General features: G+C 36.4%; 9 protein-coding genes and 1 long non-coding RNA gene across 13 annotated transcripts in view; 5 read left to right on the top strand and 5 right to left on the bottom strand.

Moving 5' to 3' along the window:
• The window catches only part of LOC119067193 (organic cation transporter protein-like), a 3,843-nt gene extending 2,187 nt beyond the window's left edge, over positions 1-1,656 (top strand). Inside the window, exons 2-4 of the mRNA XM_037170024.1 lie at positions 1-90; positions 181-287; positions 344-1,656. The exon at positions 1-90 is cut by the window's left edge and continues 133 nt beyond it. Coding sequence (XP_037025919.1) covers positions 1-90; positions 181-287; positions 344-1,499 — 1,353 coding nt within the window. The 3' untranslated portion in view covers positions 1,500-1,656. The remainder of the gene's footprint in view (positions 91-180; positions 288-343) is intronic.
• Positions 1,657-8,795: 7,139 nt separating this feature from the next.
• On the top strand, positions 8,796-10,752 carry LOC119067220 (caspase-like). Its single transcript, XM_037170067.1, has 5 exons — positions 8,796-8,945; positions 9,054-9,289; positions 9,365-9,709; positions 9,881-10,015; positions 10,090-10,752. Exons 1-5 carry the CDS (start codon positions 8,917-8,919, stop codon positions 10,209-10,211), a joined length of 867 nt encoding a protein of 288 aa, XP_037025962.1. The 5' UTR covers positions 8,796-8,916; the 3' UTR covers positions 10,212-10,752.
• Positions 10,753-11,967: 1,215 nt separating this feature from the next.
• LOC119067219 lies at positions 11,968-13,404 on the bottom strand. 2 transcript variants are annotated; one of them, XM_037170066.1, is made up of 5 exons: positions 13,236-13,404; positions 13,154-13,178; positions 13,065-13,117; positions 12,489-13,007; positions 11,968-12,430 (listed from the first exon to the last, which is right to left on the bottom strand). In XM_037170066.1, exons 1-5 carry the CDS (start codon positions 13,263-13,265, stop codon positions 11,996-11,998), a joined length of 1,062 nt encoding a protein of 353 aa, XP_037025961.1. In that variant the 5' UTR covers positions 13,266-13,404; the 3' UTR covers positions 11,968-11,995. The 2 variants fall into 2 exon arrangements, with proteins under 2 accessions (XP_037025961.1, XP_037025960.1); XM_037170065.1 differs by having other exon boundaries at positions 13,065-13,178.
• A 2,537-nt stretch (positions 13,405-15,941) lies between these two features.
• On the top strand, positions 15,942-17,210 carry LOC119067221 (enkurin). The gene is made up of 3 exons (XM_037170068.1): positions 15,942-16,396; positions 16,459-16,951; positions 17,009-17,210. The coding sequence occupies exons 1-3, from the start codon at positions 16,311-16,313 to the stop codon at positions 17,189-17,191; spliced, it is 762 nt and encodes a 253-aa protein (XP_037025963.1). The 5' UTR covers positions 15,942-16,310; the 3' UTR covers positions 17,192-17,210.
• Positions 17,204-18,330, bottom strand: LOC119067224 (ADP-ribosylation factor-like protein 2). The gene is made up of 3 exons (XM_037170070.1): positions 18,167-18,330; positions 17,509-17,863; positions 17,204-17,443 (listed from the first exon to the last, which is right to left on the bottom strand). Exons 1-3 carry the CDS (start codon positions 18,229-18,231, stop codon positions 17,309-17,311), a joined length of 555 nt encoding a protein of 184 aa, XP_037025965.1. The 5' UTR covers positions 18,232-18,330; the 3' UTR covers positions 17,204-17,308.
• A 1,722-nt stretch (positions 18,331-20,052) lies between these two features.
• Positions 20,053-24,474, top strand: LOC119067218 (RING finger and transmembrane domain-containing protein 2). Its single transcript, XM_037170064.1, has 5 exons — positions 20,053-20,267; positions 20,655-21,742; positions 21,811-21,918; positions 23,673-23,780; positions 23,846-24,474. Exons 2-5 carry the CDS (start codon positions 20,666-20,668, stop codon positions 24,077-24,079), a joined length of 1,527 nt encoding a protein of 508 aa, XP_037025959.1. The 5' UTR covers positions 20,053-20,267; positions 20,655-20,665; the 3' UTR covers positions 24,080-24,474.
• On the bottom strand, positions 24,233-26,520 carry LOC119067223 (ADP-ribosylation factor-like protein 6-interacting protein 4). Its single transcript, XM_037170069.1, has 5 exons — positions 25,935-26,520; positions 25,847-25,868; positions 25,695-25,775; positions 25,558-25,626; positions 24,233-24,562 (listed from the first exon to the last, which is right to left on the bottom strand). The coding sequence occupies exons 1-5, from the start codon at positions 26,359-26,361 to the stop codon at positions 24,499-24,501; spliced, it is 663 nt and encodes a 220-aa protein (XP_037025964.1). The 5' UTR covers positions 26,362-26,520; the 3' UTR covers positions 24,233-24,498.
• Positions 26,521-26,604: 84 nt separating this feature from the next.
• On the top strand, positions 26,605-60,547 carry LOC119067216 (rootletin). 3 transcript variants are annotated; one of them, XM_037170062.1, is made up of 14 exons: positions 26,605-26,780; positions 52,218-52,574; positions 52,672-52,829; positions 52,900-53,065; positions 53,127-54,172; positions 54,226-54,907; positions 54,970-55,840; positions 55,909-56,339; positions 56,403-56,825; positions 56,879-57,286; positions 57,357-57,592; positions 57,653-58,553; positions 58,618-58,793; positions 58,854-60,547. In XM_037170062.1, exons 2-14 carry the CDS (start codon positions 52,335-52,337, stop codon positions 58,936-58,938), a joined length of 5,823 nt encoding a protein of 1,940 aa, XP_037025957.1. In that variant the 5' UTR covers positions 26,605-26,780; positions 52,218-52,334; the 3' UTR covers positions 58,939-60,547. The 3 variants fall into 3 exon arrangements, with proteins under 3 accessions (XP_037025957.1, XP_037025956.1, XP_037025954.1); XM_037170061.1 differs by lacking the exon at positions 26,605-26,780 and adding an exon at positions 46,549-46,859; XM_037170059.1 differs by lacking the exon at positions 26,605-26,780 and adding an exon at positions 52,059-52,149 and having other exon boundaries at positions 56,403-56,823; positions 56,880-57,286.
• Positions 29,682-34,392, bottom strand: LOC119067217. Its single transcript, XM_037170063.1, has 2 exons — positions 32,829-34,392; positions 29,682-32,651 (listed from the first exon to the last, which is right to left on the bottom strand). Exons 1-2 carry the CDS (start codon positions 33,609-33,611, stop codon positions 31,716-31,718), a joined length of 1,719 nt encoding a protein of 572 aa, XP_037025958.1. The 5' UTR covers positions 33,612-34,392; the 3' UTR covers positions 29,682-31,715.
• Positions 45,676-47,021, bottom strand: LOC119067225. Its single transcript, XR_005085894.1, has 3 exons — positions 46,828-47,021; positions 46,665-46,773; positions 45,676-46,553 (listed from the first exon to the last, which is right to left on the bottom strand). It is a non-coding gene; the product is annotated as an uncharacterized LOC119067225 (long non-coding RNA).
• Positions 60,548-60,948: the final 401 nt, after the last annotated feature.

Raw genomic sequence — 60,948 nt, forward strand, 5'->3', positions numbered from 1 at the left:
TGTTATGATGTAAACTTGTTCAACACAACTAATAGAGTTCGTTGTGACGAATTCATTTATGAAACGGACGAAGTGACGTTGCTGAACGAGGTAAGTATCAAGTTTGATGAGCTTTCGTCGAACTTTTATATTGTGGTAAAGATGAACTATAGTCCGGGCTCCTCTAAAATCCATTTTCAGTTTGATCTTACGTGTGAGGAAAATGAGTGGAAGTTGACGTTTGTCGGTACTGTAAATGGAATTGCATTGCTCGTGGCCATCCCAATTTTAGGTCATCTATCCGACAGGTACGACTCAAGGTCCAGTTACATTAATGTCAGATTTAAAGGTTCATTTTTCACAGATATGGTCGCCGTACGCTCTTTGTTCTTGGTTTATTTGGCTCAGCCATTTTCGGTTTATTGAAGTCATTTTCAAGCACATACACGATGTACATTCTGTACGAGTTTCTCGAAGCTGCAATAGGAGCAGGAGCGTATGCTACGTCATTTATATTAGCAATGGAACTGCTAGAACCGAATAAACGTGTCATTGGTGGAACATTAATAGCCTGCAGCTATACAATTGGTGAAATTTTGTTGGGCGTTATCGGAATGACTGTTACAAATTTTCGGTCACTGTTACGAGTATCGTACACACCGTTGCTTGCAGTAATTTCTTACTTTTGGCTTGTGCCAGAAAGTGTGCGGTGGCTGGCGATTCAAGGTAGAAGAGAGGAGGCTACAAAAGTTATTCTACGTGCAGCCGAAACAAATTCAATAAAATTATCGGATTACGTTCTCGATATGATCAAAGCGTCGAATTCTGCTACAGATAAAAATACCGTCACAATTAAGAATGACGAATCCAGAGACGTTGACTGCACAAAACAGCAATCATTTTTCGCTATTTTTCGATCAAAAATTCTTCTCAAAAGACTCATAATTTGCTCGTTTTGCTGGATTACGAACGCTCTAGTCTACTACGGCCTTAGTTTGAATTCGGTGAATTTGGCTGGTTCCAAATACATCAACTTTATGCTCGTTTGTGCTGCTGAAATTCCGGGATATTTCATTACCGTTATGGTGATGGAAAAGGCAGGCCGAAAATGGTCTCTATGCGGCTCAATGATTGTATGTGGCATTTCCTGTCTTGGATCTGAATATTTGCCAGAAGATGAGCCCATCTTTCGATTAGTATTGTTTCTCATTGGAAAAAGTGCAATTACCGTATCGTTCACGGTGCTCTACGTTTATACGGCCGAACTTTATCCGACAAATTTAAGGAGTAGTTTAATGTGTGCCTGCTCTATGATTGGCCGTGTCGGATCGATAGCGGCTCCACAAACTCCGCTTCTTGTCCGGTACTATGCATCTTTGCCGTTGCTGTTGTTTGGGAGTATTTCCATAGCGTCTGGAGTGCTGGCATTAAGATTTCCCGAAACTTTGAACACAAATCTACCGGACACTATTGAAGAAGCTGAAGAACTGGGAAGACATTCTCAAGACACCAAGGTGTAATTTTTTGTGATATTTATTAACTTCAATTCAAAGTGCTGATTTTGTGTGTGAATGGGTGTGTACTGTGCAGACATTTGTGATATGATTTTTGTTAAATTTTTATGTTAAATTTTCGACACAATAATAGACGTAGCGTAAATAAATATTGGTTACAACAGATTATCGGTTTAAAACCTTTTACGAACAGCGGAATATTATTACAGAATCCTTTCCTTTTTTTGATCGAAGCATATTGGCGATAAATTGAAACAAAATGTACTCTTTTCTAGCGTAAAAACTTTGTTGCGACTCAACGGTAAGTGCTCCAAAACAGCGACAGTTCAAAAAACACCTGTGTCAAAGCACGTAGCTTTATTTGACGTGCTAAAACCTCTATTAATCTGCTAGGTGCTTTGGCTCTGCGATACATCAAATTGAAAGGTATTGACAAAACGAATCCGAATATCGAGATTTTATGAAAATCAGGTGTAAATATCTAAACTTAAGGAAAATCGAGTTAGTCAATCAGTAGTTATAGGCGAGAAGGCGAGGAAAATATCGCGTTTTGTTTGTTTTGCCTGTTTTTCAAGCATATCTCCGAATATTTTCGCTCGAAAATCGTGTACGCTATTATATATTAAATGAAAGGTATTGACGAGACAAAACCAATTTTTTTTTATGAAAAGCAGGTTGATCGATCAGTAGCAACCAAAACAGTGTGATTTGCTTGTTTTACACGTTTCTCACTAGTTTTTCCAGCATTGTAGAGAAATTCCATTGAAATACAGCCTCCGTCAACCAGAATCGCTACGATTCAAGAATATCCATAACATTCTCATATACGATTCCAATAAAATTTCTCTACTTTTACTATGCCCCATTTTATTGGTGGGTCAGGGCCCTTGCCTGACTGAATTTCTCAATCAATTTTTGCGATATAAGTATATAAGTATATAAACACTGAAGGCACCGCAGATCTGCAAAAACACGCGGATCCCTACTTTCGGGTGAATATAATTTTCATAACGTTGGACACAAGTAAAATCGAGTGAAAATCACCCTAAATATTCGTAACTTGACAGTTGCAATCTGCACCCTGACTTATTTTCTTATAAATTTCGCATTTCTTTTAATGTATCCAAAACAAATATTTAGAATAAACAAGGCGAGCTAAGACTTGCATTTTCAAACGATCGAAGTTCCAATTGTCTGCTATAAAAGGTGTTAAAAATTTATTGCTTACGTATTACGTATCGTCATTTTATAGATACGGGGGAACACACCACTTCTGAAGATTTTACATATAAAAAAAAATCACCACATCGTTATGGCGACGAGAATCGTCACAGAAGGTGAATTTTTGTATGAAATCCGCCATTTTATCTTCAACTGTGGTGTGTCACCCGCGTATTTGTCTGCAGGACCTCTTCAAAGTTTACAGCCTTGGAATTTTTTTGCTCAAAAATAGTGTGCGGATATGGCAAATGAATGTGTATTGACGAGACGAAACAAAATATTTAAAATTTGTGTAGGTGTATACTAATTTATTTAAAAAAATCTGCCTGCGGCGCTCCTTATTCTCTTACAATTTCTTTATAAGGTAAGCACACAGAGAAAAATCCTGGATTAGATTTAAATCTTTTTCGGATTACATATAGGACCAAATTTATTTTTGGATTGAAATTGAAATCTAATTTTTCGAAAGATTACTTGCATTTAATCTTTCGAAAATAATCTGTCAATGGATTAGATCGAAATCTTCCAAGAGATTTAAATTTTTTTTTATTTTGAAATTAAAAATTTTTTTACAACATTTATCTGAATATTGGGTCAGATTTATTTGTTTTATTTATTCTGAAATTGGGAATTTTATTTGTTTAGTTGAAATTAAATGTTTTTTTTTTACTTACTTTGATCAGGATTTGAACTCTTTCACCTCGGTACCTCCGTATCTCCAGTCCTGTACTTTACCACTGAGCTATTGGGTTCTTAATCTTAGCAAGATTTAATTTCGAACCGTTGTTACGGAGATTTTAATCTTTCAAAGATTAAAAAATAATCTTCTGAACGAATCCTTTGTACCAACTGAGGTAACCATCATAGTAAACGAGTTCAAATCCTAATCGAAGGCAACATTTTTTTTCTTCATTTTTTTAATTATTCAATTAACGATTATTATATTTCATAAATCTGGATAAGCAACGATAAGGAAGTTGAACCTGGCAAAAGTATTGAAAAGTAGGAAAATATTATAATAAAACGATATTTTGCGCCCATATTTAATTGTACAATTGATTAAGAAGTATAACAGACCAATTTGCATGGAAGAATTTATTTAATTTTTTAACGATTTTCAACTCATAAATCAATATTCCTAAAGAAAAGCAAAAAAAAAGTCTCAAACATTAAGTGTGCTGTGGTTTTTATTTTTACTTTGAGTCGCTAACATATGAAAAAAAATTACACATCTACCATCTACTAGCTTCTAATCACAAACTATATACTATATACTATATATAAACTATATTTAATCCGAAACGTAATCTATCGAAAGATTTTATTTTTGTAATCTTTGAAAAAAGATTGAAATGAAATCTTTAGAAAAATTTAAAATGTTCGTAATCTTTCCGTAGATTAAACATTTAATCCGACTTTTTTCTCTGTGCAACCGTGAAGTGTCCTAATGAAAGTCGATGTTAAGATGTCAGTGTAAAAGTGTAAATTTATATGAAACAAAAACGATAGGACAACCTCACGGTTCATAAACCGTGAGTCGTCCTATGACGTTTGTATATGGGACGAAGTAACTTATAAACTTTAACACATTGAAGGAGCCGAGGAATAACTCCAATTAATTTTCTAAAAATGTAAAGTTTAACTTTTGAATTTTAGAAAATATTTGGAGGTATTCTTCGGCTCCTTACTTTCCAGCGTACCTTAAGTGCCTGCTCGAGCATTAATGTAATTAATAAGTTAAAGAATGAATCTTTGCAATATTGTAGTGAAATCATCACTACCAATATAAATTACGGTAAAAATTTGCCCTGTACCAAAAAGAATCCGTTTCCAAACAACGATTGCACATATAAACCTACGAATCAATGTAACAAACGACCCCCGCACAGGCACATTTTATATAAATCCCTTGTATAAACAAACATATACGATTTGGATTTAACCAGCTAAATAAAATCTCACACACAAAAATTATGTAGCATTTACATAACATACAATTTTTCATATACACAATTCAAACCTCACGCGTATAAACCAATCCAAAAAAAGCGTATACCTAAATTTTCCATTTCACGATACACAAACATAAGAAAGATCGAACACATAAGATCTGAATTATATCAATTACGCAATTCAGACCCCTCACATAGAAGTCAAACATATCTAACGTTCATCATTTTTTCATATACACGATCTGAATCGCACTCGTGTAATCCAGTTCACGAAAATCATATACCTAAATTTTCCAATTCATTATACACAAACATAAGAAAGATCGAACACATAAGATCTGAATTATATCAATTACGCATTTCAGACCCCTCACATAGAAGTCAAACATATCTAACATTCATCATTTTTCCATGTACACGATCCAAATCTCACTCGTGTAATCTAGTTCACGAAAATCATATACCTAAGTTTCCCAATCCGTTATATACAAATAAAAGAAAGATCGAATACATAAAGATCTGAATTACGCAACGTACAATTGAACTCACGAAAATATATGAAACATTCTCATATACGAAAACTCAAGTTCTGGATTCACTATCTGGATTCTACCCGTTGATCCCTACTCATTCCCAAGTAGCATTTCAGAAAAAATAACTTATTCGTTAGAATAACGTTGTAGCAACGTTGTCACAACGGTTTTGCAACCGTTGTTGCCCGGTTATAGTTTAACCTACGTCAATTAACCGTTGGATAACAGTTAAACAACTAAAAAGTTAAAAATTTAAGGTAGAGCAACTATAATTTTTAACTTTTTCGTTGTTTAACCGTTATCCAACGGTTAATTGACGTAGGTTAAACTATAACCGGGCAACAACGGTTGCACAACCGTTGTGGCAACGTTGCTACAACGTTATTTTAACGAATAAGTTATTTTTTCTGAAATGCTACTTGGGTTATTATGTAAAGAACAATTTCCAGAAGGTATAAATAATACCGCTGGAGCGATTCAGTCTTGTCTTGTCTTTCGCGTCGTCGTGTTAATTTGCAAGCTCGTTGTGCGTTCAAAGAGTGAATCAAATAATCAATTAATTTTTTTTTTAAATTTAATTAAAGAAAAAAATCCTTACTACTTAGAAATATGAACTAGTGTTAACTTCAATTCATATTTTGTATGAAAGAATAACTTAGAATAATTAAGAAGATTCTATAACCAAATCTCGGGAACAAAATTTCTGTTAAAGTTAATATCTTTTATCGTGAATGAAGTGACAATATTTGAATACTAAAAGTACGAATTGTGTTCATTATTGAAATTCCATTTATAGAATTTAATCGACAATATTAAATTAATTCGCTGCGTGAACGCCTATTTTGCCTTCCTTCAACCGCTTGGGAATCAAGGCAAGGTTCAATTCAGACCCGCGTTTAAAATAAGTACAGTTTAAAACAAGGTGAGAGTCGAACCTACAACTTTGTCACAACGAAACTTTTGAATTTACCGGCGGATTTGGCTGAACTTTTCAGTGTATGTTAAGGACGTAATTCTAAGAAACTGATTTGAAGGAATTTTTATAAAAGCTTATAATTTCGGAGCTATGAGCGTGTTAAGCTATTGAGCTATATGACCTATAACTCGGAAAATATGGCAGATATAAAGTTCGTTTAAAAGACAAATTTGTAGAGTTTAAGATTTCAGTCGACACGTGTTTCATGGTTTTCCTAAAATGTCGCTTATTTGGGAGCTATAGCGTTTTAAGTGCGAGCTATGTCAGCCATAACTCGGAAAATACGGCAGATAGAAAGTTCGTTTAAAAGACAAATTTATAGAGTTTCACATTCTAGTCGACACGCGTTTCATCGTTTTCCTAAAAAGTCGCTTATTTGGGAGCTATGAGCGTTTGAAGTGCGTCAAATTTTCGATTTTCGTCAAATTTTTGGATATTCGTCAGTTTTTAGATTTTAGTTAAATTTTCGATTTTTATCAAAGTTTTGATTTTCGTCAAATTTTCAAATTCCGTCAAATTTTCAAATTCCGTCAAATTTTCGAATTTTGTCAAATTTTTTATTTTGCAAGATTATATTGCATTCTAAAAAAAAGTTTTTGCTGATTATTAATGCTCATGCGAAGGTGAATCGCGGTATTTCATATTATAACTTTCAGCTCCTTTTATGAAATAGGACAACTCACGGTTCATATAGGACAACTCTCATATTACTTATAAACTTTAACACATTGAAGGTGCCGAGGAATACCTCTAATTAATTTTCTAAAAATGTAAAGTTTAACTTTTGAATTTTAGAAAATATTTGGAGGTATTCTTCGGCTCCTTACTTTCCAGCGTACCTTAAGTGCCTTAATGTAATTAATAAGTTAAAGTTATAAAGTTAAAGTTACAATCTTTGGAATATCATTTGAAAGTGCTAAGCAACGATTTCTCTTCGTAAAATCATTAAATGAATTAAACAAAATCTCGCTCGCTCCGCTCACGTTTTAAAATAAATGCCTTGACTTCACTGAAGGATAGTGTTATAGTGCAGTTGATAAGGACCAAAAAAAAGGTCGAACATTTACAAATCGGGTAGAGACAAATCAGTGATTGGATATTGTTTGGGATGTAAAAAAAAATTAGGTTATGGAAGGGTAGCCCAAAAATCCCCTCCATTCTTCCACCCCTTCGATGTTAAAATGCAGAGGCTTCGTGTATGATTTATTGTGAAGCGACGAATGAGCAAACAACAATGAGTAGGTACTCAAATGAAAGCTAAAGTCAGGATTTCGCCCATTTCAAGGGAATGCGTTAAAACAATAAAGTTTGAAATAAGTTTCAACATAATTTGACGAAATAATCCTGAATAAAGGATTTATTTTGAATATTATAATGTTTATTTATATCAAGTATTATATATTTTAATATCTACATGTATCCATTTTTTTATAATAAAGTGTTATAGTGTAATTGAGTAAGTCAGTATCAGTGAATTTGTTGTGTCAGTACCCAACATCTCGCTATCCCTGCAACAGCGCCACCTAGCGCTACAGAGGTTAAAGTTAAATATTTTTTAGAAATTTGTTCATAACAGTATTAGTTTTCTCAACAGGAGCGTCGAATAAAAAAATATATCGCTCGTTTCGCTCGCGTCACAAACAGTTACACTTTGGTAAAACAAAGTAGTCTACCTACTATTAGCGAAAATAATAATTTATCAACAAAAGAAGCGATAATCAAAATAAATTAATTCAAAAATTAGTGCCCCTAAAACAGAGAAAATAGTGACCTAATCACGAATTGGCTCCGCGCGGAAAAATTCTTTTTTTAGTCCCTGATTTTCATTGAGAGGTGAGTTTTTTCATATTTCCTCCAAGGATGTAAACTTTGGGGAGATCACGCAGACCGCCATTTTATTAGATACGAGGGAACACACAACGTCTGATGATTTTACATTCAAAAAACAATCACCACATCATCACAGCGATGACAATCATCAGAGTAGGTGAATTTTTGTATGAAATCATCCATGTTATCATCAAATGTGGTGTGTCACCCGCGTATCTGTATCTGCGTGACCTCCCCAAAGATTACAGCCTCCTTGATTTCCTCCGCTCCATAAAAATTTTGACATTAGACTATACCTATAAAGTATACTTTCATTGAGAAAAATCAAGGCTGTAAACTTTTAAAAACACAGCCTTACATACAAACAAATTCACCAAAATTGAATTTGTATGGCGTGGTGAATTTTGTGTGTGCTCATATTCACAAAAAGTGATGTAGTTTCTCCCAAAGTATATAAACACATGCCAAAACTCAATACTGAACAACACACTTCCAACAACATTATGACGCCAAACGTCACGGATGCAACATAACAAATCTTACATTCACCCGAAACTTTGGATCCGTATTTCTTGCTATTCCCTGAGGATTTGCGTTACCTTCACTATGTCTATGTACCTTGGTTTCTCCATCTCTGTGTATTTGGGACTAAACCTGTAATGAGTATATAGAAGAGAAAGGGGCAATACAGGTTTAGTCTCAAATACACCGAAACGCACCACAAAAGTGAACGCACGATAAACACTTGACACTTATCTCGATCTTGCCTAATTTTGACATTTCAACAGGTTCATTATACGCACCACAAACCAAACAAACATTGTTGAATCGCTTACAGTTAGAGCAGTGCATTCGAATTCGATTTTGGAACGAATTGTGACCGTATTCCAATATCTAAGTGTAGTCCCAAAATGAGTGACGAAGAAAACACGATGAATGGGTGAGTCATGCGTTTAGTCTTCACCGTACAGAAACAGTTTACTGAAAAAATTCTCCGCAAACTGTCCTCGTTTGCTATTTTCAATTCATTCTTGAATTTTTCATGTAGTAACATCAACACCGGTCCCGTTCCGAAAACATTCGAATATCACATGAAGCACACAAAACGTGGTAGCGCACTGATATTCAATCACGAAGTATTTGCAAATCCTAATGAATACGGAAAGAGATCGGGAACCAATCTGGATTGTGAAAGAATGTCACAAACTTTGACGGATCTCCATTTTAATGTAACAGTGTACAATGACTTGCCGCTCGCTGAAATAATGCATCGAATGAGGCAAGGTATAGTATACCGTTTCCGGAAAATGATCGATTGCGATAAGGAAGCCACATTATGCTAATGTTTTCCGTTTTTAGCATCTCAACAGGACTTCACGGATCATGACTGCATATTGATGGTCATTCTATCGCATGGTAAAGAAGACCTGAAAATTGCTGCTCATGATAGCGAATACAGTTTGGCCAGTGTTTTCCACTATTTCAAGGACAGCCAGTGCCCGTCTTTGAAGGGCAAACCGAAACTCTTTTTTATTCAAGCATGTCAGGGTTCTGCGGTCGATCCTGGAATTGAATTGAAATCAAACCATCAACACGCATCAAACAGTCGTCAAGAGCCTGAATTTTGTTTGAAAAATAGCTTCATTGGCTGTTACAATGTGATCATTCCACCAGACTTTCTCATAGCTTATTCCACCATCCCAGGTAATTTTGTTAGTTCAAAAAACGACGAAATTGCAATTCACAGAACCAAAAAAATGACTCAATTTTAATGGTTTTTTGTTTGCTTCGGCTCGCTTTTTCGGATAGAGAAGGATTTGTATTAAAACATTCGTCGCACCACTCGAACGAATCGTAATGTCGTTGCCATTTTAGGATTTGTTTCCTGGCGTAACTCAAATGGATCGTGGTTTATACAGACTCTGTGCGATTTGCTCAATGAAAGCGGCAAAACGCAAGACATCCTCACTTTACTAACATCCGTAAAACGTCGCGTAGCAACAGATTACTGTGAGTTCTGATGGTTCTGATCCTTTTGTTCATTATTCCGATATATTGTTCGATTTCATTTTATTCGTCGCTAGGCTCAAACACCGAAGACAAGGCAATGGACAAAAAGCTTCAGATTCCAAGCACCATTACAACTCTTACGCGCTTATTAAAATTCACCGGTAAAGATGATATAGCCAGTACCAAAAGAAAGTAACGTCGTCTCTCTACGTTTCTGCATGGGTATATATGTCTATATATATATATAGACATATACAAGCCCGGAAACATGACTGTTGATCTCAGTTAATTTTTAAAAGATGTGAACACAATTTTATTCATTCTTTTATTTAAAATTTAAAATTATTTCCTGATTTTTTGATAACGTAAAAAATAAATAAAAAATTAGCTAAAAGACTGGAGATAAAGTCTACCATCTGCTTGTTTCGATTTCTTCGGTAGAGATTAACAACGACCATCGAAACAAGAAAATATTATAGAAGTTTTTGGGTCCTTAATTTTTATAGATAATCACGAAGTTTTTCATCGATTTTATATAAAAATTGTAAATTATATTTCAATGTTTGTTGTGATTTTCCATAGAGAGACTCGCCGTAGCTCAACTAACAATTTCGCCATTGTGATTGCCAAATATTTCACCTACGGATTGTAAATTATTCCAGTGAAAGACACTTTTTGTTCCCACAAACGAAGTTTTCAATCCATCTAATTCCAATTCATTGTTGTGTGCAATAATAAAATTCTCTCACTGTACAATAATTAGTTATAGTTTAATTTTTGTAAATTTTAATAAAATTGAAAAACCTTTTTATGGTCAACTTTGCCATTTGAGTGTATTTGTGACAAAAATCGGGAAAAAATCTTGCAACATACCCAAAGCCTCGTAAATGTTAGCGAGTTAACGTGAATGATTTTCTAACTTCATTTCGTTTGAGTATACACGTACCAAAGCACCTAGCAGGGTCACGAAACTTACCAAAATTGTATTCCTATGATGAGATCAGTTTAGTACTGTAATCGAAGTGTGCGAATATTTCCATAGCTTTGTTTTTCAAGTCACTACAAAATTACCATTAAGACTGCTAATGGTATTATTGATATCAAAAAACTACTCTATTTGACGTGGTAAAACCTCTATTACCCTACTAGGTGCTTTGCACGTGCGCCTTACTATTCATAGAGGTAATTTCAATGTTTCCTTTCGTTGAACGAATTTTAAATAAACGTGTAAGTTTCCATTCTTAGCGAAATCCTCTGAGCTGTTGCTGAGAACCAGTACCAGCGTCCAGCCAGTACTCGTGAAACAACAAGGACCTAAGGCTTAAATTGGATTTGACATAGTGTATAGGGAGAAGGGTTCTGAGCAGTGCTGTGCCTAACCTCATTGCTGACTTTTCTCGCTGCTGTTGACAACGTTGTACTACTGTAGTCAAGACTAAACTTTAAGGCCACGCAGATTGCCATTTTATTAGATACTCGAGAACACACCACTTCTCATGATTTTTTATAAGAAAATTCACCACATTATCATGGTGACGATGATCACAACGAGAGGTGAATTTTTTGTATGAAGGAAGCCAGTGAAGGTGTTTACTATCGCAATTTTTCTCGTAATTTTGGATTTTCTATATAAAAAGTTGTATACGTATCTGTTGTGGACGGTTGATTTTAGGCACTGTCGCTTGTGGTTTGGGCAAAAAGTCGTGAAATTGCCATAAATGTCACTCTATATGGAGAGTTTTATCACAGTTTTATTGGTGTTTCGTATACTTGTGGAGCATAATTGGGTACTCGGGCTTTAATATTGTAATTTGGGTCGTGTTTCTAAATCACGAAAGGAAAATTAATTATTTCTAATGTTTCTTGAGCTTCTTGACTCTATCGAGCGCTTAGACTTCTTGGCTATTCCTTTCGGCTTTTCCGTTCGTTAAAACAAAACAAAAAAATTCTTGCTTTTGCAGTTCGCATTTATTTTCTCTTTCAACATCTCTGGTCCAATCTATCGCGATATCCTACACACTTAGTTACGACTCCAATAACGGCATCGATAATAGACAACAGAGTAATTCGTGACTGTCTCACGGGAAAGTAGCAAGTTTTACTATTGTCTAAAATATAGTTACGAACATCCGGTCCATAAGGGATCAACAAAGCAATGTATCGCTGAATATATTCGTCGATGTCGACAAACTTTGGACTGTCCTCTTGCAAGAGATCGGGTAGTTCCAATGCGAATTCCTTTAAATCTCTTATCTCTTTCTCTAGTGTATCGTACGTACATTCTGGATGAGAACGTTTGTTGCTAGTGTACGCGGCTTGGACTCTATTAACATTGACCAGTACAAAGTTGCGGAGATTAGAAATGAATCCGTTCGAATAGCATTCGGTTTCGTCTTGCGGGATTGGTCTTTTGTCCTAAAATAAAATCCGTTAAACTTTTACTTCCAATCATTTCTTCTCAATGAAAACTTACAATTTTAATGCAATTGCAATCACGAGCACCCGTCCAGACAATATCAAATAGATCAGAAGCACTAAACTTGTACTGAGTGTGGTCACTTCCCTCTATCAGTAGTGCATCCGCTTTCAATTGCGAACACGCCAACAAACCAACCAAAACATTTTCTGCACTAGCATATACAGGCGGTCGTGCTTGAATCAATATTTGAGCACAGTCTGGCGTATACGTTGTGAATGAGCATTTTGTATAGACATTGAAAACCTTGGATCGGTATTCAGCAAATTTACTGTACGCTGTCATGATCGTCGATGTACAATTATTTTCAGTGCACGAGAAATATGCGTCCACGACTGCCAATGTCCTCGCATGCATTTCGTTTACATGGATATGATACTTCGAAAAATCACATTTCTTATTCTTATTTGGGACAGACAAGTTAATGCGAACTGTGTTAAAATTTTGATTAACTTGATTCACATATCTAGTTTTTGAATTGCATTGTCTGATATCCGTGGGTCTGTCGATGTAAGCCTGAGTTAAAGATTGTTTTAAAGAAAATTATAAAATTGTTTTTTGTCTCATTATTACCAAATTGAGACAATCACATTGTCTTTGTTTTAGGAAACTGCTGAAGGGATTAGACAAATTCGGAACGAAGTCTTCCTGACATTTAGTGGCTTGGGATGCGTGAATCAAACAGATCTGTAAGAAATGAACATATTTCAACTTTCTACGATTTGCATAATCCTAAATTCACACCCAAGCAATGAATACGGCAATTAAATTCATTGATAGTACACGTTCGGATAGAGCAGCACAGACGTTCACACACTAGAAGGAATTTGGCAGTCGTGTAGCCTTTTATTGATTGATGTTTCAATATTAGGTCAGATATTGTTTGCCAAAGATATGTTATTGTCTTTTTCATTTTTTTTTCTTGGCGCTCTATTAAAAACATTTGCGCATATTTCTGTACAAACACTGATTCCAGGTACTTATCGGGTACACGGGTACAGTAAAAAAACATAGCTAATGCCGACCCGTACGAAACACCTATTCACCTATTTAGTGTGAAACTCTTTATTTCTCTTACTTCATACTCTTCTCTACTGAAAAACCTTTTATTTGACGTATCACTTACAAGTGTAACGTTTAAATGTCGAAAAACCGTCGAATCCAAAATCCAAAATCACTCATCTTCGAACTTAGCCTGTCTTTTGACATTACCAAACGGGAAAAAAAAGAATTTTCAAAATCGGATGCGTTTTACCAATACTCTCTCTAGCATCCCAACTCTCTCAAATAATCGACTTAGGGGGGAATAGTACATTACTATGCAAGGGAAGTAAAGTGATATCTCGTATCCAGATGATTAAAAGTAACCGAGGGCTTTAGCCCGAGGTACATTTACTCATCGTGATACGAGATATCACTTTATTTTCCGTGTGTAGTACGGCGTTTTACTATGCGAGTGATGTAAAGGTTATTGCCTATACATGTAATAGCCTTATTACATGCACCAGCATAGTAAAATAAATTTGAGAAACGCTGATTTTTAATATGGCTTAAACACAACAACAACAACACGAGCGAACAAAGTAGCAGTGATTCATAAACGTATCTACCACTACCACCTTAATAATTGTATTTTGGTTGCTAGGGAGGGTATTGGTTTTACTCAAGTTATCGTGCAGACAGACAGAGGGACGGACGGACATTTTTTTTCGCTGATTTGGCATCTCTGGACAACCACAATAGGTTTCCCCTTACTTAGGGAGTCCAGTTCGACGTGTGACAAACGTAAGCGTAAACCTATAAGACCCCAGTACTTCGTACGGGTCTAAAAATGTGTAGAGGTAATTCTGATATAGAGGTATCTATATAGATCTATACTGTATGTTTGATAATATACTGAGAGTAGATCAGGGCCGATCGGAGCTACAAAGGCTATACTAGGACTGAATGTACACAGAGCTGGCAACAATTTTTGTTAAAAAGTAAGTAATGATCTCGAATTTGAAATTGGTATTGATTTTTCTACTGGAATGTAATATAAGGTAAAGTATCGTGGTAGTAGTTCAGCAGCGGAAAAAATTTTTCGTTTTCCGGATAGTCACAAAAATTTGTATAGCACGAACTTCGATTTCAAAATGTTGTGGTTCGTGATATGATTTGTATGGTAAGACACGATACACGATATTCTGAAATCCATACAATAGCACGAATCACGATCAGCATAGAACCCGCCCGGATGATCAATAAAGTATCTATTACGCTTAAGGTGAGAATTCTAAGATTTCAAACTTTGAGGGTTAATTCTACGTGTTTCCGTAAGCTCTAATAGAAAATTGTGAAATTGTAAGGTCTCAAAATTTTCCATCAGTCCATAAATAGTACATTACTATGCAAGGGAAGTAAAGTGATATCTCGTATCCAGATGAGTAAAAGTAACCGAGGGCTTAAGCCCGAGGTACATTTACTCATCGTGATACGAGATATCACTTTATTTTCCGTGTGTAGTACGACGTTTTACTATGCGAGTGATGTAAAGGTTATTGCCTATACATGTAATAGCCTTATTACATGCACCAGCATAGTAAAATCCGTTACTTCTAGTCGGAACTTCACCAATCTCATTACCTGCTAGAATTTTTAATTTAAAATGCAGACTCCTCGGCTTCCTTCGGGACTTTCCCCAATTCACAGTCAGTTGTGGCCTGGAGTCGACAAACCTTGCCATATCTATATAAAGCGCTTTTAAATGTTTATTCAGCCGATCGTTGTCACTTACAGAACGGCAAGGTCAATACGGAAAAACTTTTAAATTCCTTTTCTGATTTGAAGTTCTATCAACTGTTGCAGTTAAAGTCTTTCAATTTAATTCAGTTATCATTGCTGTTAGTGGCAGAAGACATAGTTGTCTGTAAAAAGTTAAATACTATAGTCCCAGTAATACCTTGAATTGTCTGGAATCGATTCAATCATGAAATGATATTGTCAACAGCAACATCGAATCGTCAATCAGTGCCAACAACAGTGCCGACAATTGCGGCTAGTCAGATTTCGGCTCCCGGGAACACCTCAAAAACAATTTATAAAATTAAAAGATAAAACTCTAGATTTTTAGAATTTTTTTTAGAGTAATGTCATGACTCCTCAACAGCAATCTATCTCGAAACAACGAATTTCACTAAATGGGTGTTGAATTTGAAATTGACGAAATCGACCCACCCTATATTTAACAGCGAAGTGTATGTCTCTATTCATGTTTCTTTTATTTACTAACACTATTCGAAGAATGTTCTAAAAGCAGAACTTAAAATATGCTTCACTCATGTCCCACCAATAAAGACGGATCTAAAAAGAACACTTCAAATATTGAAGTGACATCTTATTGCCGATTGGGGTATGCATTGCACGTCCACCTAGGTTGTGTCCTCCTTTAAAAACCAATTTCTGATCAATCAAAATGAAAAAGGAAAACGAAATTAACTCAATGCACTGCGCATTGTCGAACATGCGAACGTGTCATCGTCGTCAATATGCATATTATATCCATCATCAAATTAACAATTATCCAGGAAACTACCACGTTATACCGAGTATCTACTCGTGAAATGTTTTCCATAGATACGAGCTCATAAATAACTTCGCTGGATGGTGTTAAATCGATAACGCAGTTCCTAATCATTTCGATCCGAGTAATGCACATAATATTGCATGTAGGCCTTGATTGTTTTCTTTTCGATCTTTCTACGAAAAACCAATTCTAAATATATTTTGAGTCTCAGTAACGTAATCGAGCACGAAGAGTCTCATTGAAGATTAAGTAGCATGGCGATGCCATACATCATTCATCACGATGAAAATATTTACAGTCTTGACGAGAAGGCAATAATCAAACTGAAGAAACCACCACTGTAAGTAGCCATCGTTTGAAAATCGAAATAAAATTCAAATTAATCGGACAACAATTCCGTAGATACTGTTCGAAGTTCCGGAAAGAGATTGTAACCAGTGCTAAGGAATCGTCGCAGAAAGCACATCACAAGACAATGGGCTATGCAGAAGTACCATTAAGTAGACCCGACGAATTCACGAAAATGAATAGCCGAATTTGTCCTCCTCGACCTATTACCGATCGCCATCGATGCAAACCAAAACCTCCCATACCCGCACCAATAGTCTGTCGAAAAAGTGCCGATAACATCAATTTCCGAGTGAAAAACATTCGCTCCGCTGTCATGACCAATCCGAGTCGACCCCTGCCTCGGTACGTCGATACTAGGAACGGAGACTTCCACGATTTGAAAAGATCCGGCCTAGTACCGAAATACATTCACCAACCGCAATTCGGAAAGATTCCAAAGTATCTGGCCAAACGGATTTACGATGCGAATATGCAAGAGGAGCAAATTCGTCAGCAGCCATTGTGTCGATTTATTACACAACCAGAACGAACGGCATTACTGGAGGTAAACTTTGATACGATTTTTATTGCGACTGCTATGTCTCCCATTTAACTCCTTCAGGGCTTAAAATCGAATTGGCAAGATCTGCAGACCATTTATCAAGGACTCTCGCTGATGACCGATACAATTCCGAAGAAGCAAAGGAAAACTGCTCTGGAGAATAATCTCAGACAGCTGGAAAAGGACATTTTACTGATGGAGAACCATCGCTACATCTACGTATTCGATGATGACAATGAATAGAATTGATGTGCTTTTTCATTTTCGTTTTAATTTGTTGGTAATTTGCAATTTGCACACATCGAATTTGAATAAATTATTTGAGTCGACACCACAACACAGTTTTTGACTGGACGAATGTTATTCGAGTGTAAAGATTCGCTTCGCTATGTCATCTAGCAGCCAGTCGACAGACGCTAACAATTTATTGCCGGTCACAGCACTTACTCCAACCACAGTCCAGTGATGCGTGGTGATAGAATCCAGTTCTAATGCCTTCGGAAATTGAAGAGTGAAAAAAATGTCAAGTCGAAGTAACTACAAAACTGCCTCAATCTTACATCCTTGATATCTTGGGCGCTTAACGCACCAGGAAGATCCTGTTTATTTGCCAGGACCAGTAATGTCGCTCCAGCCAAGCGTTCTTCCTCCAACAGAACTTTCAACTCATCCCGACACGTTTCCATACGCATACGATCCGCACTGTCGACCACCCACACGAGACCGTCGGTGCATTCGAAATAATTTCGCCAATACGATCGCAGAGACTTTTGACCACCAACGTCCCACATATTCAATGTGTAGCCACGATGTTCCAGAGTTTTTATGTTAAAGCCCAATGTGGGTGAAATTGTATCGATTGGTTCGCCGTTGAAACGTTTCAGTATTGTTGTTTTGCCAGCGTTATCAAGACCGCTATTCATTTTTGTTAATTTGGTCAAGGAAAGTCTTATTTTCGTAAGAAATCATTGAAGAGAGAAAAACTTCGTGTCAGCGAACGTCAAACAGTGACTCAGAAATCGGATATTAGTCTTTTAAACTTAACGAATGGTACATTATCACTTGCTGATACGTACACCAATTGGTATTTTCCCAATTTATTCAGTATAACAGTTGATGACCGGAACAATGAAACAGATGGTAAGCTACCGTCCAGGTGAAATGGACTGTTCGACCGAATCGAAGTTTTTCTTCTCTTTTCCTTGTCAAAAAGGATACAGTAACAGAATTCTCATCTCCTTTTCTTTCTGCCGGATCTTCTTCAGCACTGTTAGGAATCCCATTTTTGTTTAGAAACTAATTTTCGGTTCTTTAAACTACAAACTGGTGTTTTGATCACTGTAAACAAAATGTTATGGGTTGTCTTTATGGGTATGTGTGTTCGTGTGTGTGTTCATGAATGAGTCAGAGAGTATGTCAACTTTTCGCAAACGAAAGTTCAAAATATGAACGCAGCCACTGGCCTGAAGCTTTTCTTTAAATGGATTGACTAAATATTATCATAAATTTTACACTCGAGACATGTTAACGCTGATGCTAAAAATTACATTGGCACCCTGACAGGATTAAAAATGACAGCGCCATCATGCTACCTCCTAGGCTTAACTCTGAGAAAATCGATTTTTTTAAATATGCACGAAAATAGTTATTTACGTATCGATTGAGTAGGCCGAAAGAGTTACGTATTAAGTTTTGTATGCTTGCTAAGAGGACCGAAAGTAAAGAAATGTCAATTTAAGGGGCGAAAGCGAAAGCTTTCGCCCCGCGAATTGACAGCTTTACTTTCGGTCCTCTTAGCAAGCATACAAACATTATTTTTGATTAATTTAATTGAATTTAATATCTGTGGTCACTTTTCGATCAAACAATTTAAAATCGAAGATTTTGTACACTTTTTAACAACTTCGATTTTCTCAGTTGAGGCATTTTTTCTCCAATTTTAGACCAAACAAACACTTACGACACAAACGATTCTCAGATTATTTTCAAAAACTTTTCTGTTCTACAACATTCTCTAAGAATTTAAGCCCATTTGAGCAAAAATTGAATCGTTTTCCCGATGAATTTACGAATTTTCAAGTTCAAGATCCACTCAATTTTTCACAGTCGGAGAACTTTGACGACTCACAAAATATACTTTTTCGTCAAACTTCTTTCGGTTTTTATTTTTTCCAGTTAAATTGGACCCCAATTAGTCGAATAAGACTAATATAGCTAACAAAAATCTAAAAGTAAGTTTTTGGTAGAGGTCAAAATATGTAGGCAACCGAAAACTCGAAAATTTAGCTTCTTTGATTTTACGCAAGTTGTAAATCAATTTTTAAAAATTTTTAAAATCGATATTTCACATCAAGGGATGAAAACAATTTGTTGTGGACTACGCCAGTCTTGATCCCTTACCCATCGCACACCCCCATTTTTCATACCTATTACCCAAAAAGGTCGACCTCGTCGCACTTTTTCTCCGTTGGATATGAAAAATATTATTCGTACCATGGACTAAACCTCTCATACGCTAAAAAATACTTTTAGTCCTAGGTACGAAATATTCTATTAGTCCGTGGTACGAATAGTATTTTTCATATTGGATGGAGAAAAAGTGTGACGAAGTCGCACTTTTCGGGTCCCAGGTATGAAATAGTTATTTTCGCAACAAGTGACGAAAAGTAGGATTTTCCATTGCCTTTTTTAGGCACTAGATGTGTAGAGGCCGCAGGCCGAGTGTGACAATACACATCGTGTGCCTAAAAAATCATTTCTCAACGAGTTGTATAAATAACTATTACGTAACGATTGAGTAGGCCGAAAGTTTTTCATGCTTTGGGACAAAATTAAAGAATTTTTCTCGTAATTTGGTCACTCGGCATGAGCCTCACATCGTTCAGGCTACAACTCGCGCCTAAAAATTGCCTAAAATCTCTCTCCAAAACAGATAAGTAAATTGTATTTTTGCTGATGGGTCACCGACTTCTAGGAATTATTTGTCATTATTTTGGGATTATTTTGAAGTCTGTGACCCCTCGATTTTTGCACGATTTTCGTCGAAACGTAAAAGTGAACGTACACCCAAAAAGATGTTCATTCGGAATATTTTTATTATTTATTATGATTCATTGAGAATTCACTGCTTAAAGCCTTTCACAATATTGTTGACATATTCCAATATATTAAAGAAATACATTTTAAGAAAAAAAAAAGAATTCGTGGCCAAGTGCATAATTTAATTCGATTTAATAAATACGTCGCAATGGAACGGTGTTGAAAGTCTAATGAACGTAAACTTTGTTAAACTGACACTAAAGTGGCAAACAGATTCAGGGTAAGTGTTATGCTTTTTCAAACATTGATGGTGACTAATTAAACAAATAAAAGATGCACAGCCACAAAAATGATTATGGAATCGAAAGATGTTTTCGATGTCAATGACTTTAGAAAAACACCTGCAGAATATGATTTGATGTAAATCAGCTGAACCTTCGACAACCTAATAGCATTAATTCTAATGAATTTGACTATGATATGATGCGGAAGTGCAATTTTCTACTTGCCCTGGCACGAGACTATCGCTTCGTTTAACTTTTTTTTTAAGGACTAAAACACACGAGCAATTTTGCGCAGCACAAATTGTTGTTAACATCAACGCAAAATTGCTCGTGTTTTCGTTCCTAAACGTATCGATCACAATACGAAATTTCTAACATTTCAGGCAGACAAATTATGAACAACTCACAATCGATATCGTCAGTAAGATCAATTCCATCGGATATACAAGCGACAGGCGACGAGACTGCAATATCTAGCGAAACCGTTGAACAACTCAATTCATCGACAGAAGGCGCAACCGGAACAGTAGCTACCGATTCGAATCCCTTTTTTTCAACATTCCGATCAAATATGGAGAGAAGACTTAATGAACGTACCCAAAGCTGGCGAACCAATTTAAACAATGTGTTCAATGAAATTCGACCGATCATCCAACATAGCCAAAGTGTCAATGCTAATAGCAATATTTTCAACAATTTTCGACCAAATGAACTGCATACTTCGGAATCAGTCCCACAGATGAGTCAAGTGCAAGCAGCTGATAGTTATGTTATTAATTTAGATGGACAGTCGAGTTCACAGCAACAGTCAATGTATTATTCAAACACATCGGTTGGTGATCGAAGTATGAACGAGCATTACACTTCCGGCAACAGTGACATAGATCCTTCAATTCAAGACAATGCACGACGACCTGATCGACCTCAGGCACAAGCGAATAATTCAAATATACAAGGAAATACAGCACCAGCACAACCACCACCACCACATCGCCATACCAATAACAATAACAGTATGGATGACGTAACGGATGCTTTTGCCCAAATTCCCGAAGCCAGAGATATGATGAATGCTCTGATGAGATATTTTCCGTACGTCTGCATCATTCTCGTCAAAACGTGCTACGATCTCTTCGACGGGATTCTGCATTTTTGCTCGTTGTACATTACATTTTCACACGCCAATTACGTTGTACGGCAGGAAATTTCCAAACATGCTCAACGAAGCACATTCAAGTTGCTGCGAGAGCTCCTCTACATCTCGATTGTTATCTTCGTGATCAGCTACTTAATGGACAATTCAATTTTCATTGTCAGCTTGGTAACAGGCAATACCCCATTAGCTCCATTGAACCTGCGACAGCTGTTGTTTTCCGTTGGCGTCACAGATTTGATTCTAAAGTTAATCACGGTAGCTATCAAAATTGGAATCACATTGCTGCCTGGTAGTTTGATCGAGTACAAAGGAAGGGTGAGTTGCAATAAAATTCGCTCGTTATACCATTTCGACATTTGGTATGAATTTGTCGTGGTTTGCAGGGACGCATTTTTTTGATGACTGAAGCCATTTCGCAATTTTGTCGTGGATTGGCACCGATTCAACCGTGGCTAGTATTCCTACTGGATTCGTATTCTGGCTCGGAAAAGGTAATTTAGAGTTTCGGAATAGTATAATGTGGTCCGAGTTCCTGCACATGGCGAGACAAGGACATTACATGTAACTCGAGCTGGCAAAAATATCTCGGCTGTCAGGTAGCCAGTGCAGCCCTGCACATGGCTTTGTTTTTCCAGGGCTCGAGAGATCAAAAGAGTTCGGAATTAATTAAAAATATTTTCTTGGGCTTCGTTAAAAATGTTCATGACATTTTGAGTCACATTCCGAAGGGAGATCGAATAGTTACAAGAAAGGAGGCTTGAAGAGAGGAAATTTTTTGCGGGCGAAACCAAACCATTATGGAGATTCTACGAGTAATTGCCAACTTTAGGAAACGACTAAATTTTGTCGAAGCAAATGAATGTCGCCCGACGCCTGGGAATAAGACATTTCTTCCAAGTGAGGGGCTTAATGACGTCGATTTTTTTTTACAAGAACTTCAAGTTTTGCTTGATATTTGAAGGACTTTATTGACTGATATAATTTTCCAGGATTTTCTTAGCTTTTCAAACCGAATTAACGAAGCGTCAGCCAAGCTTCTTATCAAATTCGCAACATTAGGTAGTGTCATGCGCTGTTAAATAGTCGGGTCAAATCGTTGCTACAAACCACTAAAATTAGATAGATACCGTTCGAATAAAAACTAATTTTTCTGTTCTGTTTAACTAAATATGTGACTATAAACTTATGGGTTTTTTTTAGTTTTGAGATAAAAAAACTCGACTTTTTAATTGACATCAAGACTTGCTTTTATTGGTTTCTTTAGTTTCGGTCTTATCAACTGACCATATCATCAAACCAGCTAGACTTCCTCAAACTAATTCCATCAAAAACCGAATTTTCTACATCCTTCTACGTTTACATTATATTCCCTTAGAATGTGCTATTAACTCTACCAAACTGGCCCAATGATAGCGTCTTATGTTCTATAATGAATGACTCGAACTTTCTGGTACAACGTTCTATATGTACCAAAATGACTAGAACATCTTCAGCCTATTTTACGACGTTATTCTTTTCTTTCGCTAGATCTACCAAAGCTAATGGAGATGTTACGCGAAAGATTTTATTTACTAACGCATTGTGTCTGTTTATGTACACACACTGCTTCCATGTAATCGATCTTGTACCTATTGTCGTACGGAGTTTCAACAAAGACATTTTGTTCACCAGGATCTTGTGGTCGAATGCCTCATGTGTTCCTCGAATCTTGTTTCAATCCTTCTCAGACTCTCAGACGATATCTGGCATAAATTATTTCCACTCCTGCGTACCAACTCAATATTGTTAGCTCTGTAGATCGGTCTTAAAGCTTTGGTAATCTCTGAACAACACACCATGCTGACTCGCGTAGTTTCTTCTTTTTCAGATTTTTCTTTCTTCGGGAGTCCATGGAACATTGACTATTTCGTCAGTTGTTTTTTTCCTTCCATGATTTTTGATTGCGTGCTCTATCGATTTTTCTTTATAACCATTTAGTCGTCCTATGACCAGGATCGTGTCTCTTTCAATGTCATATGCTTAAAGAGTTTTAAAACCCCATAGGATAATGGTGAATTATTTACATCAGTGTCACCGATAAGCCCTCGGTTTTGAAAAAGTTTATAATATTTTCGGAACAGTTATGTTAAGTTGTAATTCAGTCGCTTGTTGTTACACCTTGAAAAATCTTGTTATTTCCACCAACTGCAATATCCTTTACATTGAATGTTTGTTGAATTAAACTAAAAACTTTTTTTTTACTCAGATCATTGGTGTTGTATTTGCTGCCGCATACATGGTTGCCAAAGGATCAGATCTCGTACAAACAGCAATGTTTGTCAAGCGCGCATTTATTGAGCTGCTGAAAAAAGTGGTAAGAGTGTCATCATGATTCTGGATTTGTTCTTTCTTTTCTAAATCTAAATTCCCTTGATGCAGAGTTTCGGATCGACTCCAACGAAAGAGCAACTAGAATATGCCGGCACCCAATGTCCGATCTGTCATGATAATTACACGTCACCGGTACTGCTCGAATGCAGTCACATTTTCTGCGAGCTGTGCGTGGGCCATTGGTTCGATCGGGAACAGACATGTCCGCTGTGCCGGGCGAAAGTTGCCGATGATCCATCGTGGCGGGACGGAGCGACGACAATGTTCAATCAATTTTACTAATCGATTTTTTTTTTGCTTTATTTGAATTTAATTTTAATTTTTCGTTTGTTTTTTTTTAAATCATGTAACTCAATGATGTCTCTTCGTTCGATTTAAAGACGATGCTCGGTGAAACGTTCGTTCGCTTAGATTTGAATCGAAAATAATTTTTGTAAATTAAATCTTTTTTTATTCATTTTATCATTGACATAGGACACAGCATTTTTTTTATAGAAATTCAAATAAAAGAAGAAGAAGAAGAAGGAAATGTGCTTCACCCACCAGAATAAAAATCCCAACTCCTGTATTATTAATAGTGTAGAACCAAATTGAAATTCATTGTACAATCATTGCATGCGTACACTCCAGTATAATAATGTAATGTACACGATAATAGAACGTGCAGTGATTGACCAAACTCGTTTTTATTGTTTATATCATTAATCAGCTGCCCATCCGACTGTTCTGGATTTGAAAAATTCTCCGTCGGCCTTTGTGGCATGCCTGAAAACCAAAATGTTCGGAACTTAGTTAACGCAGAAGTTTGTGGAGATTGAGAGCAGTTTTTACGCCCGATCGAGACGTTTGTGATTGCAGATAAAAAAATGAGTTTTTGCTACGGATTTTTAAATAAAATTACTTCGACGCAAGACTTTCTAATCGTTTCTAAATATGACGATAAAGACTTCAAAATTTTCACTTCCAGAAGGGAGTCCAATTTTAGGTTCGCGAAGAGGATGTTTACGAAGGAAAGCCACCCTAATGTTGTTACAGTAATGGCATGTCACGAATCTTTCGGGGCGTTTCCGTGCAACCTATCTCAGAAATAAAAATATTCACCTAGCGCACTGCAGCGCGACAAATAAGCTTTCTAAAATTGTCGAAAATTCTTGACTTGGGTTCGCTCAGATGAAACATCAACGAAAAGTACTTTTTCTAAAAGAAATTTTCAAAAACTCTTTTGTTTCCAATTCTTCGGATAATTTCACCAAGGTGATGATGCATCTTCAGTCCGAGATTTCACTTCAAAGTTGGCCAATTTATCGTTGGGAATTTGGACGGCCAAAGGTTCACAAAATTGATTTTTTCCAATTTTCCTTTTTTATTTTAAATTTACCAAAATTAGTCACTGCTATTTGCATCTTCATCGATAGTCGATTGACTTTGCAAACAGCAAATTAACGTCTGCGTCAACACTACTACTATCCGATTGTTTCTTTTTCTTACTCTGTTTCCGTCATTTTAGGACCAAGAGACTAAATCATATACCGGAATGAAAGGACTGTCGAACTGACGGTGTTACAATCACTAAATCTATTCGTTTTATAACAACAAAACAAACAGTTAGGAAGGCTTGTTTCATCGCATTGACTTTTCCTTGAGGATTTACTTCAAGCAAGTAGTGAGGAAAAGCTCCGAAACCTCAATAAGTAAGCACAAAGGAAGTTCTGGATATTCATCCAATACCAACGACAACCGAAAACTGAAATCTCGCTCACCTGTTTATTGCCTTGTGACGATCTCTGGTCACGATTTCTTCCAGTATTTCACCTTCACCTTTGATCAGCCTAGTAATTGAGGATGTTACGGTTATCCCTTCACTTAAAAAGAAACGATCAAAACAACAAAAACGTACCGTGTTCGCCCGGTCTCTGGGTCCACAACACGTCTGATATTGCTTTGAATTTTGTCGTAGTCCTCTTTGGTTTGCGGGGCTCTTGAAATGAAGAACACAAAGATTAGCTGAAACACTTCGTTTTCACACAAACAACAGTCAGTTTTGCTTACCTGGCCTTAGTGTTCATCAGAGCTGGAAGGATAGAATTTAATCAGAATGTTTAAACAGATGTTGGTGGCAATAATAACTCATCCTTACATATTGGTGGACCACAATCATCTTGATCCATCAATGATTCTTCCTGTGCTTTACGTTCCATTTTTTTCTGCCTCTTTTCCAACTTCTTCGCTTTTTTGTACTCTTTCTTCTCGCGCTTATGCTGACGCTTTTGTTCCCTTCTTAGTCGTTTCGCCTCCTTTCTCGCCTTTTTCTTCATTTCGTGTGTCAGGTTTTTGTCCTTATTTTTATCAGATTCCGATGAGCTAGTACTTGTGCTGCTGGATGATGAGCTGGATGATGAGGACCGTTTGTGTTTAGTTCCCGAACTGCACTTCTTTGGCCAATTATCATCGTCATCACTCGGAGCCGAGGGAGGAAGACGAGGATACAACGTCTGTTGATTGGATGAACTGGATCCATCAGAAATCACTTTCTCATTCCAACCAATCGTTGGAGGTTGACTCATTTTGAAGAATAGTTCAAATGAAGAGGATAATTTACGAAAAATAAGACAGTTCTACGGATCAGAGAAAGCAATTTAACAATGTCAATATTTATATTTTTTTCCCTTTTTCCTCTTCTCTGTGTGTATTGTTTGCACTGACACGTACGTTTGACACTTTTAATGACAGCTGACATAAAAGTTCATTTTAATCTTTCAATTCAGTTCACTTTCAACGCTCAATCCATTTCTCTACACTCCATCAATTCATTGGTTTTGTTTATTTTGTTTGTTGTTTTGGTTTGCTGGATTCAAGAGTTTCTTGTGTTATATTTTCCGGATTTCATTGTGTTTCCTTTAGAATGTAAGAAACCGACAATATAATGCAAAATGTGTTGATTTAGTGATTTCGGCGATTGCATAATCCGGTCTTCGTGCATGAGGTAGGAATTTATGATTACTGTACTCAATGATTTGCTTCGGTTATATTCTGACACCGCATCCGTTTTGTTGTTAATTTAAATATTTATAGACTCGTAAACTGTTGTGACCACTAGACCCGTTAGCGCCAAGCCATTCTAAATATGAATTAGATTTCTCAATGTTCGGTAGTAGCTTAATTCATCGAAAAATCAGTCCTAACATCTCTAAAATCAGAATCAATTAATTTCTTTCCCTCATAATGTTCCGTTACTAAGCAACGTGCAGTTACTCAAACGTTATGTTATAGCGTTAACAGGTTTAATCCAAGTATATTGAGTTGTATACCTTTCGTAATTTCGTAATTCTATCACATTGTTTACATTCATGGTTGGTTTATCATTGAACACACGCACACTTAATTCACTTAGATGTTGTATTGGCCAAAACTTTAGTGATTTAGAATTTTAATTAAAAACGGAACATTACCAGTGACTGAAGTCGTTGAGTAATAGTATAGACTAATAGACTATTAACATGGGATAAATGATGAAAATGATGCTAGACTCAGAGGAGCTTCGACGTCCACAATCGGGCCGCGAAGATTGTTAGATTTTGCAAGATTAAAAACATTTGATCTAAGACTTAAATAAAATAAATAGATTTCTTTCAAAGGTCAGCCGTGCCTGACAAGTCCAGTTTTTTTTATGTTCAACTTGACCGGCTAACAAAATAGTTATTTATGACATCGAGTGCGAAGTACTTTATTAGGCTCTAGATGTGTAATAATACGGCCTCGTGTCATAATACACATCGTAAGCCTAATCAAGTACTTCGCACCGAGATTCATACAACGTTTTATGCAACAGAGGGATCTAAAGCTCGCAGTTTTCGAACATTGTGATCTCGAGTTGCATAAATGTTATTTTTCTTCAATTCTTTATTGGAAAATCTGTAGTCGAAGAAAATACTCAGAAAGAAAGTCCAACAGCGGAAATCCAAGGATATGGGAAAGCGTAGTACAGTGCCGCTTTTAGCTTTTGGGCGCCATCGGGCAATTGGAAAAATAGGCGCCAATTTAGTAAAGCTATTTTTTTTTAAGGACCTCGGACGCCATGTTCTTCAACTCCACTTTAGGCGCCACGGGCATTTGCCCATTTGGCCCATATGGAAAAGGCGGCACTACGTAGAGAAACCTTAAATTGGTGTGAAAATCCAGAAAATCCTGAGATGACTTGCTTTTGGAAATATTCCAAGACCGACACCTCGGATAGTACAGTGGTTACGTAGTAGCCTTCTACCAAAATGCATTGGTATCCTATGACTCACTCAAGCTTCATAATGTGGGTAGTTGCAGCGTGTTTGTTGGCTGTAACGATGCATACACTGAATGGTTCATACATTTAGCCCGCTTTTAGGCGAGATATCAATTAGTACCAACCTTTACTCAGAGAGTATTCGTATACTTCCGAGGCTAGGTTCGAAAGTTACGTTGAGATCCAGACTGCACTTGTTATTGGCCGTAAAAGGTCTGTTAGTGAGCATCTGAACACAGTAAATCAAATCAATTGTAGGAAGCGCTACATTTTTTTCCTTTTCTTCACTCCAACACCTGTAGAATGCTCTGACAGTGATCTGACCAAAAATTTTGCCGAATCATTGAAAATAAAACTTCTCGTCCAGTCAGTTTTCTCTCTGTGCGTAGTACATCACAACATCGCACGAGTACAAAATATTTACAAATTGAAACTATCTGTTCGGAATGCATGCATAGGTCACGTACGAATGCAGGTCATTACGTAACTAGCTTTTTATCAGGACGTAATAATTTTGAAAGACAATCTCGTCAAGTCCAACGAAACGATAAGCTTAGTGATATCCAACGAAAATAGACTTATTGTTTAAAATGGTGTAGAGCTCAGACGTGGATCATGTTTACAGAAAATCGGTTTTGATTCCGTAGAATTTGATAAAATTTGTAATTTGTAATACAACAATTTTATTAATAATTGTAATTTTGTATCATTACGAACCACGCCCAATTCGTCTCGCTAATTTTGTTTTTTTGGATGAAAATCGAAATATTATGTACAACCAATCTTATCGAATCTGTCGGCTTGGAAAACAAAAGCAAAATTTATCTCGGTTACGGTAACAAAAAATTTCACGGTTGATTCGGATGACTAGTGATAGGATTCTTTGCCAGACATTTATTTACTGTCTCAATGTTGCATTTTGTACACACAGTTCCTTATCTGATTAACACAGTTTTATCGCATCGAACACAGAAATACAATTGCTATTGAATCATCATCATATACCTACCACTCGAATTAAAAAATGATAATTTTTTGTTGATCATTTCTTTCCATTCAAAACTTTTTTTTTATTCTTTTTTTTATAAATTTTATTTTATTCTACTTTTATCAATATAATTGTTTGTACATGATACATGATACATGGTATACTGTTGCATATAAAAGAAAAAAAAATCTTTTACTGACAACAATATAAACAAAACGAAATGGTTGATAACAAAATTATAAATTTTATTTTTGTCATATCAAATATATATTCAATGGAAATTGTTTTCATTACAATTGATGAAAGCAGAATTATAATTTTTTTTGCCCCATTCTTGATGGATTTGACGTTGGTTTTTTTTTTTTGCTTTGAAATCTACACAAAATATTTACCTAGCATGCAAAAAAAAAGGCCAACAGAATATAATTCTACTTGAACTTGTACGAATGTACACTTTTGAGCGAAATATAATAACAACAACAAATTCATCGCAAAAATAATAATAAATAAACTTTATTCAAAGTCCATCATGAAGTTCAAATCTATTCATTAACTATCTATTCACTGCTATCTGTTCGCAGTATAAATAGTTCTTTTCAGTTTACGGATTTTTTTTGTTCCTTTCTCTTGTGTAATGAATTGATTTATCTGTTCGACAAAATCATAACAACATTGCGTGCATTGACTCTATATAGAATTTTGTATTATATTCGGAAAAAGGAATCAAAACGATTTTTTTTTTTAGAGCTGCAAACGAAACTACAGGGAAAAAAATAAAATAAACCAACAACCAAATAAACGAGCAATAATGTTGAGTAAATGTAAATCATGCATACCAACCGGAATTTTATTTATGTTTCCATGTTGTTACCGATTGTTACATAATTGGAAAGAATTATGTATTGGAAATATTGTATGCTTTGGGATTTCTTTTTATTGTTTTACAAGAATACCACTCCGCTATTAGAACTAAATCAAAGTCTCCAGAAAACAGAGAATGTTATTATTTTGACTATACGGAATGATGATCATTTTTTGAGTGTCTGTTTTGTTTAATATTCATGTTATAGTATAAATATAAACCTTGAGAATGATATCAAGCCCAGAACGTATAATGAATTTGTCTTGCGGAATTTGTCATCTGAACAAACAAGCAAAACAAACAACAAAAAAAAAAACTGGCGAGGAAAAAAAAAGCCGGATTGGAAAAAACTGTTAGTATGACATCCTTTTCAACCATAACTTCAATTATAACTAATTAAATTCGTGTGGCACATGTGAGAAACCGCTACATACACAAAACCTTATCGAATGCTTATCGACCGAAACAAACATTTCAGTAACTCTCCTCCGTCCATGTAATGGCTGTATATATAATGAGAGAGATATTACAAAATGTTTTCAGTGATATTGCTGTTGACCCCATCAGGCATGTTTGTTTGTTTATTGTAGTTTATTTATTGCTTAATTTGATTTTGTGAATAAAATTGAATAATTTCATTCACTACGCCAATTGCTGGAATTAGTTTTGGAATTTATGGAATTACCAGTGGGCCGACATTTATTCTCAGTGCATTGGAACGGTTCTCGTAAGCTTTACCCACTACGCACAATGTTAAAAAAATAATTCCTGAATCAAATTAAGTATAAATGATAAAGGCTCGGAGCAGGTCAGGTTTAACCATACCTGGCAGCCTTCGTCTTCATCGTCTTAAGGTCAGTATTCAGCTTTCTGTCAACAAAGGTTGAACGAACTTCAGGTTTCAGCTCATATCAGGTCAGGTCAAATATCAGCTTTGATGTATCAAACTTAAACAAATTCAATTTGACCTGTTCCGAACATGTCCTGTCAGCTGGACCTACATTTTGTGATTTATTGAATTTTCTTTCGAATTTTTTTTTTTGCTTCAGAAATTGGGAAATTTTTACTCCGAATTCGAATTTAACTTCCCAATATAAGAACCTGATAGTAGATGTGGAACAGAATTGAATTTGATCGAATTATTTAAAAACTGGTCCATTCCATTCCATCTTTAAAATTTTCGTCCCAATATTTCGGTATCGTTCTAGTGATCATACACTTATACAGAGACCAGTAATAAAATACCTAACAATAGAGAAGATGATTGGGGTCAGTTTCCTTTCGGTCTCACTACTCCGAAAAAAGGATGCTGTGAAGGCTTTCAGATGTAGGTGCTAACTCGAAAAGGATCAACTAGGAATGATAATTCGAAATCACTACAATGAAAACTGTGCTCTATGGCTCTCTGTGTCTTATCAACTTCGAAGCAAATTTATCTACAAAATAATTATTTAATGTTGCGTTGGTTGTTACACTTAGACACATCATTTTTGGTTTTGTTTCTTGTTTACATTAAAGAAACACTAAAATTGAAATCTTATGAAGATCAACAAAAACACTAAAATTAAATTTTCATTCTTGTTTACGACGACTATTTTAACGTAAGGTAGGTAATTATATTCGAATGCACTTCAATATGTTCTCCATAAATAAGTCCTAGTATCTCTCTCCCCAGAGTTCAACCGTTAAATTAAAACATTAACATTGCTACGATACGAGCACACAATATCAAACTCTCATTCGTTCCCATTGTTGTATTTCAAAAACACTAATCGGTTCCTGTCCGAATCGATTAAACTGTTGCAGCCAATGTTGGCGTGTGGCGACCAGACGCTTTTCTTCGTTGCAAAAATGCCTTAACAGATTTAAACGGCAACTGAAGATGATAGTGTACTAGGTACGGCATTGGATCCCAATAAACAAATAGTGCTTCACGTTTGTCCAGAACTGTTCCGATCAATTTTCCAACCGCATCGACTGACGGATGTTTCAATGTATTTAGCAATACGTCGTGAATCCAGTAGCGACCACTTTCCAGCTCAATTTGACCGGACTTTTGGCGCACGAAATGCGGACACGGTTTGCATATAACATATCTCGACTGTATACCGGTATGGCAAATGTATGGCAATGAGACGCCAACCCGTGTTCCAATTGGATACAACGTTTGCGTTTGTTCGCAACGCACGAATCGAAAGCTTATGTGTCCGTTTATTGGGCGCTGGAGACGCACCTTCGAAAAGAATCCCTTCAGCCAATCTTCTATGTCCTTGTTTTTGTCCGGCATCAAACTTCTCGTTTCTTGCTGCACTGAACAGGTAACATTTGCAACCACTTCCGAATCTTTTATTGTTGTACAAGTAACATAATGCACTCCGGGTAGATCTCGAATTACAATCCACGGTTTCATTTCACTGATCTCGAAACCGAATTTTAGATCCCTTCGATTCGTTGGTAGCACATATTTTTGACGATCCAATATTCCACTGAGACCGCATGCAATTAAAATGTTTCTGTAGCCGCTTATCCATCCGTTCACGTATAAACGGTGCAGATCTTCCTTGGAGTGGAGTACTTGATAGTTTGGCGTTGGTATATCGTTACTTCGGCATCTTTTCAACACCTCGTAAATGTCATCTAAAACCGAAACTTCCTGACTTCCCGGTAAGAAAGAGGTACAGCCAAGCAGTTCTAGGTGCGGTTTGGCGAGGGCATCAAAATAGGCCATCTAATAAATTGCAAAACGAGAATATTGTTAGATCAACGTTTGACGAACAATTACAGAGCGAAAATGGGGAAACTCTGAAATAACATTTCACAAACATGAAAAAACGGATCAGGAAGTATGTTCCTACAGGACAATATATCAGTTTTGAAGTCGTTAAGTCGGAAAATAATTACCCACCTGAGTAGCACAAACCGGAATGTAGTACGAGATGTTTTCCTTTTGAACTATGTCACATAACGATGTTATGTAGTCCTGCGACGCTTCCAATGTAGGCCTTGGAACCGTGTAATATTTGCTAACAGCAGTCGAAAATCTAGCCAGTCCAAACAGTCCTTCATAATCAAAAACAATAACTCTTGCACCAGCTGAATAAAAATCTCTTGCCAAATGCAATGTTTGAACTGTCGATCCGCAACTAATCATTATCGTCCGTTTCGTTCGATTTCTATCGCCATTCCGGTGCGTGGGAAGAATGTAGCTGACTAGGGTGAATGGAAATTCAAACATTTTCCAGAACAGCCATAACCCTGCCGATATCCAGAATGTCGGCGCAGCGAATGATAGTGGCCGAAAGATGACAGATAGAATTCCAATTACGATTGTCTTCACAAATGACAAAATCAGCAACGGAATCCACAGAACAATTCGGACAATTATATTCGATTGAGGTTCGGAATCTTTTTTGGATGTGTGTTCTGGCCGTTTCGGCGGTATCTCTAGTGCACGATCCTCCGGTATCAATGTGAACGTGCTGGAGTAATTTCGTCTCAACGTTCCGATCGGTGATGTTGACAGCGGAGACGTACTCTCCGGCGTTCCACCGGATGTTGGTGAATTATGCCGAGAATTGTACGGTGTACTCCGTGGGGTTGATTGTATCGTGCGTGAAGGAATGCAATTTCCGTTGGAATCTTGACGACCCCAGGCACCGAAAAAATTGTCATGACTTGCCACCGGCATTTTATACACTAACCGAGTAAATTTTCTTTTCCTTTTTTTATAAAACAAAACAATTATTCGATAAAATGTTCGTTCTTATCAACTGTAGTTGACTGTTTAACTTTCACTTGACTATAGTCCACAATATACACAATATTGCTCTGGGTTCTACACTTGCATTATTCTTAACAATATTTCGATTTCGAATAAAATTTAACAACAATCTTTAAACACCATGATTCTCATTATATATATATTCGTTCTGAGCGCTGTCGTTAGACTAAGATATTTTCTTACATTTAAATTATTTAGTTGAAAATGATTATCTTGTACTTTGACCTATCATAGAGAACAGTTCACTTCGGCATTATATAGAAAATTCATTTCAAAGATTATAAATGCGAATCAATAAAAAAAAAAATGTTTCTTTTCCATCAGACGAGTCCAATATATCATGATGGTAAGAATGTACGGGCTTTTGTTGAATTAGGTGTTAAAGTAACAACACATTGTCTTTTGGAATTTGACCTGTACTGGTACAACAATAAACTCTAAAATTGTTTTGCGTCTTCTGAATTTTATGTTGATTACAATTTCGATGTATAAAAAATAGAATTACGCGTGGTTTAGTTTGTAAACATTGTCTCGTCGATAATATATCATAGAAATAATTACGAGTAGCAATTAACGCAACGAATTTCATCAGCTCTTTGTCTAGAAACAGCATAGGTCCTGGGTTCGACTGGGAGGTTCTAGGCAAACATTTCGATCACCGCTACTCACTCTCTACTACCGTGCATGTAAATGGCATTAAATCAAATGCAAAATCATTTAAGAGAAAATCTATTTCACTTCCGTGTTACCTCCTCTAATCTAACAAATTGATCAGCTATTTCTTACGTAATAGAAAAGTTTGGCTGGAATTCTAACACTTGCGCTCGAATGACATTTCACACATTTACAGTTTCAGATGAAGGAGTTGTAACAGTTCGTGATTTCGAAAGAATCAAATGAAAAATATCAAATCATCCTTAGCATGTTATCTGTTCATACTTAGCACGGATCTAATCGATATTTGACTAATGATGCAATTACTGCTAAGAAATTTGTTGCTTTTATTCTCCGTGCAGTGCATCATATAGAAATGCAACTATCAATAATGTGCTACAAGCTTAGTGACTAGCTTTTAACGAAACTTTCACTCTTGAATTGGTGGTGTATAATATGTACATTATTGTCCTGTGCAATAAAAGAATCTTCGTGTTTCTTCTTTCATAATTTTTAATTTAACTTGCTGTTGATGTGAACATTATCTGTGAAAGGAAAATGCCATTCGTGGGCGGTTGTGATTGATAACCTCGTTTTAATTAATCCAACGACTCCTTAGTAGACATTGTAGACTAAGCAATAGCAGAGATAATGATTTTAATGAAGGAGCGTGATCAAACGTTATTTGCAATTGGTTCGGTTAAAATTTTCAAAATTTATTGACAATGTTACGAACAATATCAGTACGACCATGTTTTTTGAGTTAACGGTCTACTAACTTTCCCTAACAAAATTTTGAGAAGATAATCTACGGACGCTTTTTCAATGAAGAACTGGTAAGTACGAAAGATCAATAGAATTCTGTTTAGTGCACGATTGTAATCAGTTATTAAGAATTAGATCTCATATTCTGAAATTGTTTTCCGTGTTGTGTTAGTTTCGAGAAAAATGACCTCACAGAAACGGATAGTCGGGCTAATAGTCTCTTACATAACGAAATTTATGACAAAAATATTGAAGTGATAGATTTCGTACCGAACACTAGCAGATACTTTACACAAATGAAGTGATAGTTTTTGTTGCGATACGACTACAGTTTCTAAAACGTTAAGTGGTAGTTTGAGATTTCTATCTTTTGCTTGTCTAGTCTCGTTTTTCACAAAAAAATATCTGAATTAGAAGACCCATGTGACTGGTACGTCTTAAATTTTATTTTTTTTTCTTAGTAACTACATAAAAGTGCAATGTTATCGGGTATTCTGTACGGTTATCTTAAAAAAATTGAACGAAGTTAATTATGGAATTTAATTGATTTCTTTTCGACCGTCACGTAAGTACATAATATTGAACGTCTAATCTACATAGTCAACGATAATGCGAATGTACACAACCATAACAAAATGTAATAAAATAGGTCATAGTTTTCGTTTGTTTGGTTTCGTTTTGTTTTTATTTTTGTTGCAAATTTTCGATCATCTTCCGTTTGTATGGATACACTTTTGACAATCGTGATAAAATGCAATTTTGTCATTTATATCGATAACTTACTTCCTACAGCATAGCCATTGTCATTAATCTTTAACCTTTTACAGATGACCAGTATAATTAACCGAGTCTACCACTTTCTCTGACTTAACAATTTTCAAAGGATTAGGACAAACTCTTTGACTGCATTAGTTGTAAGGCTATAACATACTTCCTGCTGTAAAAAAAACAGCACTAATCAGATTGTGTAGATAGCCATAAAAGACTAATTAGAATATTTCCACTAATATCACCGAGAAAATCAAGTCAGAGCTTAGACGTTTGATTGCCTAGGATGGTTTAGATATAATTTGTAAGAAATAACTGCGGTACATAATTTCTCACCCTAATGTTTACAGTGCTATTCCAGATTATAACCAAAGAATCATTAGAAAAAGTAGTCGTCAAATGAGGTGTCCCATATTCGATTGCTTTTGATTTCTAATTATATTTTAACTGGATGCCCATTTTGATGTTACAGTCTTGGAAAAATATTTTGTATCCGGTCCGGTATAATAAAAGCCACTGTAACTCATTCATGTAGTTCTTGTTTATCAAAATCGGTACGCGGCCGCCAATGCTATCATATATAGGTTAAGGTTATATGTTTAACGTCTGTTTCGTGCAAAACTTAAACGATTTTCATCATTCCTTTGTCGTTGTAAAGGAAACGAGCGTTGTAAAATGGGCACGGTGGGGTTGAACAAAACTTAAACAGAGTCGCGATACCACCTCTGATTTTTTTTTATGTTCTTATTGAGGGACTCGAGTACTATAAGGAACCACATTCAGTTCACGGATCCATCCAGCCGTTTCGGAGAACCGGCACTCATGGCCGTGCGGGACCGACGAGTCAATTTGAATACAGATTGTTATCGCAACGGATAGAGGGACTAATTCTAAGCTAATTCGTGTTAAAATGGCTGACCACGTAGCCACAGCCAGCTAAGGTCGAAATTTCGACATTTTTAAATCGTGATATGTCCAAGATGAAGAGAGTTTGAAACTCTTTGAATGGCGATATTGGTAGAGGATTCCATGCTCTATTAAACGCCGAGAATGGATTTTACAAAATTTGTCTGAATTTTACAATATTTGAAAATTTTTATTTTCACCATCTGCGGTGAAACTTGGACTCCTCTGTAATACACAGGTAGACCCATCTTGCAACAAAACAATTATGCCTGATCAGCCTGCAGTCTAAGATACCACAATTGCCATACCAGCCTCACAACAAGTATCTGTTACGACATTTTGTTTGCAGCAAGGTCACTTCTACGACGAAATTTTCAATTTACTATCTATCTTCACGTGCCCGTTCCTTTAAAATGAGTGGAATTGTTATGCAATCTTCCTAAATAAGTGGCTTAAGTTATTTGAAGCAATTCTTAAATTAATTACGTGTATCAGGAGTCGGTTAAAGCTGATTTCCACATATTTTTGTGGTAAATTTCCTCTAACGGCTAGCGAAATCAGCTTTAACCGACTCCTGATACACGTAATTAATGTCAGAACAAATGGAAATCTAGATTTTTATTTTCTGTATTGTGACTATGCCCGCTCTCACAACAAGAATGAAATACTAAAATAAAAAATTTGGAATTTCATTTGTTCAACAAATTTTCTGTACACAAACCACAACTCTTAAATCAGAAAACATGTCGAATTTCAATTTTCTCCCCCTGTACACATCTTTATGCATATATATATATATACTATACTACATACATGGAAAATGTCGAGCTTTGTTGCCACCTTATTGAAGTTCTTAAATTTCGGCACCCCATGATAAGCTCAGTAAAAGTTCGGCAAAGTTTTAGGCATGAGCCGCATTTTCGAATAAAACATGCCAAATGTTTTCATAAGATTTTACATGTCAGCTCGCCATAAAGTTTACTTTACATCACTGTTTGTGACTGTGGAAAAGTGCTTAGCGGGCGCTAGCATGTAATATATATTATGCACCTGTTGCCAAGATTGGTATTTTGACGTGTAGGACATTATTGCCCTAGCCGAAGGCGTGGGCCATAATGCCTGCTCGTCAAAATAACAGTCTGGCAATAGTTACATATCATATTTTATCTGTCGAGAACAGATATATCGAGATAAACAAAAACTCCCTAGAGGGATAAGCTCGAGATTATCGTTCTAGACAGATAATAAATATTATGCAACTGTGTCCAAATGTTTATTTTGTCGAGTTGGCGATTGTGATCCTAAGCCGAAGGCGCGGATTATAATCGAACTCGTCAAAATAAACATTTGAACAAAGATGCATATCATTTTTTATGTGTCAATGAAAAGATAAACCCAAACTCCCGCTCTGAGCTGATGCGTAATGTTCATCTTACCACACAGAGACATATAATTCCCTTGACTGAAAGTCAGGGTCTTACACCAGAAAATACCGAAAAATGTGGGTAACAAAAAGGTTCACTGTGATTGAAAATGTATGAAATGCTATGAAAAACGTTAAATGTGGGTAACAAAAAATCGTTGAGGGCACGATAACTTGAGTAATTTTTAACCGATTTGGATGATTCTTTTTTTTAAATACGTGGAATTAAAAACCCGAGGCTAAGTTCGAAGATGGGCTATGTAGGACTAAGGATCTGGAAGCTATCCGAGAAAAACGGGATTTTACACTGTTGATTATAGCCTCAATCGAAAAAGATTACTTTGAGATGAAATTTGATTTTGTTGCGTAGTGTGTGTAAATCATAATCTGACGTAACAAAAAGGTAATTGAACAGAATAAAGTCGAAGCATTATAATTTGATCGATTCTATTCATTTTTAAATAATTGTAGTTTTTCAAGAAATCATTTCGAAAACAATACTTACACATGCGCACTAGAGCTGTTTACTCGCGGTATACCTGCGGGTAATCCGTTCAAATGCATGTGTCTAAGCTTTTATACTGTAATGTTTTCGAAATGATTTCTTGAAAAACTACAATTATTTAAAAATGAATAGAATCAATCAAATTATAATGCTTCGATTTTATTTTGGTCCAAAATTAATATGAGAAAATTTTCAGTGTATTTTGGTCCAAAATTAAGATGAGATAATGTTCAGTGTATTTTGGTCCAAAATCAATAAGAGAAAATTTTCAGTATATTTTGGCCCAAAATTAATATGAGAAAATTTTCAGTGTATTTTGGCCCAAAATTAAGATGAGAAAATTTTCAGTGCATTTTGGTCCAAAATCAATAAGAGAAAATTTTTAGTATATTTTGGCCCAAAATTAATATGAGAAAATTTTCAGTGTATTTTGGTCCAAAATTAAGATGAGAAAATTTTCAGTGCATTTTGGCCCAAAATTAAATGAGAAAATTTTCAGTGCATTTTGGTCCAAAATCAATAAGAGAAAATTTTCAGTGCATTTTGGTCTAAAATCAATAAGAGAAAATTTTCAGTATATTTTGGCCCAAAATTAATATGAGAAAATTTTCAGTGCATTTTGGTCCAAAATTAACATGAGAAAGTTTTCAGTGTATTTTGGTCCAAAATCAATAAGAGAAAATTTTCAGTGTATTTTGGCCCAAAATTAAGATGAGAAAATTTTCAGTGCATTTTGGTCCAAAATTAACATGAGAAAATTTTCAGTGCATTTTGGTCCAAAATCAATAAGAGAAAATTTTCAGTGTATTTTGGCCCAAAATTAAGATGAGAAAATTTTCAGTGCATTTCGGTCCAAAATCAATAAGAGAAAATTTTCAGTATATTTTGGCCCAAAATTAATATGAGAGAATTTTCAGTGCATTTTGGTCCAAAATTACCATGAGAAAATTTTCAGTGTATTTTGGTCCAAAATTAATATGAGAAAATTTTCAGTGCATTTTGGTCCAAAATTAACGTGAGAAAATTTTCAGTGCATTTTGGTCCAAAATAAATTTTCTCATATTAATTTTGGACCAAAATGCACTGAAAATTTTCTCATATTAATTTTGGACCAAAATGCACTGAAAATTATCTCATCTTAATTTTGGACCAAAATACACTGAAAATTTTCTCATCTTGGAAGGGCTGACATTTACAGTTTAGCAAAATGTCAGGATTCGGCACATTTCAAATGATAGTCAAGGGACCTGACCCGCCCAAAAGGTGGGACCTAGTATATAGCGTACCTTTGAGAAAATTTGCTCACTCACTCTGGGGATTGTATCCAGAGCCGATGACGAGTGATTAAGCAAATTTTCCCACAGGTACATAACATACTAATACTTGCTCCAATGTGGTTGAGTATATTTATGACTGAACTAAATCGCAATTTTTCGCAACACAAAATCATTATAATTTAAATCGCAATGTGTAAACATAGAGATGTGGATAAAAAATTAAATTTCTGACTGTGGTTGACTGAATTGCGATAAGAAAAATGAAACTTTGAGTCACGTATGCAGAAAATGGCAAGTCCTATATATACTTGGGGGGCTGTGATACAAATCACGTAATTCAAACAAATTGATTGAAATGTCTTTTCTGAATCCCGTCGTGTAGGCTCTCAAAATAATCGCGTTACACCTATTGCCACAAGATTTCAGAGTCAGAGAAACACACACACACACACTCACTGGTTTTCATATTAAATAAAATTTCGTTTATTTAGTTTTCATTTTAAATTTATTTATTTTTTTTATTATCAATATGTGTAAAACCAACGTTGCATAATCATTTAGGACATAAATATATTTAGCTGAACCCGAAGAAATGGGTCATGTGTTGCGAATTTAACGATGCCATCCCACAGCTAAATAATTGATTAAAATCGCCGGCAACAAAATACTGTACGTGTTCTTAATCACATATCATTCAACTGCGAACGATTTTATAGCAGTAAATAGCATGCCTTTTTTCATAAGCACCCGCCGAACAAAGTACAGACTTTTCCGGTTGATTTGGATTGCACTCTATCTCTTCCCGCACATTAATGTAAAATGTACGAAACATGTGAACGAGTCTAATATACATTGAATAAAATCAAAAATAAAATTGTGGTAGACGTAGACATAACATTTTGTAATACATTTAACGACCCGAACGCAATTCTGTGGATTGGGGGTTACGAATGTGCTGTTGCCTATTGGACTAACACCCTAATGGTTGCATTCACAATGTGAATTTCACATGTTACTGAAAATCTACTTGTGGAAATTTATTCGAAATAATTGAAGTTTAAAATCGATTTTGCAACGTGGTAGGTGATAATGTGGTGTCGTGTAGTTAGGTGTTTTGTTTCAGTTAGTCCATGAATCACTCTAATCATCGGGATTAATAGATCTGTGCATCGCAAGTTTCGTTCAGAATAATTTCGTTTTCATGCTGTAAATTTTTTTTTGTATCGTTTGCAGTAACAGCAGCTACAGCAAATTATTCTTTTCAACAATTTTGTAAATTTTTAAATCAAAATCAATGAGACGAAAGTCTAATTTGATGAAATCGAAATGCTGTACTTTGTAAGTGGAACAAATTATACGGACTCTGTTGATAGATTGCACAACACTGGTTAATTACAGAAGCTTTTTTTTATTTCATAGACTGCCATAACTTAAGATTAGAAAAATGCCATTTTGATGAACCATGCACCTTCAATACTCTCAGAATTGCTATGATAATCAATTATTCATGTTTGTAGAAATTGTATCAATGTGAGTTACTTGAGGCTGTGTTTTTCATTATACGAACCTACAATATTGCTATATCTCGTTGATATTAAGAAATAATCACCGAAAAAGAAGCCGATCATTACGATGTATCGTTAGAAGATAGAAAAAATTGGAGATATTTAAACACATTATGCACAACAGCCGTAGGTCAACCGTGACTGATAATCTTTTCAATGCCAAATCTAAAAAAAAGCTTAGAAAGCAAACTTTTTTGTAGTCTGCATTCGTGTGCGATAAATATTGCAATGGTTAACGAGAATAACGAAGGTGGAAATAATTTCTTTGCAAGTTTTATAAGTTTCCTTTTATTGAAACACAAGAAGCGGACTACTCATTTTTATCCCTAATTGCAGGGCCTATTTTAAAGAATTTTAATTCTTAAAATTTAGAAGAATTGCGAAAAATAAAATTCAATTTTCAGAATAAAAATTCTCTAAAATAGAAATTGCTAGGTTATTTATTTATTTATTTATAGTTACAATGGACCGGGGACCGGCCTAGGCCCAATCATACATTGAAATTAGGACAAAATTATAGAAGAACAAAAAAATTAATTAATCAATTACCAACGTTAATCGAATTTGAAGAGAAAAAGTAGAAGAACGTAGATGACTAAAAGAATTTAGAACAGTTTAAAACGGGTACAGACTTTTCACCGGTGACTTATATTCGTTGTAAGTGGAATTAAATATGTGCCGAAAGTAAACATTATGGTGGTTCTGCATTCGATGAACCGGCGAATTGAGCTGTAAGTTTGATGATGGAGTAGGAAGGCAGAATAGGTGATGGTCATTTTGCCAAATAAGTCATTGCGGTACGTGAGCTGTGATACGCGACGATAGACTGGTGACGATTCTTTCGTGGATGATTTTGTACAGAACCATTTCATCCAGTTCGAGACGACGGGTTTCCAGTGATTTCATTTTAAGATGTTGCAGTCCCGTCGGGTAGTCAGGTTTTGTCCAGTTGAATCGGTAGTACAGCATCCTTGTAAATTTACGTTGCACCTTTTCCACTTGTTCTTTGTACTTCACATAGTAGAGGTTCCAAATGGCACTGCAATACTCCAGTCTGCTTCGAACATACTTGTTGTAAAGCTTGATCAGGCTAGCCGAACGTTTGATGCTCTGAGTACTTCTAAAGATAAATCCAATTAGTTGGTACGATTTTTTTTTGTGATTTCATTGATGTGGGTAGCGAAGCTTTCTCTACTATCAAACGTAACACCGAGTTCCTTTTTGTCGTTTTCTTTTCGATTGGCGTTTCTTTTATGGAGTATTGACGGTTTATCGGTTGAGGTTTGCAGGTTATCGACAACGCCGAACACTTTTCTGGGTTGAGATTCAAATCATTGTAGTCGCACCATTCCGAGAAGGATACTACGTCCGATTGTAAGCTAGAACCGTCTGCCAAACTCTCGTTTTTTTTAGATTTATGCGAGGTTATGTAAGGCATTTTTACTCGTAAGCACCCAACGGAAAATTTTTCTTTACCTGATGAGATTTGACGTAACTGTCATTTCGACAGGGCTTTGCAACGAATACATAATTTATCTAATCCAATTGTTGTGGACATTGTTATTTATTGCACATCCCCCTTGCATTCACTTAATCTAATCGTTGTGGACATTGGTGGACATTGTTATTTGTTGGATTGGATCCCCCTTGCGTTCGGAATTTCCCACTCATCGTCAAAATATTTGGATATTAGCCAACCAAGGACTGAATCTACTATTTAAATTCCGAATTCTCTAGCTCGATAAATAGACTGGTATTTTAAATGGATGCAAATGATCTACATAAATCGGCTGATAAGAAAGCCCTAAAAATTATTCCAATACCAAATTTGAAGAAAGTGTCCTTTCAACTGTACACCTTTCATATATCGATAAAAGAAAGTGTTAGCTCACTTGAAAAGTGCACAAGAAAACATTCTGCCGTAAAATCTGCAAGCAGTTTTTACAACCTCAATCAATACTAAAGTTTTAATGTTTCAACGAACTATAAAAGTTTTCCTTCCATTTAATTCATTGAGTACTTTATTAGCGAAAAAAGAAACACAAGAAACACAGACGACTTTGCACCTGTATATTTGAGTGAAACTATTTGCATGTTCGTAGGAAAAGCAACATTTCGTATTCAACTTCTTCAGCTGCTAATATTGTAATAATTTATTAATTGTCGTGAGTGATTTTGCGGCTTGGAATGTTTGTAACTCGGGTACCTCAATTCGTTGGAATCGTAAATCGATGAGACAGTTTTCAGAGTAAACATTTCCGTACCAATTCAATTCCTGTTTCTTCGATAAATATGATTTCCACAATAATAATGTTCATGAAAAGACGGAAATCTATTAAATTCTCGTGGAGACATTTTATCGTTTGTTAGCTCCCAACATTTATATATTATTCTGTGCCAGTCGCATGTATGGTACGAAACTATGAAGAAGGAAAAAAACGAAAGCCAGAAGCATAGTAAAAAAAAATTTGTAGTAAAAAGAAAATGCCTGAACATGTTATGGGTTCTTTGTAGATTTTTGAATATTTATGTTTTTATAGGGTTGAGTAAATAAGAATTATTATATTTGGTTGGTATTGGGTTATTAATATTTTTAATTTGAAAAATAAAATAGTTTCGTTTATGTACAAATGGTTTACGTTGTAAATCGAGGTTGGAACATGAAAGAAAGTTTTCTTTTTCGGATAATTAGGAAGAGAGCCGCAGAAAGAAATGTGTTGTTTGCTTGTTTGTTTTTACCCTAGATACTGATACTGTTCATATAATTACACCGTAGGTAGTATACTATACAAGTACTGTAACTACGATACCATCTAGGAAATTAGAAATCGGTTTCAGTAGCAAGGCTAGAGGTGTGCGGGCCGATGTTTTTTTGAAGCCCGTCCGGCCCTAAGCCCGGTCCGAAATTCATTTTTAAAGCCCAGCCCGAACTGGCCCGACGTATTTATGGCCCGAAAGCAAATTTCATATAAAAAAGTGCGCGAAACTTTGAAAATCGGGTCAAAAATTTGATTTTTTAGGTCCGGTCCAAGCTCGGCCCGACAGAGTTGAAGCCCGCCCGGCCCAGGCCCGATCGGGCCGGATAAAAACTCGGACGGGCCGACATTTTCGGGCGGCCCGAAAGCAAATTTCATATAAAAAAGTGCGCGAAACTTTGAAAATCGGGTCAAAAATTTGATTTTTTAGGTCCGGTCCAAGCTCGGCCCGACAGATTTGAAGCCCGCCCGGCCCAGGCCCAGTCGGGCCGGATAAAAACCCGGGCGGCCCGACATTTTCGGGCGGCCCGCACATCTCTAAGCAAGGCTCGAAACAGTTCAAGATCTGCAATTTATCGAAGATGGTATGATTTATAGTTAGATGAAGCTAAAGCCTCTACAGTCATCTTAAGCTTAAGCCAGTTAATGGAAAGCAACACCGACTATAAATAGATCTTATCCTTAAGACAAAATATTTTTGCTTGAATCACCTGAATTTTACATATTCAAAGTATGAACATTAAACCCAATAACTGACTTCTCGGTCAATACGGTAGAAAAGAGATTCCTTATTACAAATTTGTGAACGTAGGGCTTCGAGTTCGTTTTGGGTAAGAAACTCTAAAGGGCATTGGACTCTTGAGTTCGTTTAGGATAAGGGCCCACTCAGTGCCGCTTTTAGCTTTTGGGCGCCATCGGGCAATTGGAAAAATAGGCGCCAATTTAGTAAAGCTGAATTTTTTTAAGGACCTCGGGCGCCATTTTCTTCTGCTCCACTTCGGGCGCCACGGGCATTTGCCCATTTGGCCCATATGGAAAAGGCGGCACTGGGCCCACTTGCAAAACTAATCTCGCATTGTTAAATTTTTAGATTTAGCCCATTTCTAAGTCAGGGCACAGCACTGCTTCTACAAGCAGTGCTGTGGTTAACTACATACCCACAGTTATCTACCAATAATCTGCCAGTATACAACAGTTTCATTCGTGACAAAAAATTAGGAGCTAGGAGCTAGTTCATAGGAATATTTTGGTTTCATTGTGGGAGTATTTGTGCATCGTCACTTCGGTAAAATTTCATCTGCTTCAACATCAATCGGTCTTTTTATTGGAAATCCTTATATCCACCTTAATTTTCTAGACCGGCTCTTGAAAACGTTAAGTGTTTAATATATTTCTGACGAAACGACGGGGTTCGAGTATTGGTAATATATAAATCGGGGAAATCCGTTTTCGGTGTAAAAATTCTTTTTTAGAAAGTCATCGCCCATTGTCCAATTTTCCTGACAACCCAAACGTTCCGATAAACAAAAATTCCATCACAAACTTTTCGCCCTTGTGGTTTCAGTATTTATTCGTCATTCCGTATGGAAATATCAAAAGTGCCCGCATCTCATAAACACTTAATGCTGAAAACACTTTGCCCAAAAGTTTTTTTTTATTTATTTGTTAAATAAAACTTGTGCTATTTGCCTCGCCTAATCGTCAAAATTACTTCTTCTGGCAAAAACTTTCTACAAATCGCGTCGATTTTAATAATTTCTGCGGTTGTGTTAACTCACAAAAAAAAAGTTTTCGCATAAAAAGAAACTTTCGAAAACTTTTTTTTTTAACACAAAGAATTTTTCCTTTTGCGGTTTTTAAGTAAAAGTGCAATACATTTATGAGTTACAAATGTCGTTGCCGTCGACTAGTAATGTAAAGGCAGATTGGCTAGAAGTTGTATATACAATGAAGGCGAGGTCTCGATCAACATTATATTTTCCTGATAACGGTGGCAATTGCGAAAAACCTCCATATAATTGTCTACCCAATGTAATTGTACCAGGTGTGCAAGTAAGTACATTTTTACATTTGAACCACTATGTAAGCATTCCCTTTTCGCCACTACTATACCAAGTTTTGGTTTTTGCCTATACAACATTATATCCGTCAACATTTCGTATGTATGTTCGGTGCATAATCTTACATAACAATATACAGATAGAGACCAGCAATTTGCATATCGATAATGCTGAGAGAAGGAAAAATAAGGCGACTAACAAAATTCTATTAACTATAAACGTTGCTACGGGACACATTCCTAACAAATTTATCGTTAAACGAACAACTAACTGGTGCATACCTTGTGAGGCATTCCGTGAAGATTTAGTTCCTCTTCAGAATACGACCAAAGCGGATGTTCATTACAGGACGTCTAGTTCGTTGAACTTTGTTGGATACCAAGAACAGTGCTAGGAGTGTACTTAGAGTGTTTCAAAAAGAAAAGAAAAAATTGTTGGCCTTACCGTGTGCAAATAAGGAAACTGTAATGTCTCGTGTAAGTGTAATGTCAGAAGGTTATATTTATGTAAAACGATATGTGTTATAATGATGATGTCAAGTCAAACAATGTGCTGAACAATCTTATCATTAGCCGGCGAATGGAAGGAATTATACTTATATAAGTGGACTACATTATTTATATAGATGGAGCGAAACGATCGTTTAATATGCCTCCTCTGTAAACCTACCTCTGAATATATTCCTGAAGTTTTGTTTTTCAGTAATCGTTAACCTCAGGTTATCAATTCACCTAAACGCATTTTACATTAAATCAAAATTTTATTTTTAACCCAATCAACTTTCAGATTTAATTTAAAAAAAAAATTATTTGTGAGACATAACACTCAGAAAAAATATTTTTGACCTTGAAAATGATAATTTTGAAATTTGTACGCTAAAATAGAGGTATCAAAGTTCAGAACTGTTTTTACAATATTAATCGCATGCATTTGTACTGTTTGGTTGAACTATGAAGCGACAGCAGAATGTTTTGCGAAAGGAAATTTCATGAAACTTTGATTTCATTTTTTGCCTGGTCTATTTTGGGCTGTGGAACAAGTTGTTTTCGTTAGCAAGATCCACTGAACATTTCAACCTTTCTCAGACGTTTTCGTTTTAATTATTAAAAGAGTATGATTCAGAGCTCATTGCCTTTTGTTATTACTGTCGTTAGCCCGTTACAGATGAATTAGCAATGTTTGTACTTAGATATTCGATTAAATCGTCTAGTGATCGATTCATGACCTTTGTTAGCTTCGTTTAAATTTCAATAGGCTTCAAATCTCTTGAACGTTATCATAGTATTAAATGTGGATGTGATTAACACCGGTCGTTATCATTTTTACCACATCTTTATTTTCTAAATCGGAAAGACTAGGTTGAACATGCAAAGTTTTTTTTTACTATTCTGGGGACGAAAAGTGCTCTTTTCTTCCCATCTGTCAAAATTTTAGGCCGTGGTAACACAAAGTATCACGCATATGAAAAGCTGAGTTATTCTAATCCAGTGGGCAGAAGCTACAGTGTCTCGCTTCAGCTTTCTGGGACCCTGACTCTGCAAAGTTTTTTTTTACTATTCTGGGGACAAAAGGTGCTCTTTTCTTCCCATCTGTCAAAATTTTAGGCCGTGGTAACACAAAGTATCACGCATATGAAAAACTGAGTTATTCTAATCCAGTGGGCAGAAGCTATAGTGTCTCACTTCAGCTTTCTGGGACCTTGACTCACCTGATGTGAGTCCTAGTGATGTAATATTTCCTGGACAGTATATTCATACTGCATTCCTGCGTTGTCTACAATGCCGCATAATCTATTCATTACGTTTTGTTTAGATATGGTAGAATTGTTTAGAGTACATCATGTTCACGATATTCGGTTCTGTTGTTTCTCTAACACATACGGTATATGTTAAGATATATCTGCTATTTCAAATGCAACCTTCCCGAGCAAAGTCTATGATTATCTGATCTAAATCCAATGCTTATTCGCATAAACCGTTAATTTAAAATGATTTATTGCATTGTTGCATGTCCTAATAAGTCAATTTGTTTTTTATTTACAAAAACGAAGAAACTTTTTTCTTGTTTTAAATACTACAAAAAATATTGCAATTTTAATTTGAGTTCATTATGTTTATGCAGTTGAATTCAAAGTTAATTTGAAGTTTACAATTTTGAAAATTTATTGCGGGCAACAACATAATCGCAAAACATATTTGTTCACTTGCCGACTCGGCCAATTTCCCGGTTGAAGTGATCAGAACCTTTGCTTCCGTTCTCCCATTACGTTTCATGGTGGTGAAAATACTTCGCAACTGATTTAACTTTAGTTATTCGTCGTTCCTCCGCTCTCAATGAAACGAAGGCCTGTATACATCTTTTAATCTTTTAATTTCTTAGACTCTGCCTTCATCTGGATTCGACCGGAATTCTTGTTCAATTATTACGCTTCTCTATTAGGCAAATATTACTGGAGGCCTACACCTTCTGACTGATTATGTATTTAGTCGCTCAACATTTGTCTAACAGTACTACAAATATAATCTTTAACTCAAATTCAATTTATCGTTTTAAGACAACGTAGTACCAACAATCGGAGAGGCAGGTAGCTTTATCAATGCATTCCGAAATTGATTGTAATTTGTGGTTAAGACTGAGAATTCATAACTAAATGAACATAGATGCTTATGTGCTTGCCTCAGTGTAAATATTGTTCTATGGGATCAATGTTTAAATTGGAATCTCTTGTGGAAAATTCGAGCCGAATGAGAGAACACCTTGTGAAAAACTGAGTAATTAAGATGGAGGTCCTTAAATAAAGAACAAAAAAAGTTTTCACTACGATTTTCACTGTTTTTATCATCTGATTGGTATGCCTGTGCATGTCCTGATACATAATGATTACATCGGTAAGGATTACATTTACCATTTAAGCATATAGATAGCATATAAACCATCCCGTAAAAAGGAAACTTTTGAACTCAATTGTAGTAGCAATTATGACTACATTGTGTTCAAACTAACCGATGCAAATATTTTTCAAATTTATTTATTGCGAGCAGACTATGTACCGGAGTATATTCCAAGTGATTAATGTGGTTCAACGTAAATTCTTGTTTTCGGAAACGCAATTATTAGTTTCATTTGCTAAAAGTAGACCAACCAACCGACCAACCAAAACTCATTTAATTTAACTCATTTAAAAAAAATTCGGAGACAAAATAAGTTTCAGGAACTCTGATTCTTTGTAGCGCATAAAATTTTTCCCACATTAATAATTATATAGTTTGGTTGCTAGAGAGTGTATTGCGGAAAGACATATAGTCCCTGATACAATAAAAAAAGTCAATAATGGGCGTAATTGAAAGAGTCCTAATACAATCAGGGTGTCTTGGCAGTAGACTCTACTAAGTAGAGTGTGTACAGTTTCCGTAATGCTTTGGACGTGTATAATTTTACTCAGAAACGTGAGGTAAAGAAGTGTACTTTACTTCACGACCTCAAGTTTTTGAGTATACTTTACTTGGAAATGAAACAAATGATGAGGATGACTTCTTATGTGTTTAACGACCTCGGCATCGCCTCGGATGGGCGATCTTCACATAAGAAGTATAATTTCCATTATTTGTCCCATTAATAAGTTATGTACTATTATACTCGTAAAGGTCCGCGAAAATCAAAAATACTCGCACATGTCATCTGGACATGTCTTATTTGATGGGAAGCGAGTTAAAAAAAAGTCTGAAATTTTTCACCGCGGTTCTAACTGTCTTGCGGTTCATTTCCTTACTATAGTTCGATTACACATAAATTTTTATTTAAATTCGGCTCATTAGATGCTATCGTTCGTTCGTTCGTTTTTGTTTTGCTAATTGAAACATTTATAGCCAAACCGTCACATAAAATCCATTTTTACTACAATACAAGAAATGTAAATATTGACGAAAGAAATATTCTTTTCAATATAAATTCTATTTCTATCAACCATTTACATATCGCTAAGCATTTCCACAATAATACACGGTGACAGTCAGTAACATGCGTGCAGATAGTAATTTATCCTGTGGGTAACTTTGTCTTCCTTTTCCCTTATACACATTTTAACATTGTGAAAATGCTTTACACATTTACAATGATGGACGTACTTCTTCCTTTCCAATGATTTTATCCAAATCAAAAATTCATGAAATGTTTTCGGATATTTTGGCAATTATATCTATTTTTGATTTTACGCATTTGAAATGACAAAATTTAAGGGTTCGAAATAAAACTTGTTTTTGTATCTGAGTGATACTACATACCGAATCATACTTTTGATTTTTTTTTTCTTCGCATAGCAACACTATTCTGATTCAGCGAAACTGATTTCGTTCTAATCAATATGGACGATGTCAAGGTTTATGGGAATAAATTTTCTAAATTTATCATTCTACCAATGGTAAACATATACATAGAGATAGAGGTATCATAATTGGATTATTGAATTGATTATATTCATATATAAAGTCTGAGTCATCGTAATCCTAATTTATTACAAACGTTGATAGTTGATACCCTTATCTACTACAAGTATATCAACTAACATTACACACTAAGTATGGAAAGAGTTAAGAGTTTGTAATCGTATAATGGGTGGAAGGGGAGTCAACATTAATTCAATTATAATACCTTAGACCGGTTATCACGACATAATAATTAAATCTGTTACTTCATTTGCACTAACACTAACCTAAAAACTCTTGTCCATTAAAAGCCTTTCCATTCATGTTACTGTATAAGATACTTCAATGACTTTGGTCAACTGCCCTAGAAATCGCAATCAACAATGAAAACCAAAAATTACGGTTTCGAACCATTGTCCGCGATGGATAAAAATTTTCGTAAATATATTGAAACGTAAAAGAGATACCAACAAGTGGCTGTTGAGGTTTGCCTAGCTCAATAGCATAATGATGAATTTTTAAAATATCTCGAAGTCTAGCTCTCTAAAATTGAGGGTAATTTCCAGTCAGGTTGTACCTTTGATTATATTATCATTCAACATGCTAAAGAGCTTTGATTCTTGAGATTCTTAAGCGTTAAGAATAGAGACTTTTTTTGGACGAACTACGTAGTATGAATGATAAAATTGAGATCGAGTTTGAAGAAAAACGATTGAAAATTCTGTGCGTAATGCTTACAGTTGTCCGTCTCTTCCATCATAAAGAAACTAAATTATTAAAAGAAAAACTGATTGTCACTACTATCCCATAATATAAATTCTTTCAAACAATCAATCAATAAAATATTTTGTTGTTTGTACAACATTCACTTTACTATTAAGTTAGTTATGTCTAAAGATAAGAAGTGCAACAGACCGTAACCAAATATCACGATTATTTTTATGTTCAACGCTATATACCTACATATATCCTATACAGCACACCAACCAGAATACTAAATGCGATTCTTTCTCGTTCGAAGTGCGTGTGTTAAATGCATGCATCATGAATAAATCAATTCATTAATAGACCCCAGCCGATCGTAGGTGGGTAGAATGTTGTATTTAAAGTGTGACTCAATTGTTTTTTCTTGTTGCACCTCTATCCTCTTCGAATGGTCGTTTGCCATACTTTTTATGTAGCCACATTGTTGTAACACATTTTAATTAGGAAAGGGAAAGTTGTGGTCAACGTTGTCATAAAAATAGAACAAGGGTTGTTTTTCAATGCAATCAATGCGCGGTGTTATTGTTATATTAAGTGCAGTAGATGGAAGGCCGCTGTTATGAAAAGAGTACAAATTTCGGTCTGTTTTACGAGAGTCTTGAAAATTGATTTTTTTTTTTTGCATTAATTTTCAACCTTTTCTTTCAGTTGGCTCATAAAGATCCTTCTGGATTAACTCGATCAAATTCATTGGAAAAGCGGAAGCCATTTTCCCGACCGATTATCAACAAAGGTCGCTTCGAGCCGGGAAGTGTTACAACTAGAATGGCCAGTCCAACGCCAAACGATTCGAATTTGCTGTTGAGACAGAATCAGGATCTGCGTCAACGTTTACAGGACGAGGCTAGTAACTACCGAAAACGATTGGACACCTATAAACAGGCTCAACAAAATCAGGCCGCTTTGGTTGGACGATTGCAGAATAAAGTGTTACAGTACAAGCAAAGATGCAATGATTTGGAGGGCAAGATTCACGATGTATTACCGATAACACCACGAACTGGGGTGAGATATTTATTTTTTTAAGTGCAACCTTGTCCTACTCTACCTTCATATTACGAGGACAAGTCAGTTTCATCTTCTTCTTTTTATACAAATTTAGTCAAGTACTACGGCATTGCCTCTGCCCGCTACAAGTTATTCTGCAGCTCCAATTAGTCTCCCTTGTACATCGTCTGTTGAACATTCTGCCCCTTTGCGGGAATACCAAGATGATCATCACGACGACCTTGCTAGGCGATTGGAAGATGAAAAGCACCGGTAAATTATTGAAGTGTTTTGAGTTGTGTAGAGAAGAGCTAATTGTGTGATTCGTTTTTCGGAACGAAAGGTGTGAACAATTACTGTCACACAATAACATCTTACGTCAACAACTGGAGGAATCTCATCGCACTAACGAAGCACTAACCAATGATTTGCAAAAACTGACAACCGATTGGGAACATTTACGAGATGATGTCATTGCTAAAGAGGATGAATGGAAAGAAGAAGAACTCGTGAGTTCTGTTGAAGTAATTTCACAACCATCCGCCCTAACTGTCCCTAATAAAATTTCAGGCATTCAATGAATACTACAACTCCGAACATAATCGAGTGTTGAATATGTGGCGTGATGTTGTGTCCGTAAAGCGTCTCTTTAAGGACATGCAAATTTCGATAAAGTCCGAATTGGGTCGTATGCGTAACGACATTAGTGGAGCGAATCGAGAAGTTGCTGGCGCCTGCGGAGGTGTATCCGTTAATATCAAGCAAGCACTTCGTAATGAGGAAGCCCATCAAATGCAAATTGATCGTATGAACGCTGAGCTACGATCCCAGCTGAACAACTTGAAGACCCAATATGACAACAGCAAAATTGAAATTTCGCAACGAGATCAGCGTTTACAAGAGCTATTGCTTGACCTGAAAACACTCGAAGATCGGTGCATTCAAGCCGAAAGCCAAGCTTCACAGAACAACCGACTAAACGATGAAATCGAGCGCTTGAATGTAGCACTACGCGATATTGCTCATGTGGTTGTACATGATGCTGACGCTGGCGGTGAAATTGACTCAGCTGCTCAACATCTTCATTTGTCTCAGGGTGGTATAGCTGCAGCCCCTCGATCACCGAAACGTGGCGGTGTTCGTACGTCTCAGGCATTCGCCGAAGGAACTATATCAGCTGTACAGGCAGCTCTCCACAAATACCAGCTGCTGTTACATGACCTTCACGTCAAGTTACAGTCGAACACCGACACCCTTCAAATGACTAAGCGTCAATGCGATTCGTCGGAGCATACGCGAGAAATACTCACCGTAAAAGTAACTGAATTAACGGACAAATTAGATGCAACCAACTTACAATTATCGGAATTATGCAAAGAACGAGACAGTCTCCAGAAAACATTGGACAACCTTCGAACCGATAAACAATCCGCTGAGCGAGGTAAAGCTGAATTGAACACTGTTGTGGATGGATTGAACAGTGACTACGAAAAACTGCAAAATGTCAACAGCAAACTGCAGAAATATGCCGATTCGTTGGATGAGGACAAGAAATTGTTGGAGTTGGAATTGCAACGCGTTACGAAGGATAAGGAAATTACGGAAATGAATTTACGGTAAATTTTGTCACTTAAGACTTACATCAGAAATAAAAATTACTTTTCTACAGAGCCGAAGAAGAACGCGGCAGCCGTATGCGTGAAGAGACGATAATTCTGCGTGAGGAGCTGAACAAGTTGTATCTAACGAGAGATCTATTGGAACAACAACGTTTGGAATCGGATGGAATGTTGTCGATAATCGAAAAGCAAAAAATGGAATTGGAGTACGACATCGACCGTTTGAGTTCCGAGCGAATCGATCTATTGAATCAATTGGAAAAGTCAAGTTCTTCCAACGACAACGTAACCATGGAGGCCAAGCAGTTGAATGCTGCCATTGCCGAATTGGAGGCAGAAAGGAATGCTCTGAAAAACACTACCGCTGATCAAGCTGCTGATTTGTCTGCCTTGAAGAAAGAATTGATTGTAGCGGAACAGACACGACTTGAATTGGATTCGGAGAAATTGGCAGTCAGTGAAAAACTGAAGTTTTTGGAAATCGACAAAGACAAGGTTGAACAGGAGCTGAGCTGCGTAATGAGGGAAAGAGGTGATTTGACGAATCAATTGGCAGTGGTAACGCGAAAGAAGGAGCAAATTGGCGAAGAGCTGATGAGATTGAGACAGCGTTTGGAACAAGCCAATGAGACTAACAACCGTTTGAATCGCAGCTTAGAAGATTTGGTCAAAGAAAATGAAGAGAAAATGATAATTATCGACTCGCACGAGAAAGAACTGCAGAGGCTGCAGGTGAGTTTTCATCAAAAAAGTGTTTTCAGTTTGATGTCAATTATCCATTTGCGTTTGTTTAGGAGCAATTGGCATCTCTTCGATCCGAAAAGGAGGCACTTGAAGCAACATTGTTCGACACAAATACTACACTCGAAGCTACCGACAACAAAAAAGATCAATTAGAACGTGAAGTTCAAGATTTGTTGATCAATAAGGAGAACATGAAGAGTAACATTCAACGATTGACCAAAGACTTGGAGTCAAGCGAACGCCGAGCCCAAGAAATGAAAGTTCAACTAACAAACGCGGCCGCCAATCAGGAGGCAGAATTTCTGGAAAAAATCGCCTATCTGAAATCTCTCGGCGAAGACAATGTCCGTAAATTAAACGAAGAAAAGGAGCAGATCCGTCAATCTCTAGAGAAGCGTATGCAACAAGCACTACAAGCAATGGAGTCCACCAAAGATGGGGAATATGAGAATTTACGCGAACGATATGAATCCCTTCAGCTGCACTTAGATTCGATTTGCCAGCAGCATGAAGAAGTTATGATTCGTGCCGAAAATGAGAAGCAGCAAGCACTGTTGATTGCACATCGAGACAAGCAGGCAGTGATGGAAAAGTTGGATCAAGTAGCACGGGAACTGGCAAACGAGAACGAAAATATGGATCGTTTGAAGAGAGAATTCGCAGCACGTGTTGAAAAAGATCGAGGTGTAAACAATCAGCTCAAGGATGAAATGGCCAAGTTGAGGACTAAGATGGAAGAACAAAAGATCAAGCTGGAAGAAAAGGTCAGTCAACTGGAAATTTTTTTGAATGGAATGAGAGAAGAACGGGATGCCGCCCAAAGAGATGTCGAAGCGCTCAAGGTTCAGCAGCGCATGACGGAGGACAAGGCCGATTCTTTCAACAATCAACTTCAGGAAACACTTCGAAAACTGAAAGAGAGTGAGTTGGAAAAGTGGTATTCGTTGATCGTGTCAACATTTTCTAATTTTTGTATATCCAAATTTTAGCCGAGAACATCATGGAAAGTGTCCGGAAAGAATTGATTGACTCCAGACGTGCTCTGGCCGATAGTAACATTGAACGCGACAAGTATGCAAATACAAATAAGGATCTTCGCGATCATGTAAAACGTGTCGAAGGCCAGAAACGCGAACAGAGCCGCAATCTAGATGAAGCTGTTCAGAAAATAGCTACACTCGAAGAGTCCCGAAATACAATGGACGTGGAAAAGACCCGAATCTCTACCATTCTAAAGGAAACTCAAAACAATCTAGCAAAATTGACCCAAGAGCATCAAACTGCTCAAAATACAATTCAAAAGATGCAACAAAGTTCAGGCCAGAAAGATGTACAAGAAAAGGAACTACAATCAAGGTTATGCAACGAGACCGAAGAAAGAGAAAGAGTTCAGCAAGAATTGCATCAAGTGAAGAAACAGGTGAGTCAATCTCAGTCCTTTTGATCTATCATTGCTTGGTTCTAACATTCAATTTCCACAAAGTTGTGTGATTTGGACACAAATCTTCAAGCAACTAGACAAGAATTGGGTCGAGCTCGATGCAAGGCAAATCAAGACGAACACCGTTTCCACAATCGCGAACAGGAATTGTTAGGTCGAATGGAAGAAGGACGTGGCCGCGAAAAGCGTTTGGAAGATCAAAAACACAATCTGGAAGTGTGTCTCGCCGATGCCACTCAACAAATTCAAGAGCTTAAAGCTAGAATAGGGGCAGCTGAGGGAAGAATCCGTGCATTGGACGAACAATTAGGTCAAACGGATTGCGCAAAGAAAGATGTAGAGAATCGCTTGAGTTCCATCGGGCATACACTGCGTCGTATCGCAGGGGTTCAGTTGGATGGATCTGTTAGCTTGCCGTACCGATTGTTAAGTCCTTCGAGGCGTTACAGTCCAGCAAGAGGAGGTATCACTTCGTCGACGTTTTAGCTGAGAAACAAAATTTCACTGATTTTCTATTAGGTCACGACTATGACACCCGAAGCATGACTTGTGATGGCCCTTTGATTGATGTTGATCCGGAAATGGTTCGCAAAGGTGTACGAACTCTGATGCAGCAAGTGGCACACATTGAACGTGAAAAAGACGATTATAAAACGCAATTATGTACGGCAAAGAAACAGCTCCAGGAGGCGGGTGAACAACATAATCGTAGCGAGAACAAAATTTCGAAGCTCCAACAAACACTGCGTGCAGTTCAGGAGGATAAATCAAATGTTGAGGCAAAACTAACTCAAAAGACGACCACTTTGGCCAATGTTGAGGAGGCATTGAAGCAAAAGTCCGACGAAGCCAATGCATTACGTGAGCGATGCAATAGTTTGGAATTACAATTAGGATCGGGCAATGAGGAGAGAGGTCAATGTGAGGTAATTATTTTGATGACGAGATAACTCTTAGTCCGACAAGTAACACGACAAATATTTCATTGGATGGTAGGATCGTTTGGACAAATGCCGTCAGAATGGAGCCAGACTTGAATCTGAAAAACGTCATTTGCAAGAAGAATTGGCTCGTTGTGACGGACGTGCCTCTAAACTTGATCTGCAGCGCGTGGCACTTGAAGGAGATATACAACGACTTCAAATGGCTCTACAGGAGAAGGACAACCACTTGCGCAACTTACAGGAACGCTTGGACAACCAGTCACGATCGTCAACACAACTCGAAGACAGGTATTGTCATTTCAAGAGACACTAAATTTCTTACCAAAATTATCAAAACTCTCGCTGCAGATGCGTCGCCTTAAAAACAACTGTGGACCAATTGAAGGAACGATTGCAAGTTGCAGCAATAACCGAAACGGAACTTCGTGGTGAGCTAAATTGTCTTCAGAAACAAGGCGCTGAGCAGTCACACAATGCCATTGCCAATCAAGATAAAATGAAACAAATCCAAAAATCATTGTCGTCAAGCGAAAACGAACGCCGAATTCTCAACGAACGGCTAGACGCTGCCCAGAACACCATAAATGATTTGAGACGTTCGCAGCAATCCCAACAGGATGCAATTCAACGACAGCAAGAGCAGGTAGCCGAAATGGAAGTTCAAAAATCGGCACTGGAATCGCAATTACGAATTGCTAAGTGGAATGATAGCAGCGACCAGGTGGGTAATGTGGGCGAAGAAGATCTGTCTCGTCAGCTGATGAACACCCAGCGTGAAAAGGCTGAACTGAAAGGAAAAGTGGAAGCGTTGAATGAGAAAGTGCGTCATCTGGAGAATCTGAAGAGCAGCAAATTTTCGGGACAAGTGAAATTCGATCGATCCGAGAAGAGCTTGTACGGCGGTAACGATGGCGAATACGATTCGAATCGATTGGAAACGGACAGCTGTTTCTCACGTGGCGGTGGCGGAACCGGTCACATGAGTCTAAATACGGGCTTCAATTGTGGATTGGACCATTCATTGATCGAACAGGAGAATCGTGATCTTCGTATGAAAGTGCGTCGCATGGAAACGATGTTAGCTGAAAAGGAATCAGAGTTGGCTAGAGCAAAAGCTAAACTTTTCGAAAATCCAAAATGTCTTCCGGGTGACTCGGATCGGTATCGTTCAGCTCAACTGCAAGCGGAACGTTTACTGGATGCCCGAGAACAGTCTCATCGTCAACAAGTGCTGAGACTAGAAAATCAAGTAATTTATCCTGCGCACGTTTTGTCAGAATTTGCGCCGAATAATGTGAAAATTTCGTCCATAGATTTCTATGCTTAGAGAGCAATTAGCCCAAGAAGCTAAACGTCGGCAAATGTATATTTTGAGAAGTACACGTGCCGGACGAGATATGCATCAGCTAAGACAAACCCTTGGTGATTCCTTAAGACATGTTGCTCAAGATCCGTTGGACTCAGGACTATTGGAAAATGAAACAAGAAGGTAGGACAATTGTTCACCAGGAATGGCATCTCTATTTGCTCGATAATTTTTTTTTTCTAGATTGGACAGTGCCGTGTCGATGAGTCTACCTCCGAACACGGGACGTGATTACGACAGAAGTTTGAGTCCACGTTCATATAAATGAATTGTTTAAATTGAATGGCATCGTAATCGCTAAATTTACTATTTGAAGAAATTGAACTAGTCAAAGAAAAGTCAAGTTAAAGTTTTCGTTTCTTTCAGGCAGCGCACAGAAATACCCAATCACTTCGATGAGTTATTGGACGCTGTCTTTCGTGATATTTTGTTTTATTTTTTCTATTTTATTTATTTTAGTTTAAATCTTAAGTTTACCACCAATCTCACAATGTCATTGCGACCACAATTTTATTTCCGGTTCCGTATTTTCGTCGTCCCAGTTTTAATTAAAACTTCTTTTTTTTCACCTTTAATTTAGACAAATTTAGTTCTCTCGTACGCGGAGAACGAGAGACCATTAGAATAAACAAAAGGAACACACTTTGCACGAAAATGTGTTTCTAAACCTTTCCGTCCTTCGTATTTGTGCACATAGCTAGTAATTCAGGTAGCTTATTATCCATACAATGTAACAAAACGTTACAATGTTATCACAATTCTATTCATTGCAATCACTTCCGTAAATGATTTTCAACTTACGGCGTGATCGAAATCCGCCGAACGGATACGATTCATATTTCTGGACTGCTAACCGTTTTTCGGAATCGAATTTTGGATGGACAACTTTGCCAGCACCTACAGTAATATAATTCAAGAAAATCTGGGATCTTTACTTATTGGATAAACACAGGACGAACGAGATTGTAAAGCATTTTGTAAATATTTGTTTCAATCAAACCCAATTCTTCATTAAAAAATGAAAGAGAGATTTCTCTAACGACAGTATGGGACATCTATGAGATCGTTAGATGCAACACGGTCTAATAATATAAAAAAAAAAACAATTTACGTGTGACGTAAATTCAAAACTGGGTTTTAAAAAAGAGGATAGTCCAAAACCGGTGAAAAATGTTGCGAACATAAACGCAACCACGCTGCAATTGATTAATGGTCAAAACGATCAAAAACAAGGTCGGAGGCGACAAAAGGTTGCCTCAATAGAATGCGTGTATGAATTTCTTTTAACCGGATTTTTGTTCGTCTCTTTTAGTCGTTCAAAACAAGGTCTATTTTTGGGAATTTACTTTTTAAAAATTCCGTAAAATTCTTTCGAAAAATTTCTTTATTCAGAAATTCAAGTGTTTTAAGGAATTTTTTAGAATTAAATTTCCTAAAATAGACCCTGTTTCAAAGTTCTATCATCCAAGTATGTAAAAATTTCAACTTTCATGGGTATACTTAACCTTTACACCAGTCAAGTGTTAATAATCAGATTTAGTGTGTTGTGGATGGTTTTCAATTGCGAGTTCAACAGAACATCTCATTACTTTCAGAAGAAAATACATTTACCGTTTTTTTAACGGAACATTTACACTGCCACTCATTCACACAGTTACAAATTATTTTTAGATTGATAATTAACCGGAAGACGCGCGGGTGTCTTCGAAACTCTCCCATTTATTAATTAATCATTATAGAGAATGTGCACAAATCCATAAATAATAAAAAAAAAAACTTTTGAATACTGCCAGTTTTCACCTCATAAGGTACAAAGAATTTTAGAAAATTTAAATTTAGAAAACGAACTAAACTAAATTAGTTTCGAATCAATAAATAAAGAAAAAAGTTTAAAAACAAAAACAAAAAAATTTGAATTGCATTATTATATTACACGTGTTAATACCTAAACCACGATAGGTGTTCGTAGAATGAATTCACTTGATTACAACATGAAAATTATAGAATTTAGAAATTGAACGTAAATTATTTCAAGTTGTGAAATAAAGAAAATTTTAAGAAAAAAAATAATTTTTTTACCAACTGAAGCCTATGTCGAATATACGCCAACGAGGACTGCATTTGCAGACCAGGGAAAAATGAAGCCCCTGATCTACATCATTTCATACATTCCCGCGAGGGAGAACAAACTTGAAGAAATGCGGAAGAAAGAGTTGCAAGTTTAGAGGATTTGTCTCTTAACATAAGTAAAATTTAAAAAAATATCTTTAAATCCTGC

This window comes from Bradysia coprophila (assembly GCF_014529535.1).
Source record: "Bradysia coprophila strain Holo2 chromosome X unlocalized genomic scaffold, BU_Bcop_v1 contig_12, whole genome shotgun sequence".
NCBI lineage: Eukaryota > Metazoa > Arthropoda > Insecta > Diptera > Sciaridae > Bradysia > Bradysia coprophila.

Bases quoted from the DNA above. Each gene is read 5' to 3' on its own strand.
- LOC119067217 (XM_037170063.1), bottom strand. From the start codon at position 33,611: ATGCCGGTGGCAAGTCATGACAATTTTTTCGGTGCCTGGGGTCGTCAA. The intron at 32,652-32,828 runs GTGGGTAATTAT...GCAATTTATTAG, and splicing joins TTCCGGTTTGTGCTACTCAG to ATGGCCTATTTTGATGCCCT.
- LOC119067218 (XM_037170064.1), top strand. From the start codon at position 20,666: ATGAACAACTCACAATCGATATCGTCAGTAAGATCAATTCCATCGGAT. The intron at 21,743-21,810 runs GTGAGTTGCAAT...CGTGGTTTGCAG, and splicing joins TGATCGAGTACAAAGGAAGG to GGACGCATTTTTTTGATGAC. The intron at 21,919-23,672 runs GTAATTTAGAGT...TTTTTTACTCAG, and splicing joins CGTATTCTGGCTCGGAAAAG to ATCATTGGTGTTGTATTTGC.
- LOC119067221 (XM_037170068.1), top strand. From the start codon at position 16,311: ATGGCGATGCCATACATCATTCATCACGATGAAAATATTTACAGTCTT. The intron at 16,397-16,458 runs GTAAGTAGCCAT...ACAATTCCGTAG, and splicing joins AAACTGAAGAAACCACCACT to ATACTGTTCGAAGTTCCGGA. The intron at 16,952-17,008 runs GTAAACTTTGAT...TAACTCCTTCAG, and splicing joins AACGAACGGCATTACTGGAG to GGCTTAAAATCGAATTGGCA.
- LOC119067224 (XM_037170070.1), bottom strand. From the start codon at position 18,231: ATGGGATTCCTAACAGTGCTGAAGAAGATCCGGCAGAAAGAAAAGGAG. The intron at 17,864-18,166 runs GTATCCTTTTTG...AAAAATGAATAG, and splicing joins GAGATGAGAATTCTGTTACT to CGGTCTTGATAACGCTGGCA. The intron at 17,444-17,508 runs GTAAGATTGAGG...CAATTTCCGAAG, and splicing joins GCGCCCAAGATATCAAGGAT to GCATTAGAACTGGATTCTAT.
- LOC119067219 (XM_037170065.1), bottom strand. From the start codon at position 13,265: ATGAATTTAATTGCCGTATTCATTGCTTGG. The intron at 13,179-13,235 runs GTGTGAATTTAG...CATTTCTTACAG, and splicing joins TTGCCGTATTCATTGCTTGG to ATCTGTTTGATTCACGCATC. The intron at 13,008-13,064 runs GTAATAATGAGA...TCTTTAACTCAG, and splicing joins AATGTGATTGTCTCAATTTG to GCTTACATCGACAGACCCAC.
- LOC119067216 (XM_037170059.1), top strand. From the start codon at position 52,129: ATGAAAAGAGTACAAATTTCG. The intron at 52,830-52,899 runs GTAAATTATTGA...TCGGAACGAAAG, and splicing joins TTGGAAGATGAAAAGCACCG to GTGTGAACAATTACTGTCAC. The intron at 55,841-55,908 runs GTGAGTTGGAAA...TCCAAATTTTAG, and splicing joins ACTTCGAAAACTGAAAGAGA to CCGAGAACATCATGGAAAGT.
- LOC119067223 (XM_037170069.1), bottom strand. From the start codon at position 26,361: ATGAGTCAACCTCCAACGATTGGTTGGAATGAGAAAGTGATTTCTGAT. The intron at 25,776-25,846 runs GTAAGCAAAACT...CTTCATTTCAAG, and splicing joins CTGATGAACACTAAGGCCAG to AGCCCCGCAAACCAAAGAGG. The intron at 25,627-25,694 runs GTACGTTTTTGT...CTCAATTACTAG, and splicing joins CCAGAGACCGGGCGAACACG to GCTGATCAAAGGTGAAGGTG.
- LOC119067220 (XM_037170067.1), top strand. From the start codon at position 8,917: ATGAGTGACGAAGAAAACACGATGAATGG. The intron at 9,710-9,880 runs GTAATTTTGTTA...TTGCCATTTTAG, and splicing joins AGCTTATTCCACCATCCCAG to GATTTGTTTCCTGGCGTAAC. The intron at 10,016-10,089 runs GTGAGTTCTGAT...ATTCGTCGCTAG, and splicing joins TCGCGTAGCAACAGATTACT to GCTCAAACACCGAAGACAAG.